We start from the raw sequence: 62,615 nt of genomic DNA on the forward strand, positions 1-62,615 counted from the left end.
AGCGAAAAGTAATTGAACAATTACTTTTATTGCGTTAGGCTAAAGCTATTATTAGTACAACGATCCAAATTTTAAGAAAAGTAAAAGAATTTACTACTGGGAAAAGAGGGGAATTGATCTGAGGAAACACTAACCCGACAGCCCCCCCCCTTCTTGGGATGCTCACCAGATGGCCTCCATCAAGGGCTGGTCACTCCTTTGCAATGCAACAAGAAAGAACAGGACGGGCCATCCCTGGTATCTCTTGTCCTTGAGATGAGAGGGGAACTAAAACCACTGAGCCATAAAGACAAAGGAGCTGCAAATTGGCCCAGACCTGAAGGACAAGGTGTAGGTGACCACAGGACTGAGTTGGCGCAGAAGTGAGGGTCAACGAGCGAACACAGTGAAGAAGACTGCGAGCCTTCATCTGCAGACCCCTGCCCACGACCACCAGGGAGCACTGCGCAAGCGCGACGGGAGGAATTTGGGGTGGGGGGATATGTTAATGATTTCTCGGAACTAATTGTAATATTCCCTCCCTATCCTTGGAGTAGTGATGCATATGTATTAGAGTAGATGAATATGTAACCTTTTATACAATAAAAGGGAGCCCCTTTGGCTCCAGAGGGCCCACCCTTGCGCCCAGCGCTGTATTCTTTGCTCCACTGATTTTGTCCCCAGTAAAACTTTTTTTTTATATATGCATGGGCTTGTTTCTCACAACATGATGCAGAACAAATTCATGAGATTCTGACGAAAGTACAAAAGATAGGAAAACACCACTGGCGGGACACCCTCCTTGGGTGGTCACCCACAGCAACTGGGGTATTTAACGCAGTCCTTCACCCAGTTGAAATAGTATTAATATCTATATTGGTCTTACTAATTCTCACTATAGCTATATATATATATGGAATTGGCGACTCGCGAAGCGCTTACAAGCTATGTATGAGGCCCTCCACAATAATCCAGATTTTAGAAGTAAATTTTAAATTTTTGAAATAGACGTAGAATTAAAAGTTAGCTAGCATAAGAGTAAAAGAATTTACTTCTGGGAAAGAAAAGTGGTAAATGATAAAGAGGAACTAGCACCTGGGGTTGAGACATGCCATTTGGCATGCCGTTTGTTTGATAAGATTGTCTGTTAAGACATGCCCTTTGCTTGTTAAGACATGCCCTTTGTTTGTTTGATAAGATGGGAGTTGCTAGGGGAGGGCTGGTTCTGTGGCTTGGACTGGTGACAAGGGCCCAGAGGGCTGGCGCCAAAGCTGTAGCTGGGGAGATCTGGCTCCAGGGGCTAGGAGAGCATGCGCCAGAGTTGAAAAGTTCATGAAGAAGAAGGAGCCTTACTTCATCCTTGAGACCCCGGCCCAAGACTGCCATGAAAAACTGTGCAGGTGCGAAGAAAGGAGACGAAGGCGGGGCATATGGAAATGCTGTCTTGGGAAATCTATGAATATGTATAAGCATCTTATGAATATGTATCGTTTGGGGGCATAAAGGGAGTAGCCCCGGGTCCTACGGGTGTGCATGTTTGTGGTGGAGCGATCCCCCACGCACCTGGTACCAAATAAACATACTTACTTTATAACCTTATAGCTTGTGGAGTCTTTATTCCGCGAGTCAGTGGTTACCCAAACGTGCCTGAACTTGTTCTGCAGATGTTTCTAACCAAGCAGAGACAAGTTCAGTCTGTTTATGTATCACCTCTTTGTTATATCCATGGTGTTCAAGCCTCCTTCTCTAGACATGTCCTTTTGCTATACCACAGGTTACAAGCCTCCCTTATGCAGCATTCTGTTCAAAAGTCCATTTGCACTTCACTGTGGATGAGTAATAATCCCCTCTGTGAAAGTTTTTTATGGTTTGGTTTTTTTGGAAGCAGTCTTTTTACTCTGCATTAGTACCACGCCTAGTTTAACAGGGCTTGGTGTTAGCGGCCACAATCGCGAATAGAACTTATCTACACCAAGCAGATAAGCAGGCACCTCTTTATTCCAGCTCTGGGGAACACGGGGGAATACTCCGCCAAAGACGTGTTCAGCAACAGATACAAAACACCACATATTTATACACTTTTTCAGCAGAGTCATGGTTACATAGTCATGGTTACATAGTCATTTTAACTCAAGATCCATAATCAGTACCCATTGTTTTGATTCAGAGTCCATAACGATTCCTATAGTGATTAAGGCAAACACCATACTAGTTAATAACGATTCCTATAGTGATTAAAGCAAACACCATACTAGTTATCTGTTCCTAAGGGCCTCAACATACCTTATATTGTCACAGCTGCTATAACTCCATTTTAAATCAAAGTATTTTTTTTTTTTAAAAACTAAAATCAAAATAATATTCTAGGATTCAAACTATATTATTAAGGTATTTGCAACATTGGGGCCTCCAGATGCAGTTTATCCCTGCATTGACAGGCAGACTGGCATGCCAATGCTCTAGTCTTTCCTGAGCAAGTGTCATACAGTACTTTTATATAGGATGCACATCACATGAGAAGTACAGTAGGGAATGCCAGGGAGGGTGCTGTGTCTTGAGATGCCTCTTAAAGCCAGCTAGAATGATCAGAGAATATTATTTCAAGCATAGTGCTATCTGAGCAGTGTAGAAATTGCCTGTTGACCGCGGTGTACTGCACCCCAAGAGCAACTAGACCGCCCCACCCCCAAAGTAAAGAAAATCCCCTCTCTGGTGGTCAGGAAAACCAGAGACAGACAGGAATATGAGCTGGTTAAAATCACAGAGTAACAGCAACTTTAGGAGATAATGTAATTTTTAATTTCCCCAAGAGAAATAGAGAGAAAACTGAGAGGTAACAACTATCTGACTCAGAGACATCCTGTCTATAAATAAATTTTCAGTTCTATATGCCAAAAAAAGAAGAGAATACCTTCTTTCTTCCCTGGCATTTTTCACAAAGGAAGTATTAAGTGTATTTCGTAGGAAAGATAATTGGAGATATCGTAAATAATCTCTTTCCTATTAACAATGCCTATGTAACATCGTTATTGTGCTGAGATGCTGAAAGAGATCCCTCAAATATGGCCAAAGCAATTCAATAAAACTTCCAAAATAATTTCTTCCAGAAATTGGTTTGGGCAGATAATGACATATGCTGTTTGATTTGCCACTCCAAAAGGTATTCGTACCGGAGAACTGCATTAATACAGGTAATAAAAACATAACGTGCATTGGTGTTTTGCAGCTTTGTTATATATTGAGGAAAATGCTGTGCATGGGTCTTATGGAAGAAGTCTGCTGGTGACAATACAGAGCTCTGCATAGTCTAATTTACCTTATTGAAAAGGTTGAGAACACTGTATATCACATACCCACTGATACCATTGCTACAGACACATTAGAACATACCAGTGTTTGCTTTCCCCCTCCCAATACACGGTCTCTTTTCTTCGGGCACAGCTGGCTTTAATTGGAGAGTACTCAGTATTTCCAAGTTATTTTGGCCTAGAATAGAGAGAATGCTCCATGTTCTTTGAATTGAATTTTGAAATCCAATTAAAAGATCTTCGATGAATAGAGCAGAGGAACCTGAAACTGGCCGCAAAACCCATGAAGCCCAAGCTAGCACCATTGCATCTGCCCACGTGAGCCCAGCAGAGGAACGCAAGTGGCTGACAGGACCTCGTGGCCTGCAGTGTTTATTTCAAAATGGGAACAAAGCCCAGCAGGTGATAGCGCAGTGTGTCCTGGGCTTCATTTTTAACTATAAATACAAGAAAGTCGTGGCAAAAGGAGCTCAGCACAGGGCTAGATAAACATTGCAATGTGGAGCTGTGTGACATGGCTCAGAGAGCCATGCAGCTGCCGTGAGATAGTGATAACACAGAACTTGCAACTCTCTGCTCTCCAGGTAAACTTGTACATAGCAAAACAGTTCTTGAAACAGCTAGGGATCCCACAGCTGCAGGAAGACCTTGCATAGTTCATATTCCAAACGCAATTATTTTGAAATTGACTCTGTCATTTAACTTTTAATATGCTGCTTTGGAAGTAAAGAATAAATATACACAGTTGCAATCGTGCAAGAATGCTCAACAGTAGGTCATTCTCCAGGCTGCTCTAGGGCTTGGGAAACAGTGAAATACAGATGCTTCAGCAACGCTTCTCCTGTAGCTTGCCACTTCTTGCAGGTTGCATCCTCATCCTCTATTTGCCTCTTTGCCCTGTGAAAGATCTAGTTTGTGGCTTGTGCTGCCCATGGATTTGGTAAAGGACAAAAAAAAGGGCCCACTGGGATTCCTTGCATGCTTGTAGCGGTGATAACCCCTGGCACTGCTTGGTGTGTTGTACGGCCCTGAGCAAGCATTTAAGTCTGGCGTGTGGTAGAACACACCATGTGGTGACTCTGGAGACTGTTACAATGGTAAAACACCGTTACAATATAGAATTACAATGGAGGTAACTTTAGAAGAAGGGGGTTTTCCATTCGGATTGAAACACTGTGATATCAAAACGATACCTCATCTCAGATCAAGATAACAAAAGTTTAAAAAAATCAGACAGGTTTTCCTATTGTGATCAACCAATCGATCAACTGAAGTTTAACAAAACTTTCTGTTTGATTATATAATTTAGGGCAGTAGAAGACTGTATCATTAGCATGATCAGTGCCTTGAGATACAATCAGTCTTGTGGTAATTAAGTCAAGTCTCCAGGTGAGAGTTTGTCCAGGATCACTTGCAATACTTGGCACACTCACCAAGACTGTAAGTATGATTGAGTCAAGCCTGAACCCAATGTTACTGACAAGTGAGAGTAGAAGGAAATAAAACCTTTCCGGAGAGATCCATGATAAATGTTTTCAGGTGACTGCATGAGCCGTTCTTTAAATACATGGAGACATCTCATGATGAAAGGCAAATGTTTATCTATATTAAGCCATACACACTACATAAAATAGACCCATTGTTGCTTTCAATAGCTTCTTTAATGTCAAGAATACAAAATGGAATACAAAAAAAATGGCAGAGGCCATGATGAAGCAAGAGCATGGTGAAAAAATTACAAAGTAAGTGACACTGGTTATATACTCGCATTTTGTTTATGCATCTAGCAACAGAAGCAACATGCAATGCTTTTACATTATATAGTAGAGGACATCAGAATGCCAACTGCAGGTGCAATAGGCCACACACCCCTGGCATGTCTCTTATCTTTAAGACTTTTGTTTGACCAAATACAATAGTTCTTGCATTCATTGAGAACAGTGCAAGGCAAGATCTGCAGTGCCGCATGAAAGAGAGCTCTCACATTCAGTGTTTCTGTGACACAGGGGAAAAAAAAGCAATACAAGCATAGACCGAGATCTAGGTCTCACATTTCTTGCTGAGGTGTTGCGGGATTTGCAGTCTAACAGTCACAGCTTTTGCCAGGGAGAAGGGGACGCAGAAATGAAAGTTTGTCATTGAAATTGATTGCACCGTAATTTGGAAGGTGTTCGTGTGCTTGTGCAATGTAACGAAAACCACTTCCATCACTGTGTTCGCACAACAGCCAGACACCTCTCTGGACTTTGTGAGAAGATATGGTATCATTGTCATGCCCCCTAGCCAGATTGGTTGCTTCTCTTATCACCCTGCTCTTCCCTTGATAATTGGCATGTTCATAGAGAGTGATCTGAGGATTGTGCAGATTTTCAGTGATCAACCTCAGAGAAGTGATCTTATCATTCATCTCTTTACCAACAAAGCTATGTTCTCCCTCCTCAAAAACCAGTAACTGGCCTGTATAGTTGAAGTGCTCGTAAGCCACCCAAGGCTGGCCAATTACTTTCACTGAGGAGACACAATCATTCCAATCTACATTTTTCAGATTGGCAATGTCACTGGTGAATTCTCTGGAGTAACCCTGGAAGTTGGCATGCTCATAAATTATGATTTTTCCCATCTCAGCAGGACTTGTGTAGTTCAGATTTCTTGCTGTAGGAGCTGGATGCCTGCAGAAAAGGGAAACAGAAAATAACCAATGCCTGTAAGTAACCGACACAAAATGCTAGAGAGGGGCTGAGGGAAAGGAAAAGTAAAACATTTTTAGCAGAGGATAAATACAGCAGCAGCTGGAAGTGAGTGAGACCATGATGTAGAAATTTGTATTTGGAAGAAAAAAGTAAAATGACATAAATACACCAAAACTGTCCAGTTTTATTCAGTAGTGTATATTGGTTTACTTGTATGTGCAAGGGACATCTGAGCATTTAGTTTAAGAGCTTATTGGTATAATCTAAATAATAATGAAATAAAATATATACCTGGTGATAAATCTTTCAGTTGATAATTGATACTGCATTTGAGAATTATTTCTGAAATTGGCATTTGTTGTTTGGACTAGATTTCATGATCCACATAGTATTACAAGAAAAGAAGTAGTGAGACACTCATTTAACTTTTAAATGAAAGTGTATTTTGCACTGTAACTAGGAAAAAAAAAAATCTATTCTGTTAAGGCCAGAACTGAACTTTTAGACTCACTGAAATACCTTATGTCTCTTTTTGTATGAAATTCTACTGAAATCACGAGATTCTTGTTCTTGACATAAATTGAGAAGCAACCAAGTTCAAATCATCAGCTATTTGAGTCAGACTAAATTTCAGGTAGTAAATGTCTTTTTGTAGCACTGTTACATGTATAATTCCATACAAAGTCATTTGGAATCACATAAAGAATCACAGCATTTGTTAGTAACAACTACCGGAACAGAAACAAGTGGCTGGTTAATAGAACAATTCCCTTTCTAAATCATACAACAGTCATCGAAGCAAAGTTTTAGATTTCAGGGCAAATATATCTAAGGGAAAGAAGCAGTTAGTCTAGTTGATTCTGGGAAGGGATGGGAGAAGATCAGGTCCGCTGATTAAGATTAAAAGTAAGATTAAAAGCCACACTAAAATTTCAAGACCGGGCAACATAATCAAAAAATGCAAAAAAAATCACATTTAAATCTCACTTTTAAAAAAAATCTCACTATATGATTAAAAATATTTAAGCATTTTTTCGCAGCTGTAATTGAATTTATGGAGGCTGTGGCTACCTGAGCTTTAATTGATTGATTGATCAAACATTAGTATAATGACCTTCTGCCCGTAGAAAAAGTAATAATAATAATAATAATAATAATAATAATAATAATAATAATAATAATAATAATAATAATAATAATAATAATAATAAGCCAGTTCATTTTTCTGACAACATGAAGATCCTATGCCTAAAATTAATTCCTAAAATATTCTCACTTTCACCTCTTGGAATTTTGTAGCAATGGCTCTCTCCTCCCTGTCGCTTTGTAAAGGTGTGCTTATCCTGCAGTTGTTTTATCACCTGAAAGATGTGTTAAATTTCTGCAGATACAGACATCAGATCCTCACAGAGGTGTTGCAGCTCCTCTCTTCAACTGCATTTCACAGTAGCTGCCCAAGAAGTCATTGAAAGTTTTCTTGTAAAAAGTGTGCATCTCACCTTGATGTCAGGTCCTGGGATGGGGAGAGCTGAGGGCACCTCCTCCAGTCAGCAGCTGCTGTTTGGGCGAGGCGGCTCTCTTGCCTACATTTATAGCTCACGTAGAAGTCTTGCGAAACACCCCATTCAACAGAACTGCGAAGTGGCAGATATTACCCTCAAGTATTAAAAATCATTAACTATTTTATTTTGATTTTGATCTTCCTATAACCAGTCACCTCACTGTTCCAGTTCAAAATTCTGCTGAAGAGCAAGCGTGTTGATAAACCTTCGAGCTTTGATTCTTGTTTGTCTTTATTTTCCAGAAGCCAGCTGAATCACAGATGTAAAAGCACACTGAAGTATTTTGTGATGCATAGTCTGTAGAATTTTTTTTGCTTGCTGCAGTTTACATTTTTGCTTACTGGGGAAGCACTTCTAATACACATTAGTTTTTCAAAGGGTTTCTATGTGAGATATCCAGGTGACAGAGGTGGCATTTAAGTAGCTTTTGTTAAAATTCACTTTCCCCTTTCTCACCTACACAGCCACTTGAGCAGCCACAGGGACGCGGAGCTGGCAAAGCAGAGCAAGGAGTCTCCAGCAGAGCTGCAGTGGCAATATTTTTGCTTATTTTCCTATTGCAGGTTTACTCTGTAATATATTTTCAGACACATTAATTGGCTAGCATGCTGGCAAGATGTACTACAGTGGGAAGAAACAATGGGATTTTCGTTAGTTCAAGAGCAATCCAGATCCTGCAAAAACCCACAGCAGTAAAAAGAAGAGACTTCCTTTAAAGGCTTTTTTCCCTTAGCCATCTCCAAATCTTTAAGTCAAGGAACAGTCCGATGAATTATAAAAAATGTGTAAAAAAAAATGAACAAGCTGCACCACCAGTGAAAGTAAACGAGTGATTGTTTAGCTTCACAGAAAGATGTAGGTGGAAAGGGACCTCTGGAGGTCTTGAGTCCAACCCCCCCTCCTCACAGCTAGACTGAATCCAGACCTACCTGGGGCTACCCAGTGCCTTGCCCAGGTGACTCCTGAACATCTCCAAGGCTGGAAATTGCCTGACCTCCCTGGGTGCCGAACCACCCTCGGAGGAAAGTGTTCCCTCCATTACCACCTGACATGGGAAAGCTCACCACAAGGACTCAGAGGAGATACAGTGGTTATCGGATCAAGCAAATAGAATAACCACAAGCTCAGTACATCTCAAATATACCTTGTGTGAGAAACAAGCCCACATATATATGTTAAAAAAAAAAGGTTTTACTGGGGACAAAGTCAGTGGAGCAAAGAATACAGCGCTGGGCGCAATGGCACACCCTGGAGCCAAAGGGGCTCCCTTTTATTGTATAAACGGTTACATATTCATCTACTCTAATACAGATGCATCACTACTCCAAGGATAGGGAGGGAATATTACAATTAGTTCCAAGAAATCATTAACATATCCCCCCACCCCAAATTCCTCCCCTCGAGCTTGCGCAGTGCTCCCTGGGGGTCGTGGGCAGGGGTCTGCAGATGAAGGCTCACAGTCTTCTTCACGGTGTTCGCTCGCTGACCCTCACTTCTGCGCCAACTCAGTCCTGTGGTCACCTACACCTTGTCCTTCAGGTCTGGGCCAATTTGCAGCCCCTTTGTCTTTCTGGCTCAGTGGTTTCAGTTCCCCTCTCATCTCAAGGACAAGAGATACCAGGGATGGCCCGTCCTGTTCTTTCTCGTTCCATTGCAAAGGAGTGACTACCCTTTGATATGGACCATCTGGTGAGCATCCCAAGAAGGGAGGGGGCTGTCACGTTAGTGTTTCCTCAGATCAATTCCCCTCTTTTCTTTTCCCAGTAGTAAATTCTTTTACTTTTCTTAAAATTTGGATTGTTGTACTAATAATAGTGTTAGCCTAACACAATAAAAGTAATTGTTCAATTACTTTTCGCTAAAGCAAAACTCTATTGTTACTTCTCACCCCTTGGATATGGGCAGACTGGCCAGGCACTGTGTGCCACCTTCTGAGAGGAACAAAGGAGGCAGGGACTATGAGCCAGTTTTTCATACACCAGAACTCCTGAGAAAGAAAATATAGTTGTGCTTATAGCTACAGAGCGGAGGCTGCTCTATGCTGTCATTAAACATAATGACCTCAAGGGGCAAAATTTGACCAGCAGGGCTTCTGTCAAGGTCACTGCTAGAACAGGCCCAGCTTCAGGGACCCCTACTTTGTCAGGTATGATGTTCCTGGAGAAGATGGGGAGCTGGGAAGGGAAAGAGCTTTCACCTCTGCCAAAACAGGCAACCTGTACACTAGCTCCAGCCAAATCCTCCTGCTGCATCTTTCACCGGTGCTCGGCTGAGCTCATGGTGTGTCAGATGACGGAACTAAACTAGCACAAAAATCCATGGGATTTTTTTTTCCACATGGTTCATTTCTTTGCTGCTCTGCAGAGGCTGAAAGCAGAGCAATTGAAATTTGCATTCTGGAGGTTGTGGGAGAGAAGCAGGACCTCACTTTCTAGCAGCAGCTAGATGTGAAATCCATTTTGCTGTACTGGCAAGTTGCACCATTACAGCGTGATTTTGTGTGTTGCACTGACCTCACTCTACAGTTCAGTGCTGCTGAAAAGGGGGAGGCCACATTCCACTCCTGAACCATAGTTTCCACCAATCTGGTAAGAGAAGGGAACATGAGCACACCAATGGGAAAAATGTTTGGAAGAGCGACTAAAACAGCCTAGAATAGGGTAGACTTGTTCTTCTTAGCTTGCTAGTATAGTTCACTGATTAAATTAGTTGTGTGTCTGAAAAAAAAAATTATATATATATACATATATAAAATGAAATAATTAATCACAAAATAGACATTCTCATTTTTCTCAGCACCTGCAGACTCAGAAAAACCCTTTGGAGAAATGTATGAGACATGAAGTCAACACAAAGAACATGTCTGAGTGTGTCTCAACTGTGTTAGAGAGAGAGGCAGGCAACAGTGAACTCCTAAATCCCCCACATCCTCTCCACAGAGCACCAAAGCTGGCAGTGGGGCTTTTCACGGCACTGAGGAAAATCAAAAGGTGATATATGATGGGATGTGTTGACAGAAAAGCTTGTCAAAGGATCTCTGTATAAACACTCCCAAGCTCAGAGAAAGAAATGAGCTCCAGGTTCTACTGCCCATCTTTCCTAGTGTTACTGGGATTGAAAACTAAATAGATTTCAATGTTTCTTATCACATTTATACAGTGATTCATGCACAAAGTGATAAGCCACTGAACAAAGCCAAATAGCACAGGGTGGGGCTAGGAGTTTGAGATTAGAAATATTTTCAGCTGGTTTGGTTTTTTTCTTTTCTAATGGGAAATTACGTTCCCCAAACTTCCCCCCCAAGAGGTTGCAGTATCTCAAAAACTGCAAAAAGAAAATATATGACAAAAGTGAAAAGAAGAAAACTCAGAGGAAACCAATAAGCCCTCCTCCTCTATTGGCCTCAGCAGACAAAAAGCAAAAGAACGAGCAAGATGAATGATGAATATGCAAGTCTTTGAAAACATGCAGAACTACATTATGCAAAAAATACATGAACAGATGAAGACTTATTCTGAGTTGGAACAAAAATTACTAAAATATTATCTTTTTCATAAAAGTGGTTTTCTCTTTTTCTGACAAGGCTTAATAGTGATCTTATTTTTTTGTTCTCCTGTAGAATCATTTCCAAATACATCGAGACTCTTATGTATGTATTTCATTTTATTTCCTCTTTGGTTGGCTTCATCATCATTGCACTGCTGGAGCCTATTTTCCACTAGCTTGCAGGGTGATAAAACAAATTCACTTGAAGCTGTGGATGTCACATATGCACTCACTTCACAGTGCTGGCAAAGGTAAAATGGTAAAAATCAAATTAACAACAAATTCCTTCCCCCTCCAGATCCTCTTGTGTTCCCACCCTTCATCACCACAGTGGATACCTTAGTTTGTATCTCAATCATCCCTTTATTCCTTACTTTAAAATAAGGGGGTTAAAAAATAATAATAAAATTACACATCTAAAAAATAATAATAAAACTACACATCTCCCCAGTTTGACTACTATTTTGTCTGGTAGTTGTGGACTCAATGCAGCAGGACACTGGTTTCTTTGTTTTGGGAGGAGGTGTTTTTTTGGTTTTTACTCTCCTAATGGTTGTTAGTGCTGGTGAAGTAATTCTTCATCACAAAGATTGAGTCTCTTTCTCACTTTTGGCCTTAAGACCTGTTTCTCAAACAAAACTGTTTCTGAAAATGCAATATAGAACATGCAGCTGGACCACAGAACTCCAAGCCATGAAGAACATTTACTGCCAAGCCCTTGAGGGAAAATAGTTGCCTCCTTTTTTGCCTAGCATGTATCTCGCACAAACTTTCCTTCCATTCTTTTCTCTCTGTTTGCCGCACTCCCCAATTGTCAGTGCTCAATAAATTGGACTGAACAACACTACTTTTTCAGCAAAGACTAAGAGGGACAGTAGCACCCTATTGGATGAGTTCTGCATATCCACTCACAGCACTGGCAGCGAGCTCCACAAAAGATGCACTGGAAAGAAGCACAGCACATACAGACTAAGAAAATCCTTATAAGTCCCCCTTGACTAGACACAGAAGCCAGAAAAGAAAGGGAAGAGCTTTTCTACCCATTATTTCCTTCCCAAAGTGTCCCTTCCCAGATAAGGGAAAAGGCAACAGACTGTCTGTAAATAACTGGTTTAGTTCAAAATGTCATAAGCCCAACTGCGCTGCTTTTTGTCCCTGTGTTTATTAAATGTGCAAATGGGTTTCCATGGCATGGTTGCTAAACTGGACTCACAAACACAAAGGCCCAGACTAATCAGATGCTTGGTACTAGGAAAAAAAAAACAAAACAAAACAAAACAAAACAAAAAAAGAAAACACATTGTGGGCCTTCAAAATGTCCTAGCTTCACAGCACCACATCTGTCTGGAAAAGCCTCTCCAGCTCACAAAAGTCACACGTTCAGAAAATGCATCCAGCATTTTGTTCCACTCGTTTTATTAGCAGGTGGTGCTCCTAAACCCTTTAGTGGCCTGGTCCAAGCAAGTGTGACACTAACGTGACCTTGACTCAACACTAGGTGTCACTTCTGCCTAAGAAATGTAACAGAGAAAATGAAACTTTCCAAAAAAACTTACCCATCTGGCATCACATTTTCAGGGGATCTCTGTACCTACAATCCTTCCTAAAGTCACAGACAGTTGAGTTTTAAAGTTTCATGCCTCAGATCAGGCACCCAGAAGCATCAGAAAGTACCAGACTAAGCGTAACAGTGAACTGCAGAAGGTTTCTCTTATCATCTCTTGTGGAAGCAAGGAAACACCTGTCTATGTCAGCAAGGGACTACCATATGGAGAAGCTTCCAGGCTCTGCTCTGACTTGCTGGCCTGCCTCTGTTGCTGCTTTACTGCTGCAGGTGGGAAAGCTGCTGCGCTGCTTTCAGTCCTTCCTCAGCAGCACTTCCCTGCCAAAAGATTTTTGAGGATCAGAGGTGGATAAAGAGGCATGGTATTTGTGGTCAGGGTCCCAAGGCAGGCTAGGGCATGAAAGAATTCCTGGCAATAATACAGTAAAAGTAGGAAATATACAGAAGCATGGGTTACAGAGGTAGGAAAAGGGCTCACCCTGGGGAGATGTGGACTGTACTAGAACCCTATTATTTTCTGTGTCTTACAGTACCATAAGTAGGAGACCACAAAGGAAGAGGTAGCAGGCTTAAAACAAAATACTTTGGAGATCTAAACACAGTTCTTCGTGCATCCATAAGATATTGTAGAGACCAAAAGAACCACCTGGCTTAAAAATCAACAAGACACAGGCAGAGAATAGATTCACCAAAGGTTATTAAATGCACTGATGCAACTTCTGGGTCAGGCAGTCTTTAAAGCAGCCGATTCCTAGAGAACATGAGATTGCCCACTATATGCTTACCCTGACACTCTTTCCGTGACCACCCACTTCAGGTCACCACCCTTTGAGCATTTCTCTAGAGAAGGATTGGTCTGAGTCCCACCCAGACTGGAAAGACATCAGCACACACAGGCAAAAGGGGTAGGAACCTGGGACTCAAAATAAGAGATTGGGGGGTTGTAACTCAAGGAAAACCAGGATCATAATGAGGCTCAGCAGCTCAAGATGAGGAAACTGCAGTGGTAAAGCAGAGTATACAATGGCAGCACACCCACCTTCCTGACAAGTATAGAGGCTACTGAGAAGCACTGTGCTAGAGGTGTAAGGGATCCCAAAGCACAAATTTTCATTTGCTGCTACCTCCCACCCAGCTGGGTACGGAATAAGGCAAACACCAAGAGACAAGAGATTCTAAGCCTTCTTGGGATCTTAAGAAGGAAACAAATAAAGCACTGAAGGAGGAAATACAGCAAAAACATAGCAAGAAGCATGGGTGAAAGAACACATACTGAACTATTCCCTTTGAACCCCTGCCCAGTGTCCTGTGAAAGATCTAGTTTGTATCCTGTGATGCCCGTGGATTCGGTAAAGAACAAAGAAGGGCCTGCTTGGATCCCTCACGTGCTTTTAGTGGCAACAGGCCCTGCCACTGTTCTGTACACTGGGGAAAGTACAAGTACAGAAAGTACAAAAACTTCAGAGCACAAACCTTTATAAGGCCCTCAGTTACCTGATCTAGCATTCAAGCCAGGCCTGTTGTGAGCAGGGACTTAGATGAGGGACCTCCAAATATGCCTCACTGCCTTCTCTTTCTGTGAAATGCCCAGAACCTGCTACCCACCCCTACTGTACAACAAGGCTCAGCAACAGAAGATGTGGATGTGGCTGGAAACGCAAACAAGGATCAAGATACTTAAAACCCCAGTGCAAGCCTAGTTCAGAGTTGGCTAGAGACAAGGTTGCAGAGGGCAGGCCAAATGTGTGAACCAGCACCAGAATGCAGATACCATCAGCCAGCTGCTGTTCCCTGCATCAGTGCTCCATTTCCAAAGACAAGACAAGGTTAGACATAGTTTGGAGAGAGGCAGCTCAATCGCCACTCAGTCCTGGAAGACTAAATAGAGACTAGTGTCTAGGTGAAGATCTAGCCTCAGCAAAGGTAACACAGATGCTTTGAGATGATTTGAGGTGGGAGGGAAGGAAGAAAGTCAGAACGACTTACAGGGAAAGTGAACAAATGGTAACAGCCCACTCTAGCTGCAGGGACAGGAGGGGATATGTGATAGGGAAGGACACCAAGCACAAAGTCAAAATATTAAGGCAAAGAGCAAGGCAAATTGAGACAACTAGGCAGACAAGGAGAGGGGAAGCATTAATGACACCCAAGGCTGGGGAAAATGGAAGGCCAAGCAGTGACAATGGGAGTGTGAACAGAGAGGAAAGTGGTGCAGTAAAGAGGTAAAGCAACTTGGTGGTGAGAGAAACAGCAGAGAACTGGGGAAGGAACACCTGGAAAGCAGATGAGGAACAGCATAGGCACTAATGTAGCACTAACAGAAGCAGTGTTCCCCTCCCTTTTAGACAGCACAGGCAGCAATTTGTTTTGCATGCATTACAGCAGTTTCAAAACAGTGCACATATGTTTCAGTGCCACAAGGCTGGATGGAAGACACGGGGGAAGCTAGAGCTCAGAAAACATACAGCAAGAACTACTCTCTGCAAACACTTTCTGCTCCTTATGGTTACAGAAGCAACAGGAAAGCAAGCCTATGAGGTAGAGGTATGAAGAAACATGTGCCTGGTAGAAGAGAAAGGATAAGTGCTCCCTGCTTAAGCCCCTGGTCTTGACTACTGCAGCAGTCAAGTTCCCTCACTGCAGATGGAATGAAAGAAAATTAAAAAAAGTGTTTCACTGACCCTTAAACCTAGGCAAGGAACAAAAAAAAAAAAAAAAAAAAAAAAAAAAAAAAAAAAAAAAAGAGAACTTTGGGAACAGAAAAGCTCTTCTGCCAGCTCACAGAACTGAAGCCTGAGGCTACAGCAAAATTAGGTCCTTTAAGCTTCATTCGCATATAAGCTATCAATAAAACAAAACCTGGATCAAAAGGGGAGACAAACTGCGAGAGACTCTGATCTATCTTTTGAAAACCAGTAGGCTTATATCCCCAAAGATTTATATTAGCCACTGCATGCAGCTCCAACAGAAGCACAGAGAAAGATGTCATTTTGGCAATTTTAATTCTCCCCCTTTTATTATACAAAATACTTTACAATTAAAAAACATTTTCCCCAATAGAATCATATATAGATATTTATAATTAACAAGATTCAGTTACATACAAGATGGAGAACTTTTGCACAAAGGAAAACAATGACAGATGATCAAGTGAAAATTAAGATGACTCTTTTCCCCCCATCATATTGTGGGAGGGGAGGTTACATTTTAGACTTTTATTCCTAACACATTCCCTCAAGTCTGAACTCCGGGACGTCCTCTTACCCTGAAAGGGTAAGGGCCTCCACCTGTGTCATTAGCACAAGTACAATATTCTGCTCTTGAAAGGTTCACCATGAAGAGGCACTGAGAAACTAGCATCTGGCTGTACCACGAAGTTACCAGTACCCAGAAAAGGGGACTGCTGACCTTAGTTTTCTCCAGCAACCCACATATACACACATGCAAGCACATACATGGGTGAAGCATGCTCCAAACCCAGAATTTTTCTTCCTTTCACCAAATGGCAATCTTACCCCACCAAAGCAACCTGCATTCAAGACGCATCCAACAGGTAGTCTCTGCAGAATGACTACTGTAAGGTCTCGTAGCCAAGCTGGGAATTACTGCAAATGCAGTCTGGCAAGAGGACTGGATGTTGCTGTCTACCCCACTTTGATCATCTGCCTACCAGCAGAGTGTCAGCTAGTCATGGAGGCGATAACATGAACCACTCAGAGATGCTCAGGCCACAACAGACAGGTAGGGGGAAGTTGCATGCTTCAGCAGGAGGTCCTTGAAAAAAAAAAAAAAAAAAAACCAACAAACTGTTGCAAATGATCTGCCCTACCCGAGCAAAGAGATGTGTGAATCCTAGTGAACATTTTCTCTCTAAGGAAGCTCACCGCTGGCATGGGCTAACCCTGCACTCACAGGAGAGCCCATCCCAGAGTCACTGCTGGAGGCCAAATGCCTTAAGCAGTGTGGGAAGATCACGGGCATCAGCTGCCCCGTACAGGTCACTCTGCCCCAGCATGGAGAGGGCCATGCGGAGGGTGCTCCAGATGTTGTCAGACATAGCGCCTTGCTGCCCCCGTGGACCTCGGCTCTTCTGCTGCATGTGCAAAGCCTCTAAGAAGTGCTCCACAGCCTCACTGTCAAGACGAGAACATACACATGCTTACTGTCGAAGATGGCACATCTCATGCTCCCTCCCCCACATGCTTCTAAAGTACTTCCCCTCCAAAACAGTTTCCGCCTCTTCACCAGACCCTGCCCCACTCCAGAAACATCAGAGATTCCCCACCCCTTTTCCCTCTTAACAGAAACTGAAGTCCAGATGGCCCCCACTCCAACTGCATCTGCATGACACTGTTCTCAGTGCAGAGTCCACACGCTTGCTCTGCTCTTCTATGCCAAGGGAAGGCTGCAAGCAGTGCAGCACTGCCCTCGTGTCCTATCACAGTCTCTCCCACGAACAAATGCACGCTCATGGGTCGCAGCAGATCTGCCCATCTTATGCTCACCGGTGGGCACCTAAGTTGATGCAACTGATGCCCAAGTTGTAGCGAGAGCGGATGTATCCTGGCTGGAGCTCCAGTGCCCGGCGATATGCAGCCACAGCTTCCTCACTCCGGTTCCCATTGGCCAGGGTGGCACCAAGCTTGTTCCACAGAAGATGGTCCTGGAGCAGGGGACAGAGAGAAAGGCTTGAGAAACTGGATCTTTTTAAGCTCCAAGCTAAACCTCCCTTCCCCACGTCCGTTTTGCTCCTCCGGTCCAAAAATGTACCTCTCATACAAGCGGCACCTCCACCCAAACCTTTACCCGTAAACCTCCAGGTACCTCCAGCATCCACAGTCTGCCCTTCCTTACATTGGGGCGCACGCTGAGTGCGGAACTGAAGCAATCCACAGCCTTCTCATATTCACCACTAAGGTTGAAAAGGACACCCAGGCCACACTGAACATCAGGATCCACAGTGGAGGGGTTGCTGCGCACAGCTGCTAAGAACAGTTCTTTCACCTCCAAGAACAGCGAGCTGGAAAAGCACAGAAAAAGGATCTTGGTGTACTGTGGAGAGAGCTGGCCTTGCAGTGCTCCCTCTGCTCCTGCCTGGACCAGCCCCAACCCTAAAAGATACCTTTCAGCTGAAGGCTGAAATTTGTAACCCTAACTCACTCGGACAGCAGGGAACCGAGGACATGCTTGGAAAGCCCCAGGTTTGTCCCCGAGACACTCTCTTCTGGTTCCTTCTCCAGCAGGTGGGCATAGTCTGGTTTATGGTGCAGCCAGTCCCGCAGGGTCTCGCATGCCTGCTTCTGCAAAGACTCATTAGTGAAGCTGACCGCTAAAGCCATAAGTGCTGTGAGGTTCCCAGGCTGCAGTTCCAAGCACCTGCAGGTCAAAGAAAGAAAAGTGAATACAGTATTAAATCAGTCTGGGAAACACCCAGATACAGGAGGTAACACAATCAAGACAGAGCACACCATGCCAGCCGTATGGTCCTTGTGACACCATGCGCTAGACAAGGAGCCACGTTCAGAAGCTCTTCTGCAACACTCACTGTCTGAGGGCACTGATTGCCAAAAGCTCCTGTTCATTCTCTGCTTGGGTGGTTCCCAGATATTGCCAGGCCTGGAGAATATGATAAAGAGGCACAAAGTCAGACTTCTTCACATCCAGAGAAAAAGATCAGCTGATAGACCACAGACCCAGAGATTAAATCCACCATATTATGCCACATATTTTTAGAGTGAGACCAAATATATGCAAGTATACACATTAGCCACAGATAGAAGTTTCTCTCAAAAGACATATAGACTTTATGGCACATAGATCCTCAAGACCAATAAAACTGGCATTGTTATAGTGAAAAGAAGTGGTGAATGTCTACCTGGAGATCTATCATAAAGCAACTGTTGGCAGTTCTATGCTTCTAAGTCACAGAATCTTCACTTTTAACTTCTAACTGTGGTCAAATTGCAGAGGAAGGAGAGAAAAGGCCTAAAAGTTCTTTCTTAAAAACAAAATGGCATAGCAGCAGTGCTAATAATGACACCCCCAAGGTAGGCAGTTGTATATACTTGTGCAGTGATCCACTAGCAAGTGATAATCTTGGCGAGTTGACCTTCAGACCTAAAAGTAGAAGCACTGCTATTTTACTGAATTTTCAATCATCATGACACCAGTATATTAAAATCACTTCCATCTCCAAGCTGCTGACATAGGGAATATTTAATTAATTAAGGGACTAAATCTAAAGTACCTTTTCACTTTATGTTGATAACCACGCTTTTTGCTCATAAATAGGTTAGATATTTGGTGGGATTGTCAGCATGAAGTGCCTGCTTCTTGAACGTAAGTCATAAAATGCAGTATCCACTGTCTCAGGGAAGGAAATTGTTACATTAGCAAAGACCCAGACACACTGAACAAGCCACCAAAAACAAGAGGCAATCTACCATCTCAAATCTCTAACACCTCACCATATAGGTAGCTGCAACTCAGAATAGCTGACCAGTGATAACTGCATAGTGTTCTGCAGGCAGAAGAGTTGAGATTCAAGGTAAATCTTTGGACCAGAGCAACCATGACACTTTTCAGTGCAATTGCTCAAGTCTATTTGATCACTGTACCATTTGTGAAGTCTTGACTTCTCCTGTACTTTCTGTAGTGACAGCAGAAGAACTCAACGTTTTCAACACAGCTAATCAGAACTGGACCAAGATTTCCTCCCCTAAGGTTTCAACTACCTCTCCATTATGCTCAGCCTGCAGCCCGCACTGCCTACGAGAAGGGTGCCAATTCTAAAGGAGTATTACCTACACCTTTTGACCACTTTAAAGCTAAAGTATATCTCCAAAACCTCTGCTTGCTTTTCACCTACTCCCAATACCTTAGAAAGTTAGATGCCTGTATTCTCAGAAGCCAAGAACTTCTGCTTTGAGAGATCACTCATCCAAGGCTCAGGATTAACAAAAATTAGGTATTTCCAATCATATATAATTAGCAGGGCTTGAATCAGACACATTGAGAATTCAGCATCCCTTGGTCCTTGAGGCAGGCACTCCAGAAACTGACAACATGGGTGTATTTGCTTTCTTCCTCCTGAGAATAACCATGTCCTCTACCTCTGGAGAAAGGTGCACAGGCTACTCCATTTCTCAATTAAACCTGCAGAAGCTGAAGCGCTTTATGGAAATAAATATTCACTGAACTAGGTGCTGGAAATTTGTCTTTAGTATAAAATCATTCTCTGGCCAACAGCTTCAAATGAAGACTAAGACACCCAAGCCATCTCTCTCAACCCTCTGGGTTACATCTTTTCCTGTCATCTAGATGGAAGACCTAACCAGGACTCCTAGTCTAACAAGCTGCTCAGAATTAGTCTTTAATACAGATAGTGAAAGAAGTGATCATCTGTCATAAGCATTCCAAAACTTGCAATGCCAATAAAGACTTCCACAGAAGCAAGAGATAAGAACTCCTTGTCTTGGCTCCATGTGCTCCAAAGATTTCACACAGCTCTAGGTGAGAGCCTTTGTGTTTCTTGTAACTGATCTTAGTCATAAAACTCCTTGTTCACAGCCCTCCTGGGGATTCATCAACTACATATTCAGAGCCACAGAAAAAACAACATGTTTTCATACACCCTGCACAGCTTCTAACACTGAAGTGAGTTTTCTACACAAACCCTGACACCTCACAAGGGAAGGATCCAAGCAGCCAGACAGCTGACCAAGGGCTATTATCTCTGCTCTCACTCACCTCCATGTGATCTGGCTTCTGTTGCACCGCAGCCTCAAAGAGCAAGACAGCATTGGGAAGGTCACCTTCCTCCAAGCGCTTCTGTCCCTCTTCAAATGCATCTGGGTGATCTCTCATGGGATTATCTTCTTCAAACTGGTAACCCTAGCAGGGAAGACAGACAGGGGATAACGCTACGAGACGGGCTTAGGAAGGAAAGCACTCTCTACAGTACAGCACTGTCTAGTCTTGCTGCATCAGAAACACTCAAACTGCAGACCAGCAAGCACCTTGTCCTCTGCTAATATGCAGCAGATCAGGGAACAATGGCTCTTCTTCCTGCCTGCCCTGCGCTGAAAAATTCCCCCAAACCAGACCTGGAGTAAGTTGCAAGAGAAACTAAACATCTGGTGTGGGTCCTATCAGCTTGGAGAGGGGGGTGGGGCCACATGATAACACTTGGACTCATTGCTAAGAATCCCAACATTAATTGGTATTTGGTGTTGAACAAGAGCTAGACAGCATTTGCAGACAAACATGTAAAAACAGTATTTGTTTAATATCTAGTTGATCTGGAATGAGGGTGCAAGCAATAGCAACAGATCAGTCCAAGAAGGAATCCTAGCAGCATTTGAGGTCTGTGGAGCTCAACTGCAAGGCAGACATAATGCCAGTCTCCTCAAGGCAGTCCATCATAGTGCTGAGACACCCTGGTCTCTATTACCTTGTCATATGATGAGGAGCTGAGGTCTTCATAATCAGAGAGCCAAGGGTGAGCCTCTGCATCTCTCTTGGCCATCTCCTCCCATTCTGCCTGGAGTTTGTCCCAAAAATCCACATCTGACTGAAGGGAGAACAGAATGTGACTAGAGCACCACAAACACAAACTGAGCTCTACAGACACCTCAGAGAACACCCTCTTAAATGTTTCTAGCCCTCCTCACAGCATGCAAAAAGAGAGAGGTAACCCTACCATGGGTTCTCAGTTGGTATCCCAGCCCTCCTCCTCCACGAGTTTTACCTCCACAGCAGTCTTTGCCTGCTCAAATTCCGTATCAAGAGTTGACATGTTCCCAGATCGCGCAAATTGATCCACCCAGGCATCGGATGGCCCCTGGGAGTTTGGAAACAGAAACACACCTTTCTTTTTAGAATTCGGCAACCTCAGGGCACACCCCAAAACAGCAGGAGGGTCTGTGATGACCCCTCCCCCCCCATCAGCAAGAACTGATGGCCTGTAAAGTGGGGAAGAGTTCATTGGGATATCCCCCTTCCTCCCAGGTGCTACGGAAGATGAGAAAACTCACACTGTCCAAACACTTTCCCAACTTCTGGCTAGACTGCTAAGTAGAGCCCAACAGCCCCTCCCTCGCCTCCCTCAGCCTAAGTCATTAATTAGTAGAGCATTGCTGAGAGTTGGATTTGCCATTGTCCCTCACTCTCAGAGAGTGCACTGTGGCAAAAAGCTTTCTTCCTTCAGAGCACATAGGGCTGGGGCTCCTACCTGCTGCTGTATAAACTCAGCTGCCCACTGCTCTGCCTGATCTTGGTCTCTGTGGGTCACCTGATTAGCTTCGATCGATACCCTCCCATCTCCGATCTGGCAGACAAACTTTAGGAACTGTGGCAGAGAAATGAAACAAGGATGGAACCGAGCAGATGCTTTGCCAACAAGCCCTCTGCCCGTGCCCCCCTCCTTCAATGAGAGGGCTTCTCTCTGCAAAGTGAGCACAAAAGGCCCAAAAAGGTGGAGAGGACAGGACTTCAGAGTTATGTAGTAGAGATGGATAGTATCTGGAGTGGATTGTAGGGTTCAACTTCTAGGAATCAGGGAAGAAATGGAAACACAGGACAGTAGGAAGCTTTATTCCTTTACTGTCTTCCCCCCTTTCAAATCCTCACACACTTTATTCATGCTAGAGATCTGTCAGCCACAGTCAGGGAATTTCTTACCTCAGAATTCTTGAGTTTTGGATCATCCACTTTAGAGAGGAAATCACTAACAGTTTTCTTAAGATCATCCTCAGGTTGATATTCCTCATACCTGTGTTCAGAGGCAGTAAAAGGGAAAGAGATAGTCTGATACCAGGCAACAGAATTCTTTCACTAACAACAGTCTACACAATGGGCCAGATACAATCCCTCCTCAAAGAAGTCTGGGATTCTCCTAAGTGACTGAGTACCTTTATCCATTTGTAAAAATTCAAAATTACTACTGGGTTAACTGTGCAAGTGACTGACACAAATAGTAGCAGAATAAACAATTACAGTGACAGCACAGTTCTGCAGAACAGTCTGGATTCCTTGGCAAGCTCACGTGCTATCAGACACTGCAAGTTTTGGCACTACCAAAACCAAGGTCATGTATCAATGAACAAAGAAAGTAGGTCGTGCTCATGGAAGAAAAACAGTGTCTTGGGAAAGCATCAACTCCACAGAGGATTAAGGGCTCACAGGAAGCAAACAACTCAACAGGTTGCATGGCTTACAGCAAGATAGGACCCAAAGACTTCAAGAAGACTGAACGTAGTGAACTGACAGCAGTAACTCAGAAAGATCTATATTTACAGAAAGGTATCCGAAAAAGCAAGAGCCAGGAGGAAGGAGAATCTAAATATGAAAAATCTTTCAGGGAAAAATATAAGCCCAAATTGATTGCTTGTGTTTTGCTTCTTTAATTGAAAAACCTGACTGTAGTCAACAGGTACCCATACAGAGAAGATCCATGATAGTAGGCTGTTCTTTAATCTACCACACAAAAACACATGAAAATAACGCCTGGAAGGCTGAATCTAGAAATATGCAGAGGAAAGGCTGGATGTGGTTTGTCAGACAGGGAGAACAGTGATGAAATTTTGCAAGTAGTTGAGTCTAGTACTTGAGATCTCTAAATCTAAAAAACATCTCTTGTGTGAAAAAAAAAAAATCTGCTTAATTAGGAGTTCCTGAAATCACTTTAAGGAGCTTTGCATTAGGCATGAGATTAAGTTAGCCTACATGATCACAATATCTTCCTGGAACTAGAAAACAGGAAAGCTAGGATCTCTTAAAAACTTCAGTCTCCAAGCACCGATTCCTCCTTTCTCAAACCAAAGGCCTGAGAACATCAGTCTAGGTTAAATGACTCAAAAGTATTCAGGTCACATCATCTTTCCAAATTTCACCTACCCAACTGCCTAGCAGCAGTAACTAGTCTTGAAAAGACAGACTCACCATTTATCTGCCAAAGACTGGTCTTCTGATTCCCCAAGCCACAGTTTCTCCTCTGACTGCTCTAGGTACTCTTCTGCCCACTTGACAGGAGACACAGACAACGGATCTGCATAGGACATCAGGAAGAATGGGAAGAAAAGTAAGATAAGCAGACCACCACTCAGATTAACTTCAGATTTTGCTCTCTCCACTTCATACACAGTTAGCTAACATACAGAGAAGACTTCTTCAAAGAAAGATTGTTTACACTTGTTTCTTCTTTGTTCATTCCGATCTAAAAACCAAGCCTTCGGTTCAGACTGTGTATTAATACAGATGCCACTGTGGTGCCAATAACCTTTATTATTTTCTACTTTACTTTCACAATTTATTCATCTGCTCCATGTGGGATACTGTGTAGGCCAAGAAAATTAGCAATGCATTACAAGTCTCTGTCAAAAGCACAGCCTACAAAGCACTAGGTTTTCATCAGAACTTTCTCAAAGACCTTTGTAAATGCCAATTTGTATTCCCAGAAGTATAAGGAGTGAAGGTCAAAGAATGGGACTACCTGGCTCTCTACAGTGGCCACTCCTGGTGAAAATAGCATTAAAACTTACTCATAACTTCCAGATTAGATCATGCATGGTAACAGGACCCTATTCCAGCCCCAGCTCTATACACAACACAGGATGACTTTTCAGATAAACTACTGGCTTGCTTGAAATGGAAAGCTTAACCTTTGGGCCAGAAACATTTACTTTGCATATTTCCAAGGTGCAACATCCCTCTACCTCCATGAAACTGACAAAAAGTATTTAGCCAAAGCACACCAAACAATATTTGTACCAAAGACAAATTGAGCCTTAAGAGAGGGAATTAGAGAATATGTAAGCAAGAAGCAGTACCAGAGCACTTCCAGAATTCGTGTCAGTTGAATCCTAATAATGTTAACAAAAGCAGTTTGAATAGTCTGCTTCTAAGTTCTCCAAGTAACCTAAACTAAAATAAAAGATCCTTACACCTTACCAGTTTGCACACCACACTGTGAAAAATTTGGGTAAGCCATTGCAAAGCAGCTTCCCCCCTTCCACCCACCCCCCCTGCCCCAAAGCCACTACAGCAAACACTGACTGCTGGGCCCAAAGCAGTACTCCAATTTCACATTCAGTAACCCTCCACTATACACAGGCGTGTGCCCAGGCAACATGTTGACAATAATTCCAAAAGGGACCCTTCACCTGTCACTTCAGCAATGAACTCCTGTGACCAGTCAGCCTCATTGTAATCTGAAGAGACATCACCAGCACTATCTACTGCAGCCAAAAATTCCTGGGTCCAGTTTTCAGACAGTGCCAGGGCTGCCACACCTGGAGCTACAAGAGGAAAAAAAACAGGGTTGGAGGCATCACTTAACTGTTCCAGGCTAGCCCTCATCACTTCTGATCTTTCCCTTTGTTAGAATAAAATCACAGAAAGATTTCACTTGGAAGGAATCTCTGGAGTTTGCTGGTGTTCTCACAGCAGGTTAACACTAAAGCTAGAGATTAGGTTGCATCAGGTAACTTCTGAACTTGTGCAAGGCTGGCAATTCCCCAGTCACTCTAGGCACCTGATCCAGTACTGAACCTCTCTCTAAGGGAAGAAGTGTTTCCTGACATCTAGTCAGTTCACCTTTTGCAAGTTGTGTTCGTTGCCCCTTGCACTATTGCTGTGTATTACTGGGAATATCCTGGCCATGGCTGCTGAAGACAGCAACTAGACACTCCACTCAACCCCTTTTCCCAGGCTGAACAAACCCAGTTCCCTCAGCCCTTCCTCTTACACCATGCATTTCAGCTCCTGAACACCTTACTGATCTCCACTGGACTTGTTCTAGTATGTCAGTGTACTGGGAAGCCCAAATCTGGAAACAGCACTCCAGATACAATCTCACAAGTGCTGAATACTTGGTAACCACCCTCATAGAAGCTTAACTGTAACACCAAGATCATTTCCAGCTCTCCACCTACTCTAGCTCCCCTCACCTCGCTGAGGAGCCTGCCGGAAGCTTGACTGGTCAATCTCTTGCATCTCAGCCAACAAGTCATCCATCTTAAAGGTCTGCGGTGCACGGGACAGTAAAGGAGCATTCTGCTCCTGCAGGAACTCTCCAACAAGCTGCCAGAGATAGAGATGGATTACAAATATAGCGTAGAATACGAACAGGCAGAACCATAGAGCATGAAAGAAATAAATGGACTTGTCAGAAGGAAAGATTAAGGGGAAAAAATATTAAACCGTGTAGGTGAGAAAAAGCAGCAAGGAGATGCATCAGTCTGTTCTTACCTCATCTTCAGTGGCTGCTCCCAGTGGTTTGGATACCTACAGGAAACAGTGGGCAATCAACCCAACAGCTTTGACCCCACACCCCTCTCCACCCACACCCCATGACCCAACTAGTTTACATCTCCCTCTTCCTTGAGCGTAGGCTGTCAGCATTTTCTTACATTAGCTGCCTGCTCATGAGGAAGCTAGAGGAGGAAGAACACCTTGAGTGATACTGTCCCACAACCCTGCAGGACAGACCAGGTGACCCTGTGGCCTCTTTCCCCAGTAAAAAAGCAACATTGCACCTATCTGTACCAACAGTCCCCCTGCGCTGCTCACCCCGCAACCCCCCTTCAGCCAGCACACCCCTCTCTCCTGTTGACTGACCCAGTGGCAGCCAGGCCCTGCATCCAGCCCCAGCTCAGCAAAGCGACCGGCAACACTCACAGCTGCAGCTCCGGGAGCCCCCGGGGGCCAGGCCAGCGGGCCCTGAAGTCCTTCCTGTCGCAAGGCTTTGTCCTGGGTGAAGTGGCCAGCCAGCTTCGTTAGGGGGTTGGAGCCCCCGCACTCCGGTTCCACCAGCTCCCTCATGGCCATGGCGCCAGGGAGATGAAGGGAGGGTCAGCGCCAAACCCCGCCGGCCCTGCACCTGGCCCCGGGGCATCAGAGACACCGGGTGAACGCCAGGCAAGAGGGACCGGCTGCCGGGGGCGCCCAGCCCCCCCTGCCCCGACCCAGCTTCCACTCCTCGGCCCCACCTCCCACGCGGGCCGGAGAGCCTGCGGAGGGACGCCGCCCGCCCGTGGAGAGGCCCCGGGCTCGGGGCAGAGCCCATCCTAGTTGGGGCCGGGCTTAGAGGCATCCCGCCACGGCGCCGGCTCCCAGCTCGGCCGAGCGCAGCTGTCACAGACCGGGAAGTATCTCCACACCCCCGGCCGCCCCGTGGAGCGGGACCCCGTGGGCCGGGAGCAACACCCACCTCGGCTGGCTGGCTGGCTGGCTGGCTCCCTCCCCCCGCCCGCCCGCCCGCTGCCGAGCTGGCCCGGGTGACGACACCCGCTCGTCAGGACGGCAAGGCCGCGACCTCCCCAACGAGCCCCGCGGACACGTCCGCCAGCCGCCCGGGCGGCAGGACCCCCCCACCCCACCACGTCCCGTCCCGGGTGGGCGAGCGGAGAGGCCGACTCAACAAAACTCCCCCCCCACTCAGCACCGTACCTGAGGCTGCCTGAACTCGTCGGGCTCATGGGCTGGGGGGGCGGGGCCAGCTCTTAAAGGACCAGGCACCCCGCGAGTGCCGCACCAGCCTGCCTTAAAGGGCCAGCTCCCGCCGCCGGGCCTGCCTGTAGCAGGCGGTGGAGCCGGTCGGGGTGGAACTGCGCCCGGGCGGCTTCGCCGCTACAGGTGCAGCCAGGGGGACGGCGCTGGCGCTTCTCCGGGTCACCGCCGGGCGCCGTGGCCACGGTCGGTGCCCGGCCGCCGGCCTCACCCTCCCCTTCTCCCTCCCGCCGGTTCCCGAGACCGGCGCTCCCGCGTGGGCCCAGCACCCGTGACAGAGAGGACGGCTTCGCCAGTCCCTGCTGCCCGCTGCTGGAGCCAAGTGACGCGTATACGGTGCACGCACACACTGCACCAACGTGCATAATGTTCTGTCATTAAAACTGTGTTGCAGGGTCAGTAAATAAATTGCGCGGGTTTACGGCAGCAGTTCTGCCGTGGTATTGGTGTCCCGTTCGCCCCTCATCTCAGCTGAACTGCAGACACAGGTACACGGTTTTTGCACTAGCAGTGACTGTGGTTCACCAGGCAGAGGGTTGTAAAGGCACGCAGAGAACTGGAGGCTCTTGTGTTTGTGCATAGCACACATTCATCTGGCGGAAGGACTGCTATCTTATTATTTGCATCTGGCAGTCACAAGTTAAGAGTACTTACATTTAGCTGAAAAGTATGCGATGGCTTCAGACGAGCCTTAGAAACATCAGCTTCTTCACTGTTTTTGTCCTTCTACGTGTGTGATTCCAAAGGAAAAACAAACAATCTGGAAAATAAGAGCTCATTTGTGTATAGCCTCTAAAAGAATGGGAAAAGCACAAAGAGAGGTTTGCTTGACGTGTACGGTCTCTTGTGACATTGGGGTGTGTGCTGCCTTTGTGTGAGTGGCAGGGGCTCGTGGTAGCAGGGGCTACAGCAGTGGCCCCCTGTGAGAAGCCTCTTGAAGTCCCCCCAGCTCCAAGACAGACCCACCTCCAGCTGAGGCTGAGTCAATTAATGATGGTGGCTGCGCCTCTGTGATAACGTATTTAAGGGGAACCTGGAGGAGGAGTGGGAGTTGTGAGGCAGACACCTATGTGAATACCAAGGTCAGTGGGAGAAAGGAGGAGGAAGGGGGGGAGGTGCACCGGAGCAGAGACCCTTCCCTGTATCCCCTGGTGAGATGGAAGGGGCTGACACCGCTCTGCCACACATGGAGGTCACCAGGGGAGCAGATGCCAAAGTTCAGCCTGTGGAGGAGCCCACACCTGAGAGGTGGCTGTGCTTCAAGGAAGCCGGGACTCTGTGGGGAGAAGAAGCCCCCACTGTTGCAGTTCGGTGCTAGGAGGACATGCAGGGGTGTCCCACGCCGGAACAGCACGGGAAACACTGCAATCCATGGGAGGGACTTAGGTGAGAGAAAGTTTGTGGAGGACTGTGTCCTGTGAGAGAGGAACCACACTGGAGCAGGGGAAAAATGCAAGGTGTCCTCCCACTGAGGAAGAAGGAGCGGCAGGACTGACCCCATCCCCTGCCCCTTGAACCGCTGAGAGGAGGAGATACCGGGGCAAAGCTGAGCCTGGTAAGAAGGGAGGGCTGGGGGGAAGGGCGTTTTTAAGATGTGGTAATGCTTCTCTCTGTCCTACTCTGTCTCTTAAATGTTGTTGTTAGTGTGTGAATTAATGTTCTTTTTTCTTTCCCTAACGAGCCTGTCTTTTGCCCATGGCTGTAATGGGTGAGTCATCCCTCCCTGTCCTTATCACAATTCCAGATTTTGCTTTATTTCTCCTTCCTAGCACTGGGAGAAAAGAGGGAAGTGAGCAGCTGCATGGTGCTTAGTTGCCCTCTGAGCTCAAACCATGACAGAGTGCTAGAAATAAATCACTTTCAGAATCAAATCCCATCTTCTCCTTTTCAAAAGGAACATGATCCTCTGCGGAGTCCTCTCCAGACTTCCCAGATATAGTTTATCTACCCCAAAACTGATATCTGGTGCTGGTTTAAACAATATGCTTTGGCAGTAAGTCTGCTTTCCTTACAGCTTTGAAATGCATATGACATCTAGAGCCAGTTCTGTGCTAGCAAGTAGTATGGCTCAACAGGAACAAATCTTTACAGTGGTAGAGTAGGGGCTGGAAATCCAACATCGACACCAAACATGTCTGGGAAGCTTTAATTTGGATTATGTTTTCCCTGGTCCTGTGGACTGCACACCAATTAGTGGCTGAAATGCATGAGGTGTGCTCCTATGTATGGCACACCTACTGGTTTAGCACCACCTGAAAGGAATCTAATTTGCACCCAAAGACTGTTCTGCAGTACAAAGCAAATCCCAGCAAGCAGGGATTACTGGAAGATTCACTCAGAAAGCACACTTCAGACATCCATTCAGGCATTGGTGTGGAAGCATCCTACATCTGGCAGGCAGTTGCATTAAGATGGCAACACTTGAAAAGACATTTACATAACCACTACATAACCACTCTTACACATGGAGACCGAAGCTGCACACTCTATGTAACGCTGGCATGATACATTCCACTCTTTCAGCTGTCTGCCTTATGATAGTGCTCCCTACTTGCCTGTAAATTGTAGTTATGGCAGGACTGTGAGTGCAGTAACCCAACCCTTCCAGAATGAAGCCCCTGGAATGACAAACAAGATTCATCCGCTATTATCAAATGCCAATCCTGTATATGGTCAGCATGATCAAGGGTTAGCAAGAGCACTTGAAAGAAGAGACAGAGGGAGGAAGCTTTTGGGCAGAAACCTGAATTACTTTGAAGAACAGACAGACAGTGCTGCTCCTAGGAAAAACAATAGACTACACAAAGACATGAAGAAGGGAAGTGTAGGCATTGAAATAAGGCATGGACAGAAATTAAAAAGCCATCAGAGACTGAGCAGTGAAGAAGTCAAGATGAAGCAGTTTTGATTTATAAACGTTTGTATCAGGGTCGTGGGGTATGCCCCTGACACCAGCCTAGAATACCAGTCCAGCCTGGCCTACTGGTTCAGGACAGTGACTCTGAAACACTGGACTATAAAGAAGTCCCCACAGCCTCCCTTCTTCAGTCTGAGCATCAAGAATAGGTCCCGTAGGGAATGTACCTGGTGTCATCACTGCTGCCTGTAGGGATAAGACACACTAAAGAAAAATGTACCCTCTCTTCTTTTTTCTTCCTTTTTTTTCCTCTTCTCCTGGGAAGATAGTTTCTTCTTCCTGGCTCTTGGCTGCCTTCAGGCTCACCAAGACTCTTGCAAAGCAGCACTCATCATTGAATCAGTTCCAACATTCAGAAATCCTTTGATTTACTGAAAATGTCAGGGTGTCATTTGCACCAGTCTGAAGACAGCCCACCGGCAGCCTTCAGAAAGCATCTTCCATGGGTCGCTCAGTCACAGTTTCTCATTGCCTAAGAATGAGGAACCCACCCCTCCACTTGAAGGTACAGAAAGACACCTGGCAGAGTAAGACTTTCTAAGTCTTAGACCCAGAGCAAATGAAACAGCAGGAAAAGGTGTACAGTCCCATTTATTGCTTACAGTCGCAAAAGACTCATGCAATTAAAGGAATCAGAAGTGGCAGTGGTGGCAGAGCATCCAGGACAGCCACAGCTATAGCTGTTGGTGGGTAAGTATCCTGCTGAAGCCACAAATATTTCTGTTTGCAGGTAGAAAACTCCTGGGTTTGGGTGGAATAAAGTTAATTTTCTTTCTAGTAGCTGGTATAGTGCTGTGTTTTGGATTTAGGATAACGCACTGATGTTTTAGTTGTTGCTAAGTAGTGTTTATACTGAGTCAAAGACTTTTCAGGTTCTCATACTGCCTGGCCAGTAGAAGCTGGGAATGCACAAGAAGCTGGGAGGTGACACAGCAAGGACAGCTGACCCAAACAAGCTACAGGAATACCGTATGACGTCATGCCCAGTATATAAACTAGGAGGGAATCTTTTTGTATATTATTGTTGTTACTGTTTTCCCTTCCTCTTCTGGTTTATTAAACTGTCTTTATCTCAACCCATGAGTTTTTGTTTTGTGTTTTTTTTTTTTTTCTTCGATTCTCTCCCCAATCCCCTGGGCGTGGGGGGAGTGAGCAAGCAGCTGTATGGTACTTAATTGCCAGCTGGGTTTAAATCTCGACAAAAGCAAAGGGTCTGATCTAAACTGAGCAAGAAAAAGGAGCAAAGTCAAAGGACCCTTGCATGTGAAGTGTAAATAGTTTGGCAGTAAGAACTTGTAAGGGAAAGAATGTGGTTAAGAATAAGGGGAGCGATTCAGCAGAGCGATTAACGAGAGCAATTCACAACCATTTAAGTTCCTAGCCTATGGCTAGAAGATAAGCGGTCCCTTTGTCAACTATGATGACCCAGTACTTGGAACTGGTTTTAGGTGGATGGAGGTACCAAAAGGCTTTGGGAACTTTCGAACTTTTCATCTTATTAGCTTGGTGGTGGAGCTCATGCATATTAACTTCTCCGCCCTGGAGAGAGCCAAGGTCCATTTCCATGAACATGCGACGTATGAACACCTACATGAAGAGGCGTGTTGGTAGGCAGTTCGGGAAGTCTGTACCCCCTGTAGTACCCAGCCAGTGAGGAATGGGGGGAGAGAACTTGCGGTCGGGAGAAAGGGATATAAACCATTGCACGATGGCTGCTGGTGGGGCGCCCGGATTTGCAAGAACTTACTAAAAAGTGCTTCACAACGCATCCTGTCGGAGCTGTCGATAACTGGCAATTTTTTTTTAAGAAAAAAAAAAAATAATAAAAAAATCCTTGAGTGGCCAGGCAAAAGGAGCTGTGTGATTTAGCACCCTAAAATCTGCAAGGAGGGAAACACGAGCACAAAAGCACGGCGCAGGGAGGGCACCCTGGCAGGAGCGAGGCCGGGGTTCAGCCCAGAGAGCACACGGTAGGGAGGCCCGGTTCCTGGGGCGGCGCAGGCCGGGGTACCGGCTCCCCGCGGGCAGGGGCTCAGGGGCGGCGCAGGCCGGGGTACCGGCTCCCCGCGGGCAGCGGTTCAGGACCGGCAGCTCTCCAGGCTCGCCTCCCCGCTCTGCCCTCGCTGCTGGCGGCGCCCCAGCCCCCCTCCGCCGCTGCCACAGCGGGCGGCGGGCCCGGCCCCGCGGCCGCCCGAGCGCCTCCTCCGGGCCGGCCGGGAGCCAATGCGCGGGGCGGCGGGGCGGGCCGGGCGGCGGATCGCGGCTCAGGGCACGGGTAGTGCCGCGGGAGCGCCGGTCATGTCGCAGCGCAGCACTTTGCTCCACTTGTTCGCCGGAGGGTGAGTGGCCCCGCGCGGGGCGGCGGGGGCCCGCCAGCCTCTGGCCGGGGACACGCGGCCGCAGGGAGGGCCCGGGGCTGCCCTGGGCGCGGGGCCTCGCCGGGCCTGCCGCCCGTCCTCCTCGCCCGGGTCAGCCGGGCCCCGCGGCTACGGCGCCTTCTCCCCAGGGAGCTCCGTGCCCGTCTTCTGCTCCCGCCTGCTGCCAGGCGGGGGTCTCCCTCCCGCCGCTGGCCCGGCTCGGCCTTGTCGCGGCCTCCCCGTGGCCTGCCCGCCCCTGAGGAACGCGGCCTGCGGCGGTGGCCGCACCACCGCTCTCCGGGGGAGAGGGGACCGTGCCTTGCCCCACACCAGACACTGCCCGCGCCCCATAACCCTGACCCGCCCTTTGCTGTGTCAGGTTAAAATGTAGGTGCGGTGGTATGGCGCAGCTGCTTAGCGCTGGGATGAATGTATGGATCTGCAGTTTGGGAAGAAGGGGGGGGCCTCCCTGTGAGTCACGGTCCCTTCACCTGGCGTTTCATCCAGCCTGAGTTTACCGGGGGTGAGGGGTACGAGGTTGGTGGGGGGCTGAATGGGGGAATGGGAGGTGCTGTGAGGCCTCTTCGGTGAAGCAAATGGTGCGGCATCCTTGGTTTTGGGAGGGCGGCCAACCCTCCATCGTTGCGTGGCTGAAATTCCTGCATGCCTTGGCTAGCTTTAAATAATTCGACTGATTCTGGTGAGTCAGGTATTTGGAGCACGGATCCCAGCGTTGCTGCTGAATTCACAGTGTCGCTTCTCGTGCGGCATTTCGCCATGCTGCCTCTCTTTAAGAAACATTTATCGTTTAAGTCTCTAAACAATAAGTTCATGATGTCCTAAAGCAAAAGATGTTGTGGTCCTTCGGACTTCTCTGAGTAACTGCAGAACTCCCTTGCCTGGACAGCCACCCAATCCCTTTCCAAATTCCACCAACCTGTTGGAGTCCATGTGACAGTGAGGTCTGCGGTATAGCATGTGCTATAAAGTACATAATTTAATTGCTCTTAATTAGTAACTTTCCAGTTTTGTGCAGTTAACGCAGTTGTGCTGTGTCAATCTTTGCTTATATGTACTTGCTCTCCCTGTTCCCAGTGTTACTTTGTATCTGTTACTCTCTTTTATTAATTTATCATTTGAACTATATAGTCACTGCATCTTAGCCTTTCTTAATATAATTTTTTTCATATTTCTTAGCTTTCTTAAGCTTTTCCTCATCCTCATTTTCCGCTTCGGTTCCTGAAAAACTGAGTTTGGCTAGTGACAGAAGCATCGCTGGTGGGAACTTTGTCAGTCTGTATCCTGTCTACGACCATTAAGCAATAATCCTTGAATTACAATTGATTAAAACCCAAGAGGTGAATAAGAAATTTAGGTTATTGCTGCAGTATACAGTTAATATTATTGTTTTACCTAATGAAACAGATCTCATTGATGAAGGAACAGTTGCTCACTTTATCTTCTAGTATGAGAACTGGAGACCATCAAATGAAACTTGTGAGAGGTTAGTTGAAAACTAGTGCAACAACATAGCTCTTAACACAGCATGCAGTTAAACTGTGGGACTCCTGGCCACAGGACATTAGAAGGATAAAAACTTTTGATGTGTCCAGAAAGCATTAATTACTGATTGATTCATTGATTAACAAAAGAGAATGTGTGAAGGCTGTTAAATGCAATGCAACATTTCTGGCTGAGGAAATCCCTCAGCTGAAAATTGCAAAAAGCCGGGAGTGTTCTGGAGATGAGCATTTCTCCTTCTGTAGGTGATCTCTATTCACCTGTGTCCTAAGCAGAATCCTGGTTTAACTGCAGATTTGTCTGACCTAGCATTGCTATTCTTAAATGAAGATCTTCGGCCCGTCTCAGTTTTTGGCTAGCCTGAGTAAGGGCTAAAATGTGAATTATCAGTAAACCTTCTCACATCTGTGCATGTCCTGATAGCCTTACAGTTTTTGTATTTCTTTCAAATAATCCTCTTCTTCTACCACCTCAAAGTTTTCCAGTTTTCCTTTTAAAATGTGAACACAAGATCTAGAGACAAGTACTGTTTTGTAATGTGAGATTACCTGCCCTTTTCAATTATCTCTTTTTGCCACTTTGCTCTGGGAATACCATGTTGTATTGGTTGTCAGCTGCCGCTCTTCATCGTATTTTGCAGGAATTGTTTTTGTTCCTTCTTTTAGGGTAATGACTTCAGGGGCTTGGGTTTGTTAAACCTGTCTTTTTAAGCTCAGCATAAGGACCATTGGTGACTGCTCAGTTCCATGTGTTTTTTCATTATTTGCCAGTCATTGCAGCTTTGCTCAGTACTGTGACAATCTTTGTCACCCATGGATTTTATCAAGAGTAAAATGTTACCCTCCTATCTGTTGGAAACACTGAATTGTTATGTCTAGTCTAGGAGTGATTTTCCTAGAACTCTTGCTGGACCACTGTTGACTGATCTTGCTGTTTGATTCTTTACTGACAGCTGGTTTCAGGGCAGGGAAAGAGTGGCACTGATAATTTTTTTCTTCTTTCTAAGATTTTGTAGTCTGATTTTAGTCCATTTAGCATATATGCTGTAGACAGAGTGCTAAGGCTCTAAGTGTGTTTCTGTGAGATATCAAGCTCACTTCTTGTGAAACTGAAGTATATTACATCTTTATAGCTACTTTTCTGAATCCAGCTTTTGTTCAATAAGTTCCATAAAAACCACCAATATAGCCTCCCCCCACCCCTCCCAGCACTGATTAGAACAAAGTGTTAAGTCTGTAGTGATCTGATTCTATAATTATCTTCTGGAATTAATCTCAGGTCATATAACCGTATAACTTTAGCAGCATAAATTATTACCTTTGGTTTTTTTTTTAGTCCTGGTAAACTTTAGAATTCTTCTAGGCTAGTGTATTTCCCCAGTCCACTAACATTTCTTAAGCTTTTAAACCTGTAGATATGAAGTCTCCTCAGTCATCTATTTATAATATCTATGGCCATGGGTTTTTTGTGCCTGCTGATTTTAAAATGTTTGTTCCAACTAGATTTTGTTCAATTTTGACTTCATTACTATTGGACTGAAAAATAGTTCATCTCTTTGTGATGAGAATACATAATTTTCCATTTCTCCTGAAACAGAATTTTGGAGACCTATGCCTTTCATACATTTTGAGCAGCTGTATCATGTAGTACGTGATAAGACATCATAGTTAAGATTTCTTTTAGTTTTGAACAACCAGTACAGCTTATTTCCTTAGCTTTGTTTGGTCACTGTTCTTTGCTCCCTGAAAAACCCTCCTTAGTCTCGTCATTGAGCAGTAGTGGCTCAGAGGTCCCCCTTTACCTCTGACTCTCTTACTGCTGATTAAATGACCACCATGCTAAGGAGCAATAATTTCTTTAACTCTTATTGCTTTTAAAATTCTTCTCTCTGCAGGAACCACAGGCCATAAATCAGTGTCTGCTCCACCGTAGATCTCCATGGGTGGCAGGGGGGGCCGCCCTGCCATCTCCCCACAGGATACAGGGGGGTCTCTGCTCCGGCACACCTCCCCCCTCCTTTCTTCCTCCGTTCCTCCACTGACCTTGGTGTTCACGCAGCTGCCCCAACTCCTCCTCACAAGTCCCACTGCCCGTCACCACGTCCCTTCTTAAATATGTTATCGCAGAGGCACAACTGATGGGCTCAATTTCCCAAACAGAGGTGGAGCTGGCTTGGAGCTGGGGGAGCTTCGAGAAGCTTCTCACAGGGGGCCACCCCGATAGCCCCCTCCCCTGCCACCAAAAAACTCCACCACTCACTCAACCCAGGACATTTCTGTACAATCAGTAGCTTGAGGAACTTGAACTCAGGAAACTTTTCCATATACTGGATGTGTAGGTTCAAATTCATATCCTGATCATACTGAGGTAGTGACTTCTTGAAGAAATGAGCTATTATGAAAATATTACATAAAGCTGTGCCTCTTTATGCACTAGTAGAAAAGTCTTTAGGATACCAAGCAATTTCTTCTCTAAATGTTGTCCTGTTGTAGCTCAGCTTTTAGATAGGAAGTTGAAACTGCTCTATTCAGGCTTCTTAGACATCTTGACCTGTCACTACTGTACTCAATCTTCTCCTGAACTGGAAACTGCACTTCTGGTCAAGTAAACAACAGGTCTGTAAGTCTGAAACCTGTATTAGTCAAATTAGTAGACACTATGGTAAAGAACAGGACTGTTGGACCCAGGAATGAATATAGTTTACATGGGAAGAATCAACATGGCTTTTGCAAAAGGAGGCCTTGCCTCACATGACTCCTGGATTGCTGTGTAGGCTGTCTTCTTGTCCATCCTTGATCATTTTGTTCATCCAGAGAACCTGAGCCAGGACGTTTACTGCTTTGCTTTGTGTAGTCCTCTAAGCCTGAGCTCATTTCTTTGGTCATGTTCTACCTAATCCCAGACTCCTACCACTCATCATATCTCCTGAGGTAAATTGCTGCTGATCAGCTGCTCTGCAAGTCATTACCACTGTGTAGATCTGCAAATGACTTGACAAATCAGCATGAGTGTAATGGAGTAAGCATAACTAGTTGCTAGTTGCTGGCATCATTAGCTTCCAGATCTTCAGTTCTTGGACTTCATTGCAACAGTCATCCAGGCCTCTTGGTTTTTGGGGTTTGTTTTTTCGCTTGTTTATTTATTTATTTACCCCTTGTCCTGCAAGCAATAATAAATAAAGCCCTAGGAGCAAAGGCTGTGAGAGCAGTGTATGTATGTGCTGAGCTGTATAGACTTTTTCAAAATAATTCTTCAGATCTCAAGCCATTTGCTGTCCTGTACCATCATATGTAATTCTTCCCTGATATTTTGTACTTCTTTGGTTGGCTTTTCTTTCTTTGGGGCAGAGTGAGCTTTTTTTTTTTTTTTGTGAAACTGTAGCAGATATGAACAACTGTCTGTTCATCAAAGCCTCTCGCATGGCTATTCTGTGCAAATTCATCTCAAAACAGTCTTTCAGGTACTGAGCATCCTCTGGAAGAGCAGAGTTGTCAGTTGAAGGATCTGAAGGGGCAGAAGCTGAGAACCAAACATATTGGTTGACTTGTCCTTGGGCAGTAGAAAGAGAAAAAGGGAATATATGTCCTTTCAGCGTTACTGAGGTGTGACTAGTCTGACTGCTGGTGGTGGTTCCTGAGTTCCAAAAATAGCTTCTGTCTGCTGAAGGTCAGGGCCCTCTTTCATTAAGCAAGTTAGGCTGTTGGTGAGCCTGGCTGTTGGCAGAAAATCCATATCTTGCTCACAGGGCTTTGCAAATGTGGGGCTGAATGGGTTACGGTTAAAGACGTAGACAGGCTGAGGGGGTGGAAAAATTTTGTGTTGCCCCTCTGTGAGCCAATGCTGCTGTAGGGAGGCGTGAGGCACGGTACCTGGTGATGTCAGCAGAAGGCGTTTCAGCAAGGTTGGGTAGCAGAAATGTTTGCTCTCGGAAATTCTGAATGCAAAGATCAGCAGCTTTGAGCTGAGGGGTTCCTGAGTCCCTATGGGCTTGGGACTGTTTGTCTCAAATACTGAGTGAGGCAGCCAGGAGGTGTCCCAAGCTAAGCCGTTATTACGTTAATCAGTGTCAGAGCAGGAGGTCATGTGTGACGCAGGCTGGGGGATCTGACCTCCTCTCCTAGAGGGGAAAGGTTGTGGACAATCAGGGTCAGAATTATTGCCCTGTTCCTGCACAGGGGTCATTGTTACATGTGCTGTTACACTCTTATCATGCCCTAGATGTGGTGGCACAGCTGGAGCCATCCTGACCTGTCCTCTGGAAGTGGTGAAGACACGTCTACAGTCATCCCAACTGACACTGCGGCCTCTGTGCCTCTCAGAAATACAGCTGCCAGGGGTGAGTGTGAGGCTGATGAACGCCACCCCACCGTCTCCTGGAGTGCTCAAGTTGCTGAGGTGAGTAGGACAGGGCAGTGTGCATGTTAGCATGAGGGAGGTGAAGGTTTGGCCATCGGGTGGAGAGGAGTGGGGAGAGTGAGAGATGGAAGCTGAGGCTCTGGAAACTACAAGTGCAGTTGGAAATTTCATCAGAGTACAGGTACATCTGTGTCTCATGGTTGATCTGTGCTTTGAACTCTGAGTCTGCAAGGCAGCTTTTGGGACTGTGAGAAATTTCTCAGCTAGTGGTTTGATCAGACCCAGAGTGATAGTGTCAGCAAGAATAGGAAAAAATGACTGAAGGGGAAAGGAGAAGTGGTTGGAGAGCAAACGAGAGTAGGGCAGAAAAAGGGTAACACGGAGAGTGAGGAGGGGATGCTACAAGAAGTACTGAAGAGCAAAGAAGGAGGAGGAACAGGGGAGGCCCCAGCTTAGTTATTTTGCTGATTTCTATGTTAATTTCCTTCTGTAGGGCCATCCTTGAGAAGGAAGGCATTCGATCCCTGTTCCGAGGTCTGGGTCCAAACCTGGTTGGGGTTGCTCCTTCCAGGTGAGTACTGCCCCCAGAGGAGAGCTCATGCTGTACACTTTTTAAAGGACCTCTGTGACAACTATTGCTTCACATTCTAAGAGCAGCCTACACCTTGTGCTTATTGTGCCACAGGACCCTTTCACACAGGCATTTTCTGGACCTTCTGATCATAGTTGTAAGATAAGATGATTGCTGTGGGCCTATTGTAAATGGTATCTGATGTCACAGGAGACAAACCCGTGCTGGCAGTAAGAGAAGTTGGAGTGAGACCCCACAGCAGTGTTGTCTCTGCTCTTCGTAAGTGACCTGTAACTTCTGCATTTCTTTCCAAACAGGGCTATATATTTTGCTGCCTATTCTGGTGTTAAGGAGAGGTTCAATGCTGTCCTTGTACCAGAGTCCAAGAAAGTACATGTGCTATCAGCAGCCTGTGCAGGTGAGCCTCTTCTGTCTCAAATCAGAGCCATGGGGTCCTTCTGTCTGTAAGTGTAAACGCGTTTCATTCCTTCCCCATTGCTGCTTCCATCAGTCCTGCTCTCTCCTCTGAAGTTTCTCTCTCCACACCTGGAACAGTGTGTTCCTTGGGTAACCAAAATGTTTTATCACTCTTCATTCTTCTTAGGCTTACCTGTTCAAGTCATGGATCTAGTCTTTACCCTGTCAGCTGCTATCAGGAAAAGAGCTCCATTCAGCTGCGAGAGGGAGAAGGCAGTGTGTCACGTAGACCATTCATAGAATCATTTCTTTTGATATATCCCGGTTCTCTAACAAAATCTTCCACTCTTGCAAGTTTAGCTCGTTGATTTCTGCCTCTTTGTAACACCAGAGCCTGCAGTAGGGTTATGTTGGAGGCAGAGGAGCTAATTACCACCAGATAGTCTCAAACTGCAAATACCTACAGCTTGCCAAGCGGAATTCAGAGAGCTGATAGATCAGCACCTCCTCACAAACTGTCGGCGTGATCCTGGTGCTCATGGCTGTCTTCCTCTTCTGTTCTCCAGGCATTACCTCTGCCACGCTCACCAACCCTGTGTGGTTAGTGAAAACCAGGATGCAGCTGGAAGCCAGGTAAGGCAGGCTAGCAGTGCAGAGCCACTCTGTGTCAAACCAGAACTGGTTTGGATAGGAGTCCGTGTCAGAACGTAGGTCTCCAAGGCATGCTGAGGAAGAGTCATATAGTTGTGTTCACAACAGCATTTTAGGTCAGTAGAGCAGTATGCTGTTCTAACCCTTCCTCCTTCTCACAGGGCGAAGGGGGAGATGGCCAGCAGTGCTCTCCAGTGTGCCATGCACGTGTACCGCTCTGAAGGCCTTCGTGGATTTTACCGTGGTATCACTGCCTCCTATGCTGGAGTGTCAGAGACCATCATACACTTTGTCATCTATGAAGCACTGAAACAGCAGCTGAGAAACAGCCATCATTCCCTTTCCCCATCACTCACACTTTCACCAAACAGCCATGATTTTTTTGGACTAATGGGAGCTGCTGCTGTCTCCAAAACATGTGCTTCATGCATTGCATATCCACATGGTGAGTGGATCCACTCTCCTTGCTTCTGCTCTCCTCGATGAGAGATGCCACGCCTGTAGGATCGATCTGCTAATACTGCTTCCCTTTTTGTCTCTCCAGAGGTCATTCGGACACGTTTGCGAGAAGAAGGGTCACGATACTGTTCCTTTATACAGACTCTGCAGCTTGTGGTCCATGAAGAGGGACCCTTGGCTTTATACCGAGGGCTCCTGGCTCATTTGATCCGCCAGATCCCAAACACAGCTATCATGATGGCTACCTATGAATTCATCGTCCATTTGGCCTCTTCCACCTTGTAAGCACACTGTAGCACCTGGCTGAGGCGGGACCTCATGGTCCTGAGACTTGGTCTTTTTCCATGCTCTGGGAGGCGGCCCTTTTCATCACATGTCAGAACTGGGTCAGGCACAGCATTCTCAGGACACAAAGACTATTTTGTGCAAAGTTTTTAGCTCCCATGTGCACCATGTAGGCTTTCTGGAGACTTGAATTATTCCGGTGCTTCAAGGATGTCAGGGCACTAGTTTGACAGTGCCTGCTCTAAGCTCCCTGTAAGAAACAAGGATATAGAACTTGCTGGGAAGGAGACAAGAAAGCATAAGAGCGTATCTTAGCCTCAGGAGATTCATTACTTTTGGACCCAGTAACGACCATATGTGGGCGCAGCTGGACATGAAGACAGGCTAGAGCTGAGACATCTGAGAGAACTGCAGCAAGCAAAGATCTTGTGCTGAGATGTTCCATACCCTCAGAGTGGGGGCTTCCACTCTCACCTACCGTGCCACCTTCCTGCCCATGAGGAGGATTTCTCACCCTTGGCTGCCAGCAAATGTCCTGTTGCAGAATCTTCCTTCAGGTCCTTAGCACACTGCTATTTTTTTTTTTTTTTATATATTCTTTTTTTTCTGTAGTCAATTCAGTTTGCTGCATGTGTTACACTTGCCTGGGATGCCTTTTGTTCCTCTGTGGGTTCCTAGCGCCCTGTCATGGGGAAGGCTACATTGTGCTTACAAAGGGTATTTTGACTCTCCAAAAGTCAGGCGTAGGGTCAGGGGTGATTTGTTTTTCTTGTTCCAACACACAGACTAAATAATGTAACCCTTCCCTGAGATAAGGCAGTAATTTCAGTAAATACATGCTCTGGACAATCTCCAGTGTCACATTAGAGGCTACATTGACTGTTTCTTTCCCTGCTTGTAGTGAAAAACCGCAGAAGCCCCGAACATTTTATTTGAAATCCATTTATTTTAAAATCCACTTTGTTTCTTCATCCTTCTTACCTTCATTCAATTAGTTTGGGAGTATCGACAATTTTACAAAGCGACACAAGCTGCAGTGGGGTTTTTTGCATGAAACAAGAATAAACTTCAAACAACAACATTGAAAAAATATACAATATATATATATATAATATCTGGGGAGGGGTTGTGAAAGACCCTACTCTAAGCCCTATGGCTGGCTCCCTCCTTCCAAATTCCTGTTCTTTCCAAGCCCCTCCTTCCTCATCATAGTTGGAACTGTGCCACCGTCATGTGCAAGTGCCCTAACACATGTTTCTGGAGAGCCAGATGGGAGGTCAGTAACGTGGGGGATGTCCACAATGAGAATGGCAGATGAGGGAACATGGGAGGCAGAAATGACAAATGAGGAAGGAGTACATGTGTACACAGCGGGGAAAGGAAGAAGTTAGAAGTCAGACCCCTCCTCCTCCTAGCCATATGTTTTGGGAGGATCCATTGGACTGGTGGTGTACTAGTAGAGGTAAGATACGCTGCTTTTGCCCATGATGTGTCCATCATCCATGTCATTGCTGTCCCGGGAGTCAGGTGTCTCCGAGTCGGTGCTGTCGTCTTCGTCTCCCATGCCCTCACGAGCTCTGCCCTCGCCACCTTCTGCTGCCCTCTCCTGGCAGCTCTGGTAGGACTGGGAAGGTGAGACACGGGGTAAAGGGCAAGGATCTGCCAACCCAGCTGCCCTGCCCAGCCCCAGCCCCTGTCACTGCTCCTCACCTCCATGGGGTTGACTATGATGGTGAGGGCCGAGTCATCCCAAAACATGTCGCTCTCTTTGCCTCTGGTGCCTCCGTGCCCCACTTCAGCAGCCCCGGGGACCTCTTGCCCCACTCCCCGCCAGTGCAGGGAGTGGATGCGCAGGATGCCAAGGATCACCATGAGTGCCAGGAAGCCCACACACACCACAATGATGACAGTGGCAGCACTGGGAACCACTTTGGAGAAAGAAAATGAGAAAGCACGGTTAGATCCGGTCACAGAAATACGTGTTTCCAACCCGACCTGCAGGAACTGAGGTTCCTGGGCAGGAACATATCCTGAATTTTCTGCTCCCCTGGGCACAGGCAGTTCAGCTGCTGCATCTTCACTTGAGGCCGGTATGGTCTTCCAGGATGCCTCACTCCAGGCATCCTCTGATGTCGGCCTTGCCTGTGGACTCTGCACATCTTTACAGAAATCACCAAGATCTATTGCACAGCAGCCATTTGTATCCTCCTCTTGGGAGGGAGAAATGTAGGCTGGGGAGAGCCTCTAAGGACACGAGGGTGATTTTCTGAGGGTGTGATTTCTCTGCAAGTGGTAGGGAAATAAAGAAGCCAAAATAATTCTGCTTTGCACACGAGGCGGAGGTGAGGGCTATGATGGCCTTCTAATTAGTGCCACAGTCAAAGCCTGGCTTCCCCACAGGATAAAATTTGAAATTCAAAGACCCTTAGCCCAACTCCCACCCCTTTGTTCTAAGCCTGTAAACTGATCCTCGACTCCTCAGATAATCCCCTTCCCTGCAATATCTATCCAGGCCCTCCATGGATTTGTTCTGGATGGTTCTGTGCAGCAGGGACAACTTTGCTGCTGCGATCAGGCAGAGCTGGGGGAGGAAGTGGCAAAGGCTCATTTTTGGTGCTCTCCCAGCACACACCTAGGCTGTCCCTGCAGTGGCTCAGTGCCGGCTGTAGGACCGGACCAGCTTGGGATCAGCTGCTGCAGGAAGCTGCAGCAAAAGCTAGCAGCAAAGGTGTTTTCTATGTTCCCTACAACAGTGGGCCAAAACCAACGCAGGGTCCTCCATAAATCCGAGATCTTTCACAGCCTAGGAGGAGCCAGCAGGAACGCAGTCATGCTTGTGGCTGCCAGCACAAACCAACAAAGCTCATCTCTAGTCTAGCTTTCAGACTTCTCTCTCCTCTGTTTTGGGGGCAAGAATCTTCCTCTTGTCTGTGTGGTGCCAACTCCTGTATTTTTTGGCCTTGCTGACCACCACCTAATCCCATCTTTTTTTTTTTTTTTTTTTTTTTTTTGGGAGCAATGGCAGTCTTGATTCTCTTGTTTCTCTCCTGCTGCTGAAGTTTCTTTCTGAAATTACAGTACCCAAGCCTGCATAGCACCTTTGCAAGGTGTACAAATGAAACTGTACCAGCTTACAGCAGTTCTTTTAAATCAGATGTAGATTTCAGGCTGCTTCTACATCAAGAAAACAACACACTAGAAGAGGAGGATTATTCAACCAAGCTCTGAAACACTATTTGACACAGACTGCAGTCCATTGTTAATGATGAGTGGGACAGGACAGTATAGTGAGAACTTGATAACATGGGTATAGGGAACCGGAAAGCAATCTTCTTCTCTAGATTCTACCAGGATATCAAAAAAAAAAAAAATCAACATCCTGACCTAAAGGAATAAACCCAAAGGGTAGTGTTACATACTTGGGTTGTTATGGGTGCTTGCCAAACTGTGCCCAGACAGCTCTGGGGGTAAATGATGGCCTCGGTGCATGAACTGCTGGGAACTCAGAATGTGGTTAGGATGAGCAGCTTGGTTCATGTTGTGGAGGACATTCACCTGCAGAAAAAACAGAGGCAGAGAGCCTCAGCCCTGTGTTTGTGGTACATTCTACACTGCGTGCATTCCTGTGCACCACGTCCTCGCCACGCATGCACGAGCACCTATATGTGCATCTACTGATCTTGTACCTCAACAGTAAACTCATTGCTGGAATAGCGTCCGTTCATCTCCGTGCAGGACAGGTGAAACTTCCTTTCATAGAGAGCAGCGCCATGGTTGATGTGGTATGAGACCTGGCGTAGTATTTCCTCGTAAACTGCAATGCTCTCCACACCTGAGACAAGAAGAGAGAATTGGTGTGGGGTGAAGAAGCTCCTGCTTCAAAGTCATCTGGCATCATAACCCTGTAGCAATGAGGAGCTACAGAGGAATCCAAGGCAATGCTGGGTTCATTAATTTTAGGAAGGGAGCAGAGGTGGAGCTGGCTTCATAGGGCCTGACGGAATCCCTGCTTGCATCGCTAAAACAAGTGGCAGGGAAGGAACAATCAAGAGGAACAGCCCTGTTAAGCTCTGGAGAGTACAACAGTGTACCGTTTCGCAACCTGGGAGATGTGCAGTCCCCCAGTCACGTCACGCAATATGCTGCTGGCACCCGAGAACACCAAACCCCAAGGAGTCAATCAGCAGGAGTGATACAAGCTTGGGTGACAGCTCAGACACTATTCCCTAAGTACTGTGTGTGCTGGAGGACACAGCCACCTCCCCAAGGAAATGGCCTGGGACTTCCAAAAGCCAGGAGTTCAACAAAATGGTTACATCTCAGAGTCTCACAAAGTACACCTACACATCTCTAACCGCGGATTAAATGCTTCTCCCAGAGATGCCTGACAGGCAGTGAGAGAGGTGTAATTAGAGAGCTGTGGCCAAGGAGAGGACATACCTGTGATGGTCAGGTAGGCAGAGGTGTTAACAAGCTCCAGGCCCCGCTGCTGCAGCAGTGCCCCATCCAGGAGCAGATACTCCCTCTCTGGGTCCAGGTCATCTCCTACCAATGAGATTTCGCAGCCATCCAGGTTGTGTACAATCTCATCTGACATCCGTGTGTCTGTCACTGAGATGCAAATGGAAAGAAGAGAGGGCCAGAAAGCCGGCCAGCCATCAGTGAAGGCAGGAGTTAGAGTGGTACCCACGTACTTTAAAGTGCTCACATCATATGTAATGACTTCTCTTTCTCTGGCTAGCACTGACCTTGAGTAAAATCACTGTCAATCTAATTACTTGCTTGGAGGAGTCCCCCTGATTCTAATAACACTCTTTATGCACATAATAAAGTCACTTTATTTTGGAACAACATACTATTATCAGACCAGTTCGTGCTAACACATCTTGGCTTTAAAGGACTCTGTTGACAAGGACAATGTGCAAATTAAGAACAACTCTATCACGCATTCCCAGACCCTGAGTGTTTCTGAAAGCTTTCCCCTGTCTCAGGACTGCTGGTTACCAAGCTTGAGATCTCACCTTCTTTAAAATGGCAACCACATTCAATGACTAACTGCTTTCAGCAGGGCTAAGATCAACCTGCTCTAAGTCAAAAAACTCATTGTCGTATGAGGAAAGGCAAAGCTGCTAAACAGAAAAAGATGAGTAAAAATCCCATTACCGCAAGAGATGTGAAAGAAGTGAAAGGACGTGTAAAGCATAGAGTGCAGAGAAATAATCTGAGGATGATGGAGATAAATTAAGGGAAAAGATATTATAGGGTGTGAGGAAACTGATTGGATAATTCACAGGAATAAGCGATGCAGGAAGAGATGGGAGGGAGCGAGAAAAAAGGAAAGCGGGAGAGAAGGAAACAGGAGGAGATTGAGAAAGTGCAGGAGTGGAAAAGCGAACAGGCAGGACATCCATCCAGTGGTGGATTCAATAAAGGGCAGTAGACTCAATAAAGGTAGGTAAAATATAAAAAGGATTAGGAACGAGCAGCCTGGGAAATTAGGAGGAGAGAGCGAGCCAAAAGAACTGGATGGATAAAGCACAGGGAGGAGCAGAAAGGGATAAGAACCAATTAGCCTACATATTGACAGACAATGTGCCTCGCTTCTGTATTTGTAAACTCTCTCCTATTTTGGGTGTAATGAGGGCCTCTACTTCCTCTGCAGAACAGCAACTCTTGTAGGTCTTTCCAGTTTGTATCTTCTACTGCGCCCTGTACTCCACTCACCGGTACCATGCCAATTTTCATCTTTCTTGGCCTCCACCTGGTGAGAAATAGAGCAGGTGATCTGGAGGTTAGGGAATAGGAGAACCCCATCAGGACCCTCGAAGTCTGATGCAGGATGAGCAAAGTGGGCATTGCCACTCAACAGGATCTGGGGGGCATCAGGCTGTAGCACCACAACATAGCCTTCCACATCAGGAATGGAGACACAGGACTCTTCACTGAAACACCTGAAGGAGAGCAAGAGGAAGCATCAGTTGGTGCAAGCTTCCACCAGCAATGTTGTAAAAGAACACCTCCTGCCCATCACTGCCAGAGAAGGGAATATCCTTTTTTTCTGATAGTCTTCCTAAAGCTTCCCTATAGCCTGCTGTGCAAGACAGAGAGGTGTGGTAGGACTGGTTGTAGGTGATTTGGTCATATCCACACACCACAGAGAAAATTAAAACCAGCCCACACGTCTGGAACACTATGAGTGAAGGCAGAAGTTCTGCTCCCTGCACAGACCCCAGGATCCAGTATTACAATATCCATTTGAATATGGGATAAAGAGTTTTGCCCATTTCGAGACCATCAATTAGAATTAAAATACAAGGTGAGGGAGTGTAATTTTAGTCAAAAGAGAGGTAACCCTCTTGCTGAACTTAGCTGGAGATGCTGATTTGTCCACTCACTTGACAGTGGTCGTGAGTCTGAGCGGCCGGACTCCAGGGGTAGCAAAGCGCAATGAATTCATGTAAGCCACATGCTGGATTGCATGGTTGAAAGTTTCCACATCATCTCCCTCCAAGGTGAGCAGGGACTGAGAGGGGTTCACGTGAACCTATAGATGGAAGAGAAGAAAACACTCAGGATTTCTTGGCAAATGCCAAGAGTCTGGGCTAAGAGAGACACAAAGGAGAAGGGTGGGGACTTGTCTGAGGTGGGGGAGCAGGTGAAGTCCTGGGAAGCAAGGCTGGGGAGAACAGTGGAGGAGACCCATGCAAGCTGGGCAGATGGGCATACCTTCATCCCTTTGCCCAGACTGTCGAAGTCTCTGTAATCAAGACCCTCACGGCAGGCATATAGGCATTCAATAACCTCCCGGCTCTCCAAGCTACCAGGGCGCACAGTGAAGCCAGCCAAATAACCATGGAAGTAGTGGTGGATCGACAGAGGATCTCCTGAGGGAAACATGGGAGGTGGAGGGTGTGAGAGATATGGCAAGGAAGAAAGCAAAAACAGCAGCGTGAAGGTGTCCTCCTTAACATTTAACAGATGTTAAGGGAGGTAGAGAGAGACAGAGGGGTGCATGGGGCATGGAAAAGCCAAGACAACAAAAGCAACAGTGTGAGGGATGTACAGATATTAAGGGAGGTAGAGAGAGGCAGAGGGGTGCACAGGACATGGAAAAGCAAAGACAAGAAGAAGATGGGGGATGCTGAAGTAAGGAGATGACCTTCTTCAAATTCCAGATGGTGGAAAGTGAGAAAAACAAACAGAAAGACTAAGGCAGTGAACGGTGGGTAGCAAAGAGAAGTTTCTGCCAAACTGCTGAATGCCAGCTGGAAACAATTTCTTGTCCCCTTCTCACTCTGCTTCCTGTGAGGGCTTTTAAAAGAAACTGTATGTTCCATAGAGAGGGATGAGGTGACATCTTCTGATGTCTCTAACGGCCATTGTGTTCTTCAGAGACCAACTTTAATGGTCAGGCATGAGGACTCTCTCCATAGGAAAAGCATATTCCATCTCCCAAAGCAGGCTGTAGTCCTCCTGTCAGCCTTTCTATGTTCCACAGATATCACTGTATCAAGGACCACTCTGCCAGATAAGGGCTTTCCTCCCAAGACGGTGGGAGGTGGCAGGACAGATTTAGGGAGCTGTATGAGGAAGGCACCATGCAAGAAGTGATAGTCATGCACGGTGAAGAGGGGAAGAGAAGCATCTTTTCTTTTCTCTACCTTGTATAGTATCAGTGGAGCTCTCGTTTCCTTTGATTTTCTCTTTGTTTTTCTCTTCTGCAAAAGGAGAACATTCAGACAAGCAAAAAGGCATTGGAAGAGGGTAGTTACAGGGTCAGGCAAGTATTTATGTAAGTGCCTGTATTGGCCAGTCCAAAAGAACAGCTCTGGAGTCATGTGCCAGTGCAACCTTCTACCTTAGAGACAACACATCATATATGAAAGAGGGCAAAGTCCCTCCCACAAAGGGGATAGTGAGACTGTGGGATGAGTAACTGATAGAAGGGAGAAAGTATAGAGGTTTTTTAGTCCTTTCCCAATGATATCTGTTTTGGGAATTATATTGCTTCCTATTTATGAAGGAAGGGGAGGGGGAGGGGAGGGGGAGGGGGGGGGGGAGGGGGAGGGGGGCGGAGGGGGGGAGGGGGGGGGAGGGGGGGGGGGAGGGGGAGGGGAGGGGGAGGGGAGGGGGAGGGGAGGGGGTGGGGAGGGGGTGGGGCCACACTGGCTTTGGTGCCAAGGAGGCAAGATGGATGCAATGTGGTTTCCATCAGTTAATATTGAGCGGTGTTTCTTTCACCTCTTCTGGCTTTCCCTCTACTCCCTTGTTTCCCATATGGGAAGAGCATGGCTCAGGAAGTGGGCACTCACCGGTCCAGCAGGCTCCAATCATGAGCGAGGGTTCCTGCCGCGGGGGGCGAATGAGGCCATTGTCATGGATGAGGGCAGGGTCATAAGAGACACCATCCACGTAGAGTGTGACAGTGGGGAACTCCAGGTTGAGGGCGTAATGGTGCCATTCATCATCGCAGACCTGTGGCAGACAGCAGAGGAAGGGGTCAGCGAAGGGCAGAAGGACGAGGGGCATGGAAAAGAGGCAAAAGCTTCCTCACCTGCTCAAGCTTCCAGAGGAATTTCACAGGCCTTGCACTTTCCAGCAACGGCCAGTAGAGAAAAGCAATCCGGCAGCCGTGCACAGCCAGAGAGTAATGCGAGTAGCCATCCTCTGCCAGGTACAAGCACAGGGAGTTACATATCCCACCTCAGAGCAGCCTCACTAGCCAGAGCCCAGAAGTACACACTAGCCTGCAAGACGGGCACTCAGCACCACGTGCCCACAGCGGGCTTGACTGCTCCCAGAAAAAGTGACACATGAAGGAGCTGTGTTCCTAAGGAGGGAGCCCTGCCCAGGGCCTGCTCTGGACCACAAGGGATTTCCCCCTGGAGGGACAATCCCTTCTAACAAGATAGAGGCAGCGGGCAGAAGTGTCACCACCCCAGAAAAAGTGTCTCACCGCTCCGCACTGTACTGCAGATCACCGTCTCCTCTTCCCGCCTGCCTTTGCCAGTCACCACGGCGTGTTTCATCCACACGGACAGGGTGAAGTGGTCGCTCAGCCCCTCAGGGGCATTTGGCCCATTCACCACAGGCACCTGGGCAGCCTGGCTGCCGTTGAACCAGTAGATGAGGCTGCTGTCCTGGCTGTAGTGCACCGAGAGCCGTGCGGTCCAGTTTGCCATGGGGCTAGGCACCGGCAGCAAGTCAATCTCTCCCGAGGCAGCACCTAACAAGAAAGGAAGGAGTCAGGAATGTCGGCACCGGAGAATAAGGAGCCTGAGAACTGGGGAACAGATGAAGAGGGTGACAGAGGGCTTTTTGTCACGTCCCAGAGCACAGGGACAGGAGGAGTTGCCTATAGGCCTTCTCCTGTCTGGAGGAGGACGGTGGCTTTTCCATCTGAGCGGCGGGAAGTCCCACAGCCTCTGCGTACTGGGGCAATGCGCAGAAAGCTCTGGCTTCCCAGCAGCAAGGAAAGCACGGGGAGCCCCTTGTAAATCTGTGCAGGGTGCCCACTGCCCTTCAACGCAGCATGCCAGCTAAGGTGCCCTCCCAGCCCCACTGACCACAGCAGATGCGAGGAACGTGTCGCCCAGCATCTCTGCTGGGTGAGGCACAGAGCTACCACCGTGAGCCTCTCCAGGGGAAGAGGCAGAGTGCTGTGCCACAGGTGCCCTCAGCCCAGGAAAGAATCGATTCACCACAGAGTTTGCGCAGCGACTTCTCGGAGTAATTATCCCGGTCACAGCCCTTGGCCACATGGTTTGTCTGCAGCTCCACTGTGGCCTGGATGTTCCACAGGGGCTCATCACAGGTCTCCAGGTGAATGCTGGGGAAGAGTGCAAGGCTGCCTGCACCTGGGGTGTACTCAATCCTCTTGTTCCAGCCTAATGAAGAAGAGCGAAAGCGAGAGGGTTAGGTCCTGCCAAGGACTCAAGGCCAGAACATCTGGCGGGCACACGAGTGGCATTTACGGACTATCCCCGAAACAGAGGTTTTTGGCCCTTTCCACGCTGAAAAGACAACTCTATGCAGCTGGCATCAGCGCAAGGCAAGGCTTCCTAGAAGCACAGAGTCCAAATTCTTACCTTCTACAGCTAGTAGCAGTGTAGCATAACCCCTTGGATTGTCAACCTCTCTTACTAGGCAGAGCAGATATTTAGCTGTGTCGATTCCCCCTTAATTCTATTGACTAAGGTGAACCTGTAGGCATACAACACCTCTGGAAAAGCCAAATATCCTCAGGATGAGCAGCTCCCAAAACAACCTACGTTGAATACAGCCTATGAGCCTTATCAAATATACAGTAGTTCACAATAATGCGAGGAATTATTTTCCAACGTTAGAACTGCCTTTCGGTGGCTTTACAACAGACGTAGATGTCTGCTGCATCCCCCTAGATCGGACTGATGGGTTGGTGCCAGAACCGAACCATATATAAGGTCATACAAATTTATATGTGTATAGAAAAACATTTGCAATGAGTAGGACTGAGTAGTACTTCAGCAAAAGCAAAGGGAAGACATAACTGTGTTTGGAGGTTTCATACCCTGCCAGCTGGGCTTGCAGGTGGGTTTCACCTGGATTTCCACTTCAGCGTCATCAGAAGCCCGCTTCTTTCCACAGTCATAGGCTGTCACTGTGAATTTGTAAAGACGATCTCCACTGTACTGCAGCTTCTCCGTGTTCTCGATGTTCCCTGGTTAGCAAAACAAAGAGATCAAAGGAGAGGAACGACAGCCGCCTCAAAAACGTTCCTTCTAGAAGTCACTCGTATTTTTGATCAACTACAAAAACCACCAAAAAGGGGTTGACCCCCCCCACCCAGTGCCACACTCTAACAAGCTATAGCATCCCACAAAATGGCTACTGCATCTCTGCACCAGGAGATGCTATAGCATCAGCAGTGCTAAAAAATTCATACAGCACAACTCTGCCAGCAAATGGGACTGGCAGAGAGGGAGCAAAGCAGGAAAGGGGGAGCGACGTGCTCATGGTGGGGACAAATTCTTACCATCATTGTCAATCAGAAAGGGAATATTGGGGGTCAGGATCTCGTAATAGCAGATCTGGCTGTACTGTGGTGAGCAGTCTCCATCAATGGCCTCCACGCGCAAGATGCGGTCATACAGCTTTCCCTCAGTCACTGCCACACGATACAACTTTTCCACAAAGACAGGAGCAAACTCATTCACATCGTTTACTCGAACATGCACTGTGGCCCTGATGCAGAGATATATATATATATATATATATCAGTATATAAATCAGTAAGAACTGATTGGCTGATTAGGAGCCGTACACCACCTAAACTTCAGTGTAAGTCACTCCCCTAAAGTGCATCGATCTGATTTCCAGCTGTCAGAAGCAAGGACAAGGAAAGAGACCTTGGTTTCAACGCAGCAGTGTTGGGAGACAGGAGCTTGGACAGTGGTTTCCCACCCCAGAGAGAGAGCAAGAGGAATGATAATGTAACCCGGACCCCCTGCCTGAATGCAGCAACGTAAAACACCATCCTTAGAAACAACTGTCAAGCAGCCCTCGTTTCTAGTGTGTTCACTCATGTGACTCAGTCAGTGAACATTTCTCTTTGGGTCTTATTAACATGTTGAGTTATATTATCAAGGCTAAAGAAGAATACTTCTGGCTAGAGGAAGCTTTCCCACAGCATTTTTCATTTGTGTTTCTGTGTCAGATCGCATTTTGTAACGTGAAACAACGACCGCATGGACTTACTTGTGTGATTTCTTGGTGTTTGCTCCATCAGGTCCCTCTCCACAGTCATAAGCCTGGATGGTGAATGTGTGCTCTTTATGTGCTTCACAATCCACTGGTTCCTTGGCCCGAATCAGCCCCTCACCTGTAGCTTTGTCCAGGATCACAGCTTCAAAAGGTACCCCTGCCCCATGGATCCTGAAGCCACAGATTTCACCTGGTACCCACAAATGCAGAGAGGAAGGGGAAGAAAAAAAAAAAAAGGTCTGAGGAGAGCGCATTATGCCTCCTTGCTTCCCTCTCCCATATTTTCTTCCTTTCTAACTTCCACTCTCCTTTCTCCCTCATTATCACCCCTCATTTCAAGCAATTTTTGGTTCCCTAGTTGTTCCTCGTGCCACCTCTTATAGCCATTAATGGTGTAGATTGCCATTTACTGGAGACTACTCCCACGGCAAGGAGTCTTGACCAGCCTCAAGAAAGATTAGAGGTTACAAGGCTCCAGCTGGATTGGTTAGTGCTACACAGCCACAGTACTGAGGGAGCACCTTAATTCTCCTCTGCATCTCTCAGGAAGGCAAAACAGGCCCTAGAGAGATAGACAGCCAAAGCATGAAGATTCAGGATGTCTCATCCACCCCCACACACAGGATGTGCACAGTACCGCAGGGAACTGCGGATAGGGTCACCTAAATCCTAAAGTTCAGCTCACAGGAACCACTTTTCCTCTCCCAAAGCTGAGGGAGGATGGGTGAGGAAGCTCCGGGCACAGCCTAAGCAAGCAGCAGGAGTACAAGCCTTGTAAAGCCTCATCTGTAGTTTCAGGGATTCATGCTAACTGTGAGGGGATGTAACACTGCCAACAAAATGAGCCCTGCCATCTTTCTCCAGTGCTCACAGACACAGAGCTGTGCATGTGATCTTTGGAAATAGCAGAACTGCGTCAAAAAGTACCTGGCTCCACCCTCACTTTCTCTCCCTCAGGGAAACAGCTCACAGCATCCTAAATCAAGCCGAGTCCAAATTGCCTCCAGACTTCACTGAGGACCTCCTCCCAAAACAAGGTTTGGAGGTGATCATTTCCCGGAGAGAGCCAGAATCCCGCGCAGGGATGAATGTCACCTTGTCTCTGCCTCTTCGTAAGTCTCTCCCTGTCTCCCACCCTTCCCAGAGCTGTTACCCACCTACCTGCATAGCGCAGTGGAGCATCTTTGTCCAGTGCAAACAGCGGTGGGTTGAGCAGGACTGTGTTGTCATTCTCCATGACAATGCCCTGATACTCAGCTTCAATCCAGGGTTTGTGCTTGTTTGCTGAGATGGTTTTGGGGTAAGGGATAGAGCACAGGAATGTATTAGCCACCAATGACAGATTCAGTAGGAAAAGAGCAGAATACCATCCAGTGGCAGGTAACAATCGCCCCTCCCCGCCTTCTTCTCTGGAAGTAAAGAAGTCTAAAATAGGCTGAGAGGAAGAAGTTATCTTTCTTTAGTTTTACTCTACACGGCTCTTGGGAGACCTCTTCAGAAACAATGTGTTCCTTCTGGCCTCCTCATTACTGTCTTACTAGAAATATGTGGAAAGGCATCTGGGTGCCTAGGAAAGCTGGAGCAGCTGCAAAAAATAGAATTAAGAGGCAGAAGTAGCCCGATTCTGGAGACAGATTCCAAATGCCAAATCCTTTAGATCACTGAAGCCATAATTAAAGGATCCAGGATACATCTTCCCTTAGGGTGTCCCCAGGGGACAAGTCTTGCATGCAGACATTATCACTTATGCCCTCACATCCTCTGGACTAACGCCCAGGATCCACACACACATCCCCAGGTACGCTTTCAGTCAGTCATCATATGCATATAATAACCTACTCCGAGAGTCCCTTTCTCCTTCCTTCCCCAGTCCATGGTGAGCACCATATTCCCTTGGCCCCTCCTTGCTAATCCCATTGGCTGGAGCCCAGCCAAGGTTGGCATGGAGGCAGCAGCCAGCAGGAGGCTCTGAAAAATGTCACAGGCCCAGAAATAGCAAATTAATCTTTATCACAGAGGCTCCAGGGCAGGGGCAGGGAGAAATAAAGGGGGGGGGGGGGGGAGGGAAAGGGAGAAGAAAAATCATTACAAATTAAAAACCCCTCCCCCATGCCCACTCCCTGCCAAACAGTCCTCAGAGATTATATTACATGGCCTAGTTACAACCCCCCATTCACAGACAATCCCCCATTCTCCCACCCCCTGGAGACCATGATTTATTACACCCAAACAGTACTTTGAGCACAGCGTGGCTCAGAGCTGGTGGGGAGCAGGATACAGAGCCTTTCCCCTCAAGGGCACTGCTTCCAATATCTAAATCAATCCTCTGCAGCACGGTACCCTCTGAAACCGTGGCCGTGCTACGTTGACCCAAAAGGGACAGCACCCCCTTACAGCCAAGCACTTCTATAAATTGGGGCCAGGGGATGCTGCTGGAGCTGGGTGGTGGGCCAGCAGACAGGGCAACTGGTCAGAGCAGGGCAGAGCGGGCAGACCCAGCCTGGCGTAGCAGCGAAGCGTGTTGGGTTGGCATTTCTCCCTCACTGTAGTGATTATCAAGCATTGTACAGGAAATCCAGAGACACATCCACCCTGCTCGGTACGCAGGTGGAATCCTCCCTGGGTGCAAGTGCCCACGTTTCACCCCACCCCTCCAATTGCCCCCACCAGATTCCACTCTGTGACGGCTCTGGTCCATGCACCACACCACCAAGGTGGGAATCCATAGCTACAAATGCCAAATGTGCCTTGTTGCTGGGGTAACAAGCTGGCGGTAGAGAGTTAAATCCTTTGCTGCATCCACCTGCAACTTCGGAATGATCGATCTGATTTCTCGGGAAATTAATTCCTGGGGATTAGAAAAACATTTGGGGAATATTTTTAGGATAGAGACTCCTACCAGCTTCGCGAAAGCTCCTGCAAATCTAAAATAATTTGCCAGAAATGGGTAGATGTTTCAGAGGGTAAATTCACAAAGACAGAAAATCCAGCGCGTAAGGGGCCTTGCCTCAACCACTGGGCCCCTTCGCACCAGAGCAGTACAAATAAATGCCCCTGCCAATGTCAGCATGCACAGAGCTCAGCGCTGCACCCACCCTGTAGCCCCACCTCCTCCAAAGCACAGAAAGCACCCTAAAGTGTCACATTCCCTGATGACCCCCGAGTCTCTCGTATGTTTTCGGATTCAGCCACCTTGTCAGGTTAATGATACACTGACTCCCCTCAGACGAGTTTCTCACACGTATCCCTACGGCCACAGATCTAGAAACCTACATCTTTCTCCATTGCTCTACGTGTTCAAAGAACATCTGCATTCAGAACGTTACAGCTGTAGTGTTAGGTTTTTGTTTTTTTTTTTTTTTTTTTTTTACATATTTAGCACATAAAATACTGTTTTATATAAGCAACCCGCATAGTTAAGACATAAGTGTACAATAATTTCTATTGACAGACCATAGATGGATGAACAAAAATTGGAAGACGGAGATGGGGAATGTGTTTTGGAGACCACAGGGATCAACGGAGAAGCGACACATTCTCTCTCAGCACACTAAGGAAGGGAAGGAGAGCTAAATACACCCAGGGATAACTGAAACAAAAGCAAAACAAGCAGGTGGAAAAGGGGAAAACGCGAGGGGGATGCGAGGAGAAGAAAGGATGGAGAAAAACGCCGTGGCAGGAGACAGATGGAGAAAGTAGAGGTGATGGTACGGGGGCGTCCGAAGGGGCAAAGGGAGCCGAAGCCGGCGGGGACCGCGGAGATCCTCCGGTAAAAACGTGCCGGACCAAGGCGACAGGCAGCGCGGGGGCGGAGGGACGAGCCGCCGGCCACCGCGCCCCGCTGCCCCCCCCCCGCGTCCCTCAGCCCCGCCGCGGGGGGCGACCGGAGGGTCTCGGCGGAGCGCTCCCGCCGCTCACCTTTGTTGCAGGCGCCGCCGGACAGCGCGGCGCAGAGGCAGAGGAGAGGGAGGAGGACGGCGGCGCGGGGCCGAGGGTCGCCCATGGTGGCGGCAGGTCCGAGCCCGCCCGGGGGGGGTAGCGGACAGCGGCGGGCGCGGCCCGGCCCGGCCCAGCCCGGCCCGGCCCGGCCCAGCCCACGCCCTCACTCCCGCAGCGGCGCGCGGGGTCGGCGCGGCACCTCCACCAGCCCGGCTGCGCTCCACACCCGGCCCCGCCCCGCCACTGCAGCATGACGTCACGGGCTCGGCGGGGGCCGGCAGCCAATGCGAAGGGGCCGTCGCGCCAGGTGCTGCTGAGGGGGGGGGGGGTGGGGGGGGGCGCGCGCGGGAGCTGTTTGCCTGCTCACTGCAACCCGGGCAGGGCGTGAAGAAAGAGAGGCGGGGGGGGGGGGAGGGGGGGCACACACACACACACACTTCAAAATCGGCGCCCGGCCCTTCGCCCCGAGAAGCGTCCCCGCGGGGAGAGGGGGCTGTGAAGAGCCGGGGGGGGGGGGTGTGCCGGGCATCCGGGAGCCCGCCGCCCACCCGCCCCGGGCTGGCCCAGGGGCGGAGCTGCCAGCCCGGCCACCGCGTCTTCTCGATGGTTTAGCCGGGCCAGGGCACTGCTGTGGGGGAAGTTCGCCGCCACCGGCGTCGTGGTGTGAGAAAGGGCCGGTGGGGGGTGTGTGTGGGGGGTGTGTGTGTGGGGGGGGGGGGGTGCGTGGAAGGTAATGCCGCTGGTTGCTCAGCCGAGAGTTTGAACACAAGCGGCCCCCGAGAAGGGCGGAGGGGTGAGGAGGTGACCTGCCGCCCTCGCGTCCTCCCCGGCCGAGGCGGAGATGCTGGAAGCAGGGGCAGTCCCTGCCTTTTCCGCGCCCCCCATCCCCAGCTCCGTGACTCTTACCGCGGCGGGTAGCCCGGGAGCCGGCCTGCCCCCCGCGGACCTCGCCCCCCTGCCAGAGGGGAACCGGCCCGCCCGGCGAGGGAGCTCCGTGCCTCTCCCGCTCCCTGCCCTCCCTCCTCCGCGCCGTCGGCCACGTCCCTCTGCCCCGCGATGCCTCCCAACCTCACCGGCTACTACAGCTTCGTCTCCCAGGAGAACATGGACAATTACCTGCGCGCTTTAGGTAACCCCACCCTCCTCATCCCGCTCCTTCCTCCCCTTTCGCTCCCGTCTGTATCCAGAAATCGGGGAAAGGAGGTAAAGGGTTTGGGAATCCTCTGGTCATTCTGTCTGCGACCATCCCTTTTGTGCTGTGGTGGGAGGGGGGAGGAGGTATCGTGGCTGGGGCTCCCTCCCTAAAAGAGCAGAGGAGCTCTGCAGGGATGGTGCTAGAGGAGGTGCCCTGATCTCCTCTCCCTCTGATCCGCTCTAGATATCAATGTGGTCCTGCGAAAACTGGTTTGCCTCCTGAAGCCTGATAAAGAGATCATCCACACGGGAGATCACATGGTCATCCGCACGATCACCTCCCTGCGGGACTATGTTATGGATTTTGACTTGGGAGTCCAGTTTGAGGAAGACCTAGGTCCCGTGGACGGACGCAAGTGCCAGGTGAGAAGCTCTCGCAGTGCAGTTTGACAGCAGACTGGGGTACACTAGAAGTTCAAGGACTTGCTCAGCTTTTGATTCATGACCCACATGAGAGCCCAGACCGGGGCTGGCATGCCCTTACAGGTCCAGGAATAAGTGGTTCTGTGAGTAAATCACTCCCAGCAAAGGGATAAGTGGTTCTATGAGTAAATCACTCGCAGCAAAGGGGCTGAGCAACAAACAGCCAGAAACCCAGTGCTTTGGGGCCCCGAGAGGGTACTATCCTCTGGAGCAAAGCCCTGAAAAGACAGAAAGTCAGCCTGCTTGACAGTACTCTCTTGCACTTGCAAGCCTGAGGGTCATTCACCTCCCATAAAGAACATCAGTCCCAAGGAGGCACCAGAGACACCAGATCAGGGACTGCGTTTGAAAATGTATCTTGAGAGGAGCGGTCAGTTGCTGGAAACATGTATTGCCAGGACCCACTTGTCTTGGGACCATGTCTTCCCCTCTCCTGCTTTTTTTTTTTCAGACAACCGTCTTCTGGGAGGGGGATCAGCTGGTGTGTGAGCAGCTAGGAGAGAAGAGGAACCGAGGCTGGAGGCACTGGCTGGAGGGGGACCGGCTGCATCTGGTGAGGAGGGGTCCAGTGCAGCATTCTAAATCCCAATTGCAGTGGGCTGGGACACACACACACACACAGAGTGCGGGTGCTGCAGGCTCGGAGCCAGCTGTGCAAGCTTCCTTCCAGCTCCTCTCGGGACTTCGGCGCCAGCTCCTCAGGGTCAGTCACCATTTCACACAAACATCCGCCTCCAGGGTTTAAAAGTTAACACAGCTCAACCACGGCAATGGCCCTTCCCTGCCCTGAAGCCTGACCAGCTGAGGCTTTGGGAGGATCGGGAAGGGTTTGCAGCACCATGGGGACTGGGAGACTCAAACCAGCACCAGGAGGGCAGGCGGGGCTGCTGCAGCAGCAGCTGGAGAGGGAGAGAAGTAGGGGATCCAACCTAAACTCCTCTTTTGTCTCCCTTTCCCCAGCGCATGACTGCCGAAGATGAAGTCTGTGTCCAGGTTTTCCAGAAAGTGAAGTGAGACGTCCGTCCGTCGGACGGATGCCCGGACGAGACCCTCCCTCCCGAGCGCAAACTGCCCCGAATTGAAAACCAAACAAGACCCGAGGGAGCCGAGAGCACCCCCCACTACCCCTTCCACCTCGTAGCAGCGTGTTTTCTTTTACCCAGCCTGTCGCCCAGCAGCGGTCTGGGCGGTGCCTGGCCGGGCCCCGGAGCCCCCGGCGGGGAGCGGGAGGCGGGGAAAGGAGGCGGCCGGGCCGGGCCGGGGCGGGGAGGGCGATGGGCCGCCGGCTGCACGGGGGTTCCTTTCAGAATAAGAGCAGGGAAGGGGGAGGAGCGGGGCGAGGGTTGCCCCCACGGCCGGGCCGGTGCGGTTCACGCGTTCCTCCGGCGAGGGCAAACCCCGCGCTGCCCCGCGGCTTCCCCCCGCGAAGCAGGAGCTGATGCCCGAGTGGGCAAGGGTGGCTGAGGCTGCCCCTTCTGCTGCAGCTGCCGACGCTCGGCCGGCTTCTGCCGTGCGCTGGGGATGCCATAAGCTTCTCGGGATCCTCGAGCGGGATGGGCGGGAAAACAGAACTTGTCCTTCAGAGTCACGGGTTTTCATGTAATGATGTGAAATCCAAAGGGCTGGGGCAAGGGAGCTAGCCCCATGTTCACTGCACTTCCGAGAAGGTTCAAAGGGTGAGGAAGGCTCAGGCTCTCCTCCTGGTGTAAGAAACCACGGCCGCTGCCTCCAGCCACAGCGCTCCTCCTGGCATTCCTGGCAGCATCTCCCCATGGCCACCACAGCTCCCCTGGTTCACAACTTCCCTCTACAGTCGGAGACCAAGGGACAGAACCAAAGGAGGTGAGGTCCCCTGAAAAGCCAGAGCAGTGCCAAAGATGCAGGTGTCCTTTAATGAAGACATCTGATGGGGCGTGCGCAAGCCCACCAGCAGTTATTTCTGAAGGACACTTGTGGTTGCCCCCGACAAGAAGTTGAAGGGCAGGGTACACAGAAATGTGTACCTACTAGCATCACAGAGAACAAGAGGTAGGCAGATTTTGAAAATACAGGCCCTTTTCAAGCTGAGAAAATGCAATTTTTTCTTCCAGAAGCTCCTTTAAAAAGTAGTCTTTTCCAAAGAGCTTCTTTCTAAGGAACTGCAAAGATGAGTGCTGTGAGAAAAGCATTGCTTTGGGACACGTGATAAGCATAGGGGTCAGGGAGCTGCAGCTGTACCTATAATGTTGACCTCCGGTTCTTCAAGGTCGTCTCTGAGGATGTCCCAGCCTGTGGTACCCTGTCAGTATCCACAGGGCAAAGAGTACCACTGGGTGGGACACAAGCAAACCCAACGAGCTCTATGCAAACGTCCTTCCGTCGTAAGGAGCCTCCACCTTGTATCACAAGGTTGCAAAAGGCAGAGCTTTGAGTGACAGCAGCTGAAGCTGGTTCAACTGTTGCCCTCTTCATATTCCCGCATACGGTGAGAGCCCTTCTGAGCTGCTTGTGGTCCCCAGCACCAAGCTTACCTCACCACCTCCAGACCGGTACCTTCCAGACTGTGTGATCAACAACCGATCAACTCATTTCAGGCCCTGCACCAAAAGCTGGTGTGAACTTTCCTTTTCTGATCTTACATTCTGGTTTGATGGTAGACAGCTATTGCCTTCGGGTGGTTAGCTGGACTCTTCCGCTGGCATGCCAACCACCCACGTAATTGCCACGTAAGCCTGTGAGGTGATATGCTGAGTGGATTGCTTCTGGCTAGTTGCCAGCCATCATATATCCATGACAGCCTCTTGTCTTCAGGAAACACCCCATTGTGCCAGAACCACAGCTAGGAATCATATCCACTTGTGGTCCACAGTCAATAATCAAAAGGGGTAGTATTCCAACCTGTTGCAGGGCTTTGGTTAGTAACTACCAGCACTAATAACTCACTGCTTTTTCTTTTGTAATCATGCTATAGGTGCGATGCCTAAGTCAGATGGTGACTTTGCACAGCAGTATTATATCGCTGAGACATGAGCTTGTGGGAGGTGAGGATGCTAGCATAAGGCAAGGGATAAGATGTGATACTGGGAGGACACTGTCTTTTTTCTTGCCCCTTGCTGAGTGACTAATGCTGCAGAGCTACATCCCTCCTAGGCTATTACGTTTGGCTTTGGTCCTTGATTTACAAGACACAGAACAAGAGTACCAAGATGCTGCTGCTTCTGCTCACCATCTCATACCAGGGGGAAGACCCACTCTTAGAGTCCTGAGCCTTCTTTTGGTGTAGGTCATCTTCCCCATATCAGCTAGAGCTGCAAGGAGCGGCATGATTTGTCTGAAAAAAATGGTAAGCCACTGGATAGCACAGGTCTGGATGTGTGAAGCCCAAGCCCTGTGGCTAGTAGTGGAATGTCCCCAAAAGGCTGCGATGGGTAGTCAAACCAAAGGACGGAAGGTGGAGTGCCCTGGGAAAGCAGCTCAGTGTTCACAGGTGAGCCTGGGTCCGAGACCCTGGGGTACTGGAGGGTAGGTGGTGTAGCTATAGGAGGCCCAACAGAGGTATTTTTCTGTCCTCCTTACTTCAGGTTTGAGGATAAAGTATCCAACTCATTGCCTCCTTCTCAGCGGATGAGAGTCTCTGCACATCGGAGGGTGATCTCATGGCTTCTGAGGCTGCAGAGCAGGTTTCTTTCCAGTGACCTCCTGTAACACACTGTATTGAAAGCAGGAGTCTCTCTCCACGTGAGGATGTTGACACCTTTAACCATGCTGAAGATCTACAGTTTCTTTGCTTTGCTCTGATACTGTCTGGATTTATTGTCCAGTCCTCTTGTAACCCAGCTAAGTCAAGCAGGCAGCAAAGAGCGTTCTGCGGTCCTACATGTATTCTGCCCTTAAGCAAAGGAAGGTGCAGACATCCTCCCCAGATAAAAACGGTACCAGGTATTTCCTGGCTCTTACCTAACCTAAGAGGATTGCCCGGAGCATCTGAAGGGGAAGGCCACCAGTGGGAGCACTGGAGCCGGACTGAGCGCACAGCTGTGTTGTCAAATCAGATGGGTCTGTGGGACATGTATCAGATGTGGGCTGCTCCAGTTAGGCCTATCCCCAGCTAACCACTCTTGCTTTACCAGCTGAAGTACTCTCCTAGTAGACCAGGTGGTGTTATCGGGTCGGAGGGAGGAAATGAAGACATGGGAGAAGTGCCTTGGAAGTGCCACGGGGAGCTGCCAGGAGTGCCCCCTGGACAGAATATTCCTTGTCAAGAGCACACTGAAACGATCAGCTTCCTTACAAATGATCCTCAGTCACCTTTGTCTACCCATGCTTTGCCAGGGAACACCCTTCCCACTGGTAACATGTTAGTAACAGATCTCTCGGAGAGTAGTTTCCAGTGCTTGCCAGCTACTTTCCAGATGTGGTCTCTGAGTAAAAGCTTCCTGCCTGGTGGGACAGTAAGCCAGCAGAACGTGATCTGGCACAGCCTGCCCAAGTATGTTTGTCATGCAGGGGAGATATTTGGACATCAGGAAGTACTGGGGTAATAATGCCCCCCACTTAATCTCAATTCTGATGTGTGGGGCCATATGGTATTATTCCAGAGCCACTAATTACATGTTTATGTGATCTTTTTCACATAATAATTCAAAG

The 62,615-nt window shown here is 47.8% G+C and overlaps 4 protein-coding genes across 8 annotated transcripts; 2 read left to right on the forward strand and 2 right to left on the reverse strand.

Moving 5' to 3' along the window:
• Nucleotides 1-15,632: 15,632 nt before the first annotated feature.
• On the reverse strand, nt 15,633-27,378 carry PEX5 (peroxisomal biogenesis factor 5). 5 transcript variants are annotated; one of them, XM_042788916.1, is made up of 17 exons: nt 27,098-27,378; nt 26,327-26,528; nt 25,898-25,933; nt 25,597-25,729; nt 24,811-24,945; nt 23,591-23,696; nt 22,331-22,421; nt 21,882-21,998; nt 21,399-21,491; nt 21,102-21,221; nt 20,399-20,542; nt 18,195-18,265; nt 17,810-18,025; nt 17,474-17,669; nt 17,155-17,312; nt 16,534-16,782; nt 15,633-16,423 (listed from the first exon to the last, which is right to left on the reverse strand). In XM_042788916.1, the coding sequence occupies exons 2-16, from the start codon at nt 26,474-26,476 to the stop codon at nt 16,581-16,583; spliced, it is 1,968 nt and encodes a 655-aa protein (XP_042644850.1). In that variant the 5' UTR covers nt 26,477-26,528; nt 27,098-27,378; the 3' UTR covers nt 15,633-16,423; nt 16,534-16,580. The 5 variants fall into 5 exon arrangements, with proteins under 5 accessions (XP_042644850.1, XP_042644849.1, XP_042644851.1 ...); XM_042788915.1 differs by having other exon boundaries at nt 15,633-16,782; XM_042788917.1 differs by having other exon boundaries at nt 15,633-16,782; nt 17,504-17,669; nt 27,098-27,375.
• A 4,697-nt stretch (nt 27,379-32,075) lies between these two features.
• LOC104367555 (solute carrier family 25 member 36) lies at nt 32,076-41,554 on the forward strand. Its single transcript, XM_042788527.1, has 7 exons — nt 32,076-32,413; nt 38,171-38,347; nt 38,802-38,879; nt 39,197-39,297; nt 39,863-39,929; nt 40,109-40,392; nt 40,492-41,554. Exons 1-7 carry the CDS (start codon nt 32,298-32,300, stop codon nt 40,689-40,691), a joined length of 1,023 nt encoding a protein of 340 aa, XP_042644461.1. The 5' UTR covers nt 32,076-32,297; the 3' UTR covers nt 40,692-41,554.
• A 63-nt stretch (nt 41,555-41,617) lies between these two features.
• Nucleotides 41,618-56,618, reverse strand: CLSTN3 (calsyntenin 3). Its single transcript, XM_042788526.1, has 18 exons — nt 56,352-56,618; nt 53,595-53,717; nt 52,428-52,623; nt 51,706-51,914; nt 51,241-51,390; nt 50,393-50,578; nt 49,648-49,917; nt 49,246-49,358; nt 49,004-49,166; nt 48,353-48,409; nt 47,418-47,575; nt 47,087-47,235; nt 46,416-46,642; nt 45,132-45,302; nt 44,378-44,523; nt 44,111-44,246; nt 42,402-42,619; nt 41,618-42,315 (listed from the first exon to the last, which is right to left on the reverse strand). The coding sequence occupies exons 1-18, from the start codon at nt 56,434-56,436 to the stop codon at nt 42,145-42,147; spliced, it is 2,928 nt and encodes a 975-aa protein (XP_042644460.1). The 5' UTR covers nt 56,437-56,618; the 3' UTR covers nt 41,618-42,144.
• A 467-nt stretch (nt 56,619-57,085) lies between these two features.
• Nucleotides 57,086-59,122, forward strand: RBP5 (retinol binding protein 5). Its single transcript, XM_032995664.2, has 4 exons — nt 57,086-57,501; nt 57,751-57,929; nt 58,441-58,542; nt 58,950-59,122. Exons 1-4 carry the CDS (start codon nt 57,429-57,431, stop codon nt 59,001-59,003), a joined length of 408 nt encoding a protein of 135 aa, XP_032851555.1. The 5' UTR covers nt 57,086-57,428; the 3' UTR covers nt 59,004-59,122.
• The last annotated feature ends 3,493 nt before the right edge of the window (nt 59,123-62,615 follow it).

This window comes from Tyto alba, unplaced genomic scaffold (genome assembly GCF_018691265.1).
Source record: "Tyto alba isolate M040663 unplaced genomic scaffold, T.alba_DEE_v4.0 Super-Scaffold_14, whole genome shotgun sequence".
Lineage (NCBI taxonomy): Eukaryota > Metazoa > Chordata > Aves > Strigiformes > Tytonidae > Tyto > Tyto alba.

What these genes read in the sequence shown, in the direction of transcription:
- PEX5 (XM_042788916.1), bottom strand. Translation starts at nt 26,476, where the DNA reads ATGGCCATGAGGGAGCTGGTGGAACCGGAGTGCGGGGGCTCCAACCCC. An exon ending in CAGTCTTTGGCAGATAAATG is followed by an intron (nt 22,422 to 23,590) that starts GTGAGTCTGTCT and finishes CTCTGAACACAG; the next exon opens with GTATGAGGAATATCAACCTG. An exon ending in CTGAGTTTATACAGCAGCAG is followed by an intron (nt 21,492 to 21,881) that starts GTAGGAGCCCCA and finishes CCAAACTCCCAG; the next exon opens with GGGCCATCCGATGCCTGGGT.
- LOC104367555 (XM_042788527.1), top strand. Translation starts at nt 32,298, where the DNA reads ATGCGCGGGGCGGCGGGGCGGGCCGGGCGGCGGATCGCGGCTCAGGGC. An exon ending in CTCCACTTGTTCGCCGGAGG is followed by an intron (nt 32,414 to 38,170) that starts GTGAGTGGCCCC and finishes ATCATGCCCTAG; the next exon opens with ATGTGGTGGCACAGCTGGAG. An exon ending in GTTGGGGTTGCTCCTTCCAG is followed by an intron (nt 38,880 to 39,196) that starts GTGAGTACTGCC and finishes CTTTCCAAACAG; the next exon opens with GGCTATATATTTTGCTGCCT.
- CLSTN3 (XM_042788526.1), bottom strand. Translation starts at nt 56,436, where the DNA reads ATGGGCGACCCTCGGCCCCGCGCCGCCGTCCTCCTCCCTCTCCTCTGC. An exon ending in AACACCAAGAAATCACACAA is followed by an intron (nt 51,915 to 52,427) that starts GTAAGTCCATGC and finishes TCTCTGCATCAG; the next exon opens with GGCCACAGTGCATGTTCGAG. An exon ending in CTCCACTGATACTATACAAG is followed by an intron (nt 47,576 to 48,352) that starts GTAGAGAAAAGA and finishes TGTTTCCCTCAG; the next exon opens with GAGATCCTCTGTCGATCCAC.
- RBP5 (XM_032995664.2), top strand. Translation starts at nt 57,429, where the DNA reads ATGCCTCCCAACCTCACCGGCTACTACAGCTTCGTCTCCCAGGAGAAC. An exon ending in CAATTACCTGCGCGCTTTAG is followed by an intron (nt 57,502 to 57,750) that starts GTAACCCCACCC and finishes GATCCGCTCTAG; the next exon opens with ATATCAATGTGGTCCTGCGA. An exon ending in TGGACGGACGCAAGTGCCAG is followed by an intron (nt 57,930 to 58,440) that starts GTGAGAAGCTCT and finishes TTTTTTTTTCAG; the next exon opens with ACAACCGTCTTCTGGGAGGG.